The sequence below is a fragment of the Passer montanus genome, unplaced genomic scaffold (assembly GCF_014805655.1).
Source record: "Passer montanus isolate IOZ18808 unplaced genomic scaffold, ASM1480565v1 scaffold40, whole genome shotgun sequence".
Lineage (NCBI taxonomy): Eukaryota > Metazoa > Chordata > Aves > Passeriformes > Passeridae > Passer > Passer montanus.
In genome coordinates this window covers 5,830,600-5,895,166 of record NW_024368819.1, presented here as the reverse complement: position 1 = coordinate 5,895,166, position 64,567 = coordinate 5,830,600, and the positions used below count along the sequence as shown (strand labels likewise).

At 48.8% G+C, this 64,567-nt stretch overlaps 5 protein-coding genes across 9 annotated transcripts in view; 2 read left to right on the top strand and 3 right to left on the bottom strand.

Moving 5' to 3' along the window:
• Positions 1 to 4,406: 4,406 nt before the first annotated feature.
• On the bottom strand, positions 4,407 to 9,766 carry YIPF3 (Yip1 domain family member 3). Its single transcript, XM_039718936.1, has 9 exons — positions 9,619 to 9,766; positions 9,334 to 9,540; positions 9,151 to 9,257; positions 8,535 to 8,580; positions 8,147 to 8,239; positions 7,690 to 7,821; positions 7,068 to 7,181; positions 6,493 to 6,616; positions 4,407 to 5,016 (listed from the first exon to the last, which is right to left on the bottom strand). The coding sequence occupies exons 1-9, from the start codon at positions 9,697 to 9,699 to the stop codon at positions 4,895 to 4,897; spliced, it is 1,026 nt and encodes a 341-aa protein (XP_039574870.1). The 5' UTR covers positions 9,700 to 9,766; the 3' UTR covers positions 4,407 to 4,894.
• POLR1C (RNA polymerase I and III subunit C) lies at positions 9,734 to 12,971 on the top strand. The gene is made up of 9 exons (XM_039718935.1): positions 9,734 to 9,870; positions 9,953 to 10,024; positions 10,099 to 10,206; positions 10,718 to 10,850; positions 10,955 to 11,074; positions 11,278 to 11,430; positions 11,589 to 11,738; positions 12,249 to 12,365; positions 12,669 to 12,971. The coding sequence occupies exons 1-9, from the start codon at positions 9,802 to 9,804 to the stop codon at positions 12,785 to 12,787; spliced, it is 1,041 nt and encodes a 346-aa protein (XP_039574869.1). The 5' UTR covers positions 9,734 to 9,801; the 3' UTR covers positions 12,788 to 12,971.
• Positions 12,972 to 14,181: 1,210 nt separating this feature from the next.
• XPO5 (exportin 5) lies at positions 14,182 to 43,347 on the bottom strand. 3 transcript variants are annotated; one of them, XM_039718834.1, is made up of 33 exons: positions 43,212 to 43,347; positions 42,865 to 42,986; positions 42,213 to 42,285; positions 41,513 to 41,650; positions 41,024 to 41,206; positions 39,980 to 40,021; positions 39,119 to 39,145; positions 38,645 to 38,830; positions 37,882 to 37,958; positions 37,339 to 37,438; positions 35,863 to 35,946; positions 35,364 to 35,489; positions 35,055 to 35,145; positions 33,520 to 33,648; positions 32,656 to 32,771; positions 31,703 to 31,858; positions 31,258 to 31,299; positions 30,540 to 30,629; positions 29,058 to 29,257; positions 28,321 to 28,420; positions 27,268 to 27,449; positions 22,506 to 22,606; positions 21,353 to 21,449; positions 20,704 to 20,840; positions 20,044 to 20,141; positions 19,580 to 19,626; positions 19,318 to 19,412; positions 18,397 to 18,459; positions 17,809 to 17,891; positions 17,062 to 17,169; positions 16,741 to 16,878; positions 16,413 to 16,577; positions 14,182 to 15,878 (listed from the first exon to the last, which is right to left on the bottom strand). In XM_039718834.1, the coding sequence occupies exons 1-33, from the start codon at positions 43,314 to 43,316 to the stop codon at positions 15,738 to 15,740; spliced, it is 3,642 nt and encodes a 1,213-aa protein (XP_039574768.1). In that variant the 5' UTR covers positions 43,317 to 43,347; the 3' UTR covers positions 14,182 to 15,737. The 3 variants fall into 3 exon arrangements, with proteins under 3 accessions (XP_039574768.1, XP_039574770.1, XP_039574771.1); XM_039718836.1 differs by lacking the exon at positions 39,980 to 40,021 and having other exon boundaries at positions 15,738 to 15,878; XM_039718837.1 differs by lacking the exons at positions 42,213 to 42,285; positions 42,865 to 42,986; positions 43,212 to 43,347 and having other exon boundaries at positions 15,738 to 15,878; positions 41,024 to 41,160.
• A 31-nt stretch (positions 43,348 to 43,378) lies between these two features.
• On the top strand, positions 43,379 to 53,246 carry POLH (DNA polymerase eta). 2 transcript variants are annotated; one of them, XM_039718839.1, is made up of 10 exons: positions 43,379 to 43,765; positions 43,864 to 43,998; positions 44,082 to 44,323; positions 44,557 to 44,726; positions 47,930 to 48,033; positions 49,104 to 49,223; positions 49,832 to 49,955; positions 50,591 to 50,656; positions 51,317 to 51,480; positions 52,233 to 53,246. In XM_039718839.1, the coding sequence occupies exons 1-10, from the start codon at positions 43,392 to 43,394 to the stop codon at positions 53,098 to 53,100; spliced, it is 2,367 nt and encodes a 788-aa protein (XP_039574773.1). In that variant the 5' UTR covers positions 43,379 to 43,391; the 3' UTR covers positions 53,101 to 53,246. The 2 variants fall into 2 exon arrangements, with proteins under 2 accessions (XP_039574773.1, XP_039574772.1); XM_039718838.1 differs by having other exon boundaries at positions 43,628 to 43,769.
• Positions 53,247 to 55,329: 2,083 nt separating this feature from the next.
• The window catches only part of GTPBP2 (GTP binding protein 2), an 11,057-nt gene continuing 1,819 nt past the window's right edge, over positions 55,330 to 64,567 (bottom strand). The window contains exons 2-13 of one of the 2 annotated variants that reach the window (XM_039718812.1): positions 63,816 to 63,842; positions 63,031 to 63,215; positions 62,644 to 62,752; positions 61,885 to 62,082; positions 61,434 to 61,608; positions 60,476 to 60,695; positions 59,917 to 60,052; positions 59,279 to 59,337; positions 58,376 to 58,547; positions 57,935 to 58,099; positions 57,342 to 57,549; positions 55,330 to 57,245 (exon numbers count right to left, since the gene is read on the bottom strand). In XM_039718812.1, coding sequence (XP_039574746.1) covers positions 57,352 to 57,549; positions 57,935 to 58,099; positions 58,376 to 58,547; positions 59,279 to 59,337; positions 59,917 to 60,052; positions 60,476 to 60,695; positions 61,434 to 61,608; positions 61,885 to 62,082; positions 62,644 to 62,752; positions 63,031 to 63,215; positions 63,816 to 63,842 — 1,644 coding nt within the window. In that variant the 3' untranslated portion in view covers positions 55,330 to 57,245; positions 57,342 to 57,351. Of the gene's footprint in view, positions 57,550 to 57,934; positions 58,100 to 58,375; positions 58,548 to 59,278; positions 59,338 to 59,916; positions 60,053 to 60,475; positions 60,696 to 61,433; positions 61,609 to 61,884; positions 62,083 to 62,643; positions 62,753 to 63,030; positions 63,216 to 63,815; positions 63,843 to 64,567 lie in introns of both variants that reach the window. The other variant, XM_039718811.1, reaches the window with a different exon arrangement.

Here is a 64,567-nt window from a genome sequence, read left to right as displayed (position 1 = left end):
CGGTCCCCGCCCCGCTCCGCCCGCACCTGCCGGGCCGCCCCGCCTTCCCCCGGCCGCCGCTCCGAGCCCTCCTCCCGCCCGGCCGGCGCCTCCCCGCGCAACGCAGCAGGCGTGGAAGGGGGTCCGGCATCCCTCATCCCACCCCGGCATCCCGCCCGGCATCCCGGGTCCCGACGCCACTCAAAGCCCGCGAGGGGCGACGGCAGCGCCCGCTGGCACCTGCCCGCTGCCCTGAGATGGCGGGGCCAGCGCCGGCCGGGCTGGGCCCCCGACACTGGGGGTGCAGGAGGGGAGGGAGGGTGCAAGAAACACCTGGGAAAGGCTCTCCATGCCAGCCCCGCTCCCACCTGGGGAAAGGGGCCCAAGCCATTGGCCATGGTGCACTCTGGGTGCTTGGTCCGAGAAATTGTGGCGTTCCATGCTTCAGTTGCGTTGAATACTTAAACTCACTAAACCTGAATCCCTGACCCATGGCTTAGTGGCGAGGTCAGTCTGATCTGCTCCTCCTGGCCCAGAGCATGCAAAAGCCAGTGCTTGGAGGCAGCTGCCTGGAGGTGAAAGTTGGAGGGCTGGGGAAGGGCCACAAACTCCCTTATCCCTGAGCACACAGCCTCTGCCCTCAGCCTGACCTGAGGTATATGGGGCACACCCCACCTCCTGCTAATTCACAGGTGTGGATCACAGGGATTTGTCCCCTCTCTCTCCTTTGAGTAATCCTGTACTTGGAGGGAAATAGGAAGCAGGGCCTCTGCGTTTTCAACTTCACTGAGCTGAAAAAGGAAGGCAGTGATGTGGAAATTAGGTTAAACCGCCTAAGTAGGCAGCTTTCTGCACGTAACTAATCTGGCTGCTGCATATAGCAGTGCTCAAATGAATTCCAGCCCAGTGGGTAACACTGGGACAAAACCAGCTCCTCTGCTTGGTTTGCAGGCCAGGGCCCAGGAGAGGGGATGGAAAGTGAAGAGAAAAATAGGATGTGGAGAGGGATATGGAGCACTTCTCCTCCACTGAAATGGAGGGGCAGATCACCTGAGCTGAGGATGCATGTCAGGTCCTGGATGAGGTAAGGGAAGCAGCAGCTTTAAGATTCTGGCTTAAACTCTCAATGTGGGTATCACCACACCCTTTGAGCAATCCATTGCTGTTCTCTGGAGTACCTACACATGCCCCCCGCTTTCTTTCCCTGTTGCACAGAGATGCATGACCTTGATACTGTTCTGCAAGATACACCAAGAACAGCCCACTGGCCTCACAATTCATCTGTGCTGCAGTATGAGCAGCTGCAAGCATCCAGATGTGGTACAGCTGTGGTACTGTGGCTTTCAGAAAAGGAGCAGCTCATCTCTAAGGTCACATGAAGAGACCCAGGTGAGAATGCAATCCTACATGTTGCAGGATGGTGAGGGACAAAAGATTGAATTTCAGAGTTACAGGCAGGGGCTAGCCAAGAAAACCCCAGCTGACTGCATGCAGGTCAACTAGAAGGCTACACTCAGACTCACCTCTCAATCACCTCCAGGCTCTACTCAACCCACGCTTTTTTAAACAGACTATTATTAGAGAGGTGCTCAGAGGAGAGCCCTTGGGACATGTCCCACTTCCATTGCAGCAGCAGTCCTGAAACTGTGATGAAGATGCCCTAGTGCCTCTTCAGTGCCTGTTGTCAGGAGACAGAGCACAATGAGTATCCCACCTACTTCATGCTCAATTCATTGAAAAAGTGGCACAAGAGCTAATGGTCCAAAGCTTTGTCTCACCAAACCGAATGCAGGGCTATGCAGAGGGGACTTTGACTGTTTTGTGTAGAACTAGGTATTTCTTCCTTGTCATGTGCAGTTACCCAGCAGGTATGAGGAAGGTCATTTACTGTTTACCTACTGGGAGCAGAAAGAGTGATGCCATTGAGAGTTAACACATAAACAGAGAAAAACAGTGGATGAACAGCAGCTCCAGTGAGACACAGGAAACAAATGGGAAAAGAAAGAGCCCTGTAACCCAAAATCACAACTAAGGTGACCATCAGTGCAACGAGGATAGACTGTAAGGAGAGTTGGACACTCAGGTACTGCATAGGAGGAGGTCGTAGATGGTTTAATATTAATTTTCAGCTTTAATACACAGCTTTCTCTTTCTAATCTGACAGCTTTATGTGTTTGTTCCATATTTAATAAAGAGGAGCTTACACAGAGCTGCCTTTACTCAAAAGGGGGAAATGATGAGTGGGTTATTTCAGATTTGCTGCAAGGGAGAAGGGTGAAAATAATTTGAGATTTGCTGCAAGAGCTGTGGCAGGAAACAAAGACAGAGATAGTATTGCACGATAGGGTTGTAAGGCTTGTTCTGCTAACTAGAGGACTTGAGTAAGCACTGAGATGCCCTCCCACAAGGACTTCATTAAGCCTGCGTGCTCAGCATGCTGCCTGAACTGCAGCATGCATGCATTTCTCTGAAAAAACACGTCCTTCCCTGTCAGTGAAAGGCAAGGCTGAAGCTCTCAGCTGAGTACTGAATTTCTGGCAGTAAAGAACAGTTCAGCTTCCAGCTGCTGCTGCACAAAGAATTAATCAGGGCTGAAGAACTGGAGCAGAGCAAGCCCCACAGGTTCCAAGAGAGTGGTTGGTTGTCACCCTGATCATGTCTCCCCTGCTGACACAACACACAAGTTGCTCAGGAGAAGCATGAGGAGTTTGCTCACTGCTCTCCTCTGTGCTATGAGTGAAAACACAGGGCACAGATTCACCCCTCTGGTTCAGCTGAGTGGCTCAGTGCAGGAGGGAGCACAGCAGTTCTCCAACTGTGTCATAAATCAGCAATGGTACAAATTTGGTGCAGAATGATTTTTTCTTCTCAGCTGAACTTCAGTGACAATTGTCTTTTTCTCCTTTCCTTCCCCCCTGCCAGTACTTGCAGAGTTTGCACCAAGAGAAATAGATCCATTCTAGGCTGCCAGGGCAAGAACTTGGAATTAGAAACAAAGCTCCCATGGAGATATAAAAAGGGAAATACCAGAAGCAGCATTACAAACTAACACTTCAATTTTGTTAAGTTTTGAAGTAATAGAAATTCTAGGATTTCTATTTCTAAAGTGGTTCAATTGGTCCAAAAATCCCCATGGAGACAACTAGCCAAAATAATTAACAATTCCCCCAAGTAGCTTGCTCTGAGTGCTGCTCTTCAGCCAAAATGTTTCCCAAGGAAGGGGGTCAGGAGGGGAGAAGAGAGTGAGGGAACCTGTCTGTTACGCATGTGATTGTTAGCAGAGAAGCTTTTTGCTATTGAAAGGGGAACAAATTGTGAATGTGGGAATAAGCAAATAGTAAAAAGTAGGTCTGTGACTGAAAATAATCAGGTCCTGTCCAGTGACATTTTTTTCAACTGAAGCAGATGAAAAACCTGATTACAGTAGCTGGCACTATCTTCCTCTCTTTCACTGCACCTTGGCACTAGTCTGAATGCCACTACAGCTGCATCCTCTCCCATTAATATAAACAAGGGACCAAAGAGTGCAGTTCTGATGCACTGCCTTGTGCACTTGTGGGGACAGCAAGGAGGGGCAATATCCTGGGTTTTTTCTGCCTGAGTTTAAAGATGATCTTCTCTGAGGGGTGACTCCCCTTCCCCAGACATCCAGAACCACAGGGAGAGAAAAGATGAAAACCAGTTACCAGCTAACAGCTTCTACCTGCAGACCAGTAGAAGTTTGAGCAGTGAAGGAAGGCTGAACTACTCAGTTGTGAGTTACTGAAGTGCAGGTAAGCCTAGACTGGCTGCTCTGCTCACTCATCCTTACTGGAGATTAATATGGCCACTCTATTTCCATTACACACTCTGCTATTTCTCCCTTTGTTAAATGGAAACACCAGAGAAAAGCTTGCCAGAGACCCTCAAGGTCCCAAGAGTCCTTTCAAACAAAGGCCTAGACTTAGCTTGAAAAGCCAGGCAGCACACAGCAGAATGGGTGTCTGGGGAACAGAATGCCACTCCTGCCCAGAGGTGACAGTCCCATGGCTGGGAGACATGAGGGCCAGCAGCACAAGTTTGGGCTGAACTGGCCTCCTAAAAGAAATATCCACTGAAGAACATTCACAAACATGCTGCCCTGCATGTCCCACAGAGCAACACGGGCAGAAGGGTGGCAGGAACAAATGGTGCAGTGAAAGAATGGGGACAGATAAATTTCTGACATACAGAGCAGAAGGGATGCTGAGGTGAGATAGCAGCTTGGCCCAAGTGAAGAGAGAGGGATCAATATGGACCAAGAAAGAGCATGTGGTTAAACACTGTGCTGTTCCTGAAAATCACCAGAGAAAGTGAAGTTCCTGTGCCTTTTGAACTACTATGCCTTTGAAAAAGGTGCCCAAAACAGGACATGTATCACAGAACATTTGAAGAAGGACAGCAGAAAATTGCAAAGAATCCTGCTTTGAGTCTAGGACAGGACAGATGAAGGTGCAGAGACCCAAACACCACGCTCCCATTAGACAAGCAGGCTCAAGCATAAGACATCACTCAGCACCAACATCAATTTAATTCTTCCCTCTTCAGGACAGGAACAGGGCAGATACTCCTGGAGTTACATCAGCAAGCAGAAAGAGGGCTAAGGAACAAACTGTGCTGGGAAATCCCAGCTAAACATGCAGGCAACAGAACCACTCTACTCAAGACAGCCCACACCTGGATGGGGGAAGAGTGCAGCTCTTCTGAGTCACTGAGGTGGGACTCTCCTCTGCTGAGTCCACTCAGCTGCCCAAAACCGTAATGCAGAGGACAAGGTCCAGGAAAACAAAACCAAGTTGTCTTCTTGCTGTTCTGTCCTGTTCCTAACAGGCAGCAGGTTACTGTGGCCCTATGCAGCCCCAAAAGTAGTGAAGGAAGCAAGTCCAAGTCTGTAAAACTAGAGGGTCAATGCAATGGCTTTGGCTGTTGTGTTCAATACCGCATTGGAAACAACTGGAATGTCTCGGGCAACTCTCTGAAAGGGTGGCATGTTGGGTCCTTCCAATGTGTCCAGGATACCTGGAGAACAGAAAAAAGGGGGGAGAGGCAAGAGTTAGTTCAGATGATAGCAGATGGCACATTTCTTCTTGCTTTTCTCTGTCCAGGTAGTGGTTGAGGGTGGCAAGGCCCAGAACAGGCAAAACACTTGTAGGCAATGGGAGGAGACATCTAGCCCCAAAGACTGAACAGGAGTAAACACTTCCATCCAGAGACCATCAGAGCTTGTGCTCAGGGTGGAAAAACTGCATGTTCCCAAAAGGAACACAGACCCTTTTACTTGGAGAGTGTCAGATCTGGTCCCCTGCCATTCGACCTGAACGCAGGGACTGCCAGAGATGTTGCTCTGCTGAGGGAAATTGATAAAATCCGGTTTCTACTTCATCCCAGCACAGATCTCACTCTTAGACCAAGACTCCCTTTCATCCTGAGATACACTTGCAGACTCACATCAGGAGCTGCAGCTGTGCTGCAATGTGGAATTTTTGTCACTGCAATGCAAACAGACCATGCTTGGCAGGAAATACACAGACCAATGCAAATGTCCTCAAGTCTCTGTCAATTACCCTCTCAAGACTGATAATCAGTTTTGGAGTGCTTTGAGGAAAATTGCTTGGAGTATATTTTATTCTGTTTCATCTGCCAAAAAGCTGCAGATCAGAACCTTTGCTATAAGAAGAGATTCAGGAAAGACAAGATTCATATCCAAAAGGACTTGTAATGCTATTATGCTAATTATGCAGCTTTATCAGAAATATCACAAATGGGTCTGGCTGCCTAAACTCATAGAAGAGCCTTGCAGAATTGCATATTTAGGGATATTTAGAGATCTGGAAACCCTCTAGAGATGGGGTGGGAGAAGAGCTTTGTGGTTTTGTTTTTTTTTTTTTTTTTTTTAGGGGGAGAGATCTGGAAACCCTCTAGAAATGGGGTGGGAGAAGAGTTTTGTTTTTTGTTTTTTTTTTTTTTTAAGGAGGCTGAGACTTTGTTAGGAGAAAACAAGAAGAGATGGAAGGAGGACATAAACATGCATGGCATGGTTAACAGTACCAGATGGGGAAGATACAGCTTCTGCTGTCTGTGCTATACAACACAAGATACAAAAAGATGCTGAACAAAGAAGGAAAAACACTTATGACACATTCCCTGATCAGAGAAAAACCACCTGACTTCAACAATATTCAGAAAGGGGCTGGACATCTGCATGCAAGAACAGTCAGTTTGGTTACACTTCACTTGTGGGGAAATAATTAGGGTCCTGCCTCACAAATTTGGTCTTAAGTGATAAAACTCAGTGCACAGTAACTACCCCAACATTTACCTGCTGCCCTACTTGACCAGCTTCTTCTAAAAAGCTAGTGGTAGTGATTTTAGAGCTGGAAACTGGCACCGATGCCCAAAGGAGATTCAAACTGTCCATCCTTTCTCTCAGAGAGAGAAAAAACAACTCCTCTTCCCCCAAATCTAACAGGATGTCTTCGTATCTCCCTTGCTTACCTTCTACCACCTTGTGATAAGCAAAGTGCAGATAGAGGAGGAAAAGCATATGCAGAGCAGCAAGAGTCCCACACAGGATGAGCCGCTGGGTATGTCCCACGGTGCGTGACACCAGCACAGCGACCTGGGAGAGAGGAGGTGATCAGAGACAGGGCACCTGCACCTGAGGCTCTGGCACTGCAGTCACGAACACATGGAAGAACAGGTCAGGCAGTGAGAATCTGCAGGAACACTGCACTAAGTCTTTTTTGCAGTTTTCACCAACAAATCTGGAGTAATCTGGCACTGTTTTGTGTAGGTGAAGCTTGCCCAGTCTTGCCAAGAGTTCAGGATGCTCTGGCATGGCTCTCCACAGCAGCAAGGGCTGTAAGAGAGTAAATGAACCTCCTGCAGCTGTTAAGATGAGTGAGGATATTAATTCAAGCAGCACCTCCACACACCAGTGGCCAAATTATGCAGGAGCAGTTTGACTGGCTGTGAAATGAACCACCAGGCCAAGGAGCAGAAAGCAAACACCACTTCCCTCCCTTTTTCTGTCCCAGGAAGAGGAGGACCCCAGGCTGCCTGTCCCTTACCATTCGTAGTGTAGAGAGTCCACCAACGACCAACCAGAAGATATAGAAGAGGGAGTGGAAGTGGATATTGTAGGTGACAAGGAGAGTGATGCAGTGTCCAAAAAGGCCATAGCCCTGGCAAAACAAAAACGTCCATGTTACAAGCACCAGTCCCACACAAAGGGCCACTGATCAAGAGCATGAACAGCCTATTCCTGCAACACTTCACCATGGCAAAGCCTCACAAACCACTCATTCACTGCCACAGTCAACCAGAACAACAACTTCAACTGCTCACACACAGATTATCTGTCTGAAGGATCCACAGGCATGTCAGAGATTGCGACAACGTGGGAAACAGAGGAAAGATTCTCCAGTCCCAGAGAAATTGGAGTCTCCTGGCTTTTTACCACCAGGTTCTCAAATCAGGAAGTGCAAAGCAGGAGACCTGCATGAAGGAACTGCCCCTTTGTACTATCGCTGTGCCAGGGATGGGGCAGCTCAGAAGAACATCCTGAAATTCCATGTTGTCCCAGTGCAGTTACCAGCAGTTTATAAAGACTTTTCCTGTTCTTTGTGAAAAGTTTGTTCTGGAACACCACACAACCAATGTGCATCACAGGGCAGCTCCATGAGTACATACCAACAGTGACAGCATCTGCACCATCGTGATTTGGGCATTGCACAGATATGCCAGGAAATACATGAAAGATGAGACGCCCAGCCAGTAACCGAAGCAGGTGCCAATGGCTGTGCCCATCAGCGTGCCTTCCCTCTGTGGAGACAGTGTCAGGATGAGGAGAACTCAAAGGAATTGCCTGCCACCATCCAAATTAACCCCTGAGAGTCCCAGACACATTGCAGGAATTATCAAATAGGTGGCCAGCAGCATTCAGGGGGCCACCCCAAGCTCTCCCAGCAGCAGTGTCAGGACTTTCTGGTTCATCCTTCCTCCCACCCCCAAGCCAACATCCTCAAATCAATCTGCTTTTCAGCAAGATGCTTATTCAGTTATAGAAGAGGTTTCCTCTCCCTTTCTAGTATCACTACAGCAACCCAGAGCCCAGTCAAACCACACTTATCGCTGAAACTCGACGTACAATGATGGTGTCTGAGGTCTTCATTCCATGCAAAAGAATGGCCACCAGCGTGAAAACCAGCATGAGGGGTCCATACAGCTCGCCTGCAATCTTCTACAGGAGGGGGGGACAGGTGAGGGAAAGTTTGGTTAGAGCCCCTGAATGCCAGGGTCCCCACCACAGGTGATGTACGAAGTGCACTGGATGGAATCTATCACCAGGTTATCACCTGAGGTTAGGTGACAGCACTGAGGTTTGGAACAACCATGGAAAGGAGCTACCAACATTTTTAGGGAGAAGAACACCTAACAACCTCAGTCCTTAATAACATGAATTATTACAAGTTTTACCAGGTGTCTGTGGGACAGTCACTTAGCCATGGAGTCTGATTCAGCAAAAGGGAACTTACCTGTGGGAAATTAATCATCTTCACAGGAATCATGGACTCCAGCAGTCTGCATCACAGGGAATGACAACAGGAGCAGGAAGAACAACAGGATAGTTAACAAAATGCTTCATAAGTAAAAGATACCATATACCCATTACCAGTGTTGACAGGCCTTGAGGGACAGAGGATTCTTTCTAAAGGCTGACTCAAGGCCACTAAAGAAAGAAAACCTTACTGTCAGTGGGTTAACTTTGTTGAGGAGGGGCAGACTCAATGTTTAGGAATCCACTCACAGATGAGAGATCACTGACAGAACAGCAGAAAGGAAAGGTAATTTTCCTCATGAAGGCTCACAAAACTTTGCCTTGTTGGATACAATTGTGTTGCAAACCCAACAGAAGCCACATAAGGCAGCCAGGTATGAAAAGAGCCCCTTCTCCTGCCCTGAGCAGCAATGCCAGGTGACAGGGCTGCTAGCCCAAGGACAGGATCTCACTAAGGTGAGCAGGACAACGCACAGTGTGTGTGCCCAGGGGTGAGTCTTCCTGCAGGGCTGCCAGCCCACTGCTGCTTGCTCGCTCGGAGCCGACAGCCAGGCTCCTGCGGGCACGGAGCCTCCCCGCGCCGGGCTGCCCACCTGGCTCGCACTTGGACGGGCTCCACATCGAAGTAGGGCCGGAGGATGTCGATGTTGGCGTAGAGGCTGAAGGCCCTGGAGGCTTGTCTCTTCCCCACCTGCCACATCTGCGGAGAGAAGGGGGCGGGCAGCGGCCGGGCGGGCAGGCAGGGACCCCGGGGCCGGGCGGGGCCCAGCGCTCACCTGGTCAGCGACCTGCCGGCCCAGCTGCCCCCGCAGCCCCTTCATGCCCAGGAACTCCCCGTCCTCCTCCTCGCCGGCGCCCGCCTCGCCCTCCGCCTCCTCCTCCTCCTCCTCCTTCATGCGCTGGTGCATCTCCCCCATGTCCTCGAAGCTGGAGCCCGACGTGTCGTCCATGTTCTCCATGTCGATGACGGCGGAGCCGCCACCCTGCGCCGGGGCAGACCCGGTGTCAGCACCCGCTCGGCCCGGCCCCGCCGCCCCGCCGCCGCCCCGGCCCGGCCCCACCTGCATGTTGTCCTCGAAGCCGCCCCATTCGGCAGCGGGGGCGCCGCTTCTGCCGCCGCCCGCCGCCCCCGGCGCGGCCATGGTGCCCGTCCCGGCCCCGCCGCGCTGGCCCGGATGGGCGGGAGCCGGATGTGACGGCGGCCGCGGGGCCGCTGCCGGCCGGGAGCGCCGCCCCTCGCCCTCATGGCGGCCCGGCGGGGCACGGACGAGATGCGCGACCGCGTGGTGCTGGGCGAGTTCGGCGTCCGCAACGTGAGCGAGCCCGGCGGGCCGGGGCGGGGCGCGGCCGGCGCCCGCAGCCCCTCACGGCCCCGCCTGTGCCCTCTTCCCGCAGGTCCACACCACCGACTTCCCCGGGAACTACCCCGGCTACGAGGACGCCTGGGACCAGCGGCGCTTCGAGGAGGTGGGTGAGCGGCGGCCTGTGGGCTGCGGGCCGGGCCCTGCCGCCCGCTGACCCGCCGTGCGCGGCTCCCGCAGGCCTTCCGCGTGGACGTGATCCGTGAGGAGGAGGACACCCTGGAGTTCGACATGGTGGGCATCGACGCCGCCATCGCCAACGCCTTCCGCCGCATCCTGCTCGCCGAGGTAGCCGCGCTCACTGGCGGTGCCGCTAAGACTGGCTCCTCAGGGAGCGGGGAATGTCCAGCCTTGCCAGCCCTTGCGGACAGCCGCGGGTTTTGGAAGAGAACACCCGCTCGTTCCACACGTGTGCCAGGAGCCCAAAGAGAATCAGGGCTTCAGCAGCATGGGCGATACCGCCTACTGCTCCTGGGTGCTGTTGGTGCTGTCTGCGGGTCAGCCTTTTCAACACAGCTGTGTTGCCAACCCAGCAGAAGCCACGGAACGCTGCCAGGCTAAAAGGTTGAGGATGCCCCAAAGCCCTTTCTCCTGCCCTTCACCTCTTGTTTAGAAAAAATTGGGATGGAATTAGATGGAGTGTAAGGGTATATTGCATAGCCTGATTTGGCAGAAATACCACTCAAAATAGTCTGCATGGCAATTACTTGTGGGAGAGAAGGGACGCTTGAGCTGGATAATCTCTTGGCATGGAGTTCAGCTCTTGTCTTAGGCTGACTTGATCTCTTGTCTCCCTGAGGTGCCCACGATGGCTGTAGAGAAGGTCTTTGTGTATAACAACACATCCATTGTGCAGGATGAAATTCTGGCTCATAGGTTGGGCCTCATCCCTATCCGAGCTGACCCTCGGCTCTTTGAGTACAGAAACCAAGGTGAGACTCTTGAATGGAATAGAAATACTGAAGGTTTCTCTCGAAGTAGGAAATCAGGGTTGTGTAAACTGAGCAGAAGTGTGATTTCATATGCTTCTTCCCAGGAGATCAAGAAGGGACTGAAATTGACACTCTGCAGTTTCAGCTGAAAATCAAATGTAAACGAAACCCTCATGCTGCCAAGGAATCATCTGATCCTGATGAACTATATTTCAATCATAAAGGTGAGATTGTTCCTAAAAATAGGTGCTGTTTTTTCTTTTTGGTCTTGGAAGACAGGACTTGGGCTGTTTTTTCAGCCCTGTGTGCTCACAGGGAGAGTTGATTCCATTCTGCTAAACTTACTTTTTGCTATCTCCAGTCCTGTACAAGTGAGTGACCTGCTCTGAGGCAGCAGCTGGCTGATGCCTGTGGTTTCTCTTTGCAGTGTACAGTAAGCACATGACGTGGGTGCCCCTGGGGAATCAGACAGACCTTTTTCCAGATGCTGACTTCCGACCCGTTCACGATGACATCCTCATTGCACTGTTGCGACCGGGGCAGGAAATAGATGTGCTGATGCACTGTGTCAAGGGTATAGGTGAGCCATGGCTCCTGGGGCAGTGGGACAAGCAGTGGGAGTGCTTGGACGAGGGCACTGTGATGGGGAAGGGTGGAGAACTGGCTTTTCCCCTGGAACTTTAGGCCCCAGCATCCTTGAGGCCTGCTCTCATCCTTGACTCTTAACTCTTCTTGCAGGTAAGGATCACGCCAAGTTCTCTCCTGTGGCCACAGCCAGTTATCGACTGCTTCCTGACATTACTCTCCTGCAGCCCATTGAGGATGAGGCAGCTGAGACCTTGCAGAAGTGCTTTTCCCCTGGGGTCATTGAGATCCAGAACATCAATGGTACTTTTTTCCTGTGCTGAGTGCCTTGTTCCTTGCAAGCTTTAGTAGAGACCAATTGGAGCTTAGAGCTAAACTTTGCAGAGACAAAACCACACCGTGATGTTGCTTTGCTGATCAATGTTTCATGCTCTTCTGAGCCTGGTTTTATGGATGAATGGCTGCCACATGCAAATGTGTTGGGTGATGAACAGGGATGTACCTGAAATAAATTGGATACCTGTCCACAGAGCTCTGCAGCTGCTGACTGCAGCTTCCAGTGCTGTTCAGTTGTGACACTGGGTAGTGAGCTGGAAAAGCAGCTGAGCATGGAGTCTTCTTGTGTCCTTCCAGGGGTGCACCCAGGCTCTGTGTTTGGGTTTTCCTGCCAGGTTGGAGTTTCATGTTGGGCATATGCTAATTCTTTATATTGGTGTGTCTCAGCCTTGGTGAGGGGGAGTGTCTGAGGTAAGCACGTGACCATAGGGCACCCACCTGCTGCAATTTGCCCATCTTGTTTCATCTCCCCTTTAGGAAAGAAGGTGGCAAGAGTAGCCAACGCTCGGCTGGACACATTCAGCAGAGAAGTGTTCCGACATGAGGGCCTGAAAAACCTCGTGCGCCTGGCAAGAGTACGGAACCACTACATCTGTAAGTGCCCCGTTTTCCACGGAGTCCTGACATGGTTTGGGTCAACAAGCATGTGTGGCTGGCTCTGTGCCTCTTCCCACCCTCAGCATCCATACATTCAGAATGTGGTGGGTAACTCCTTGCTTTGGGACTGAATCTGTTGGTGCTTCCTGCTGGCAAAGGTAGCCGCTTCTGTGGCTGTGAAGATGTGGCTTGTTGCTGTGAGGTGTAAGGGAAGGTGAGGGGCAGCAGCATGGAGCCAGGTGCAGCATGGAGGCTGAGGCTGCCTCGTGGCTGTGCTGACTTGTGTCTGTGTCTGTGCAGTTTCCGTGGAGTCGACGGGTATCTTGCCTCCAGATGTGCTGGTGAGTGAAGCCATCAAGATCCTGATGGGAAAGTGTCAGCGCTTCCTCAATGAGCTGGACTCGGTGTCTATGGAGTGACCAGGCTGTAGCTGGGAAAGCAGAAACCTGCACTGCTGTTCTGGGCTTCCTGCACCTGCCTCTAGGGGGAATTCCTCTTCCATAGGCAGGGCCTTGCTCAGCGTCCAAGGACTGTCTCTGGATTGTTCTGTTGGTAATGAGCCGTAGTGAGAAGATGCAATCAAATAAAGGCTTTTTTTCTTTTTTTTCTTTTTTTTTCTTTTTTTTTAGCTGTCTCCTGTGCCATTCACAATTGTTAAACCGTAATACATGGAGAAGAAAGTGGCAGCATGTCTAAAGATGAGTAACAGCATTAATTTTAGATGGTTTGCAGTAAGGAGGACTGATAGGGCAGCGTAGTAAAGTACTTCACAGCAGGTCAGTGAGGTTTAATGAGTTGCTATCAGGGCATGGCTGTTTTGTGGGTGTTTCAGACCAGCTCAGGGATAGTTAATATGATGGAGAAAAGGCTGTACTGTCAGAGGACTGGAACATCTCTCCTATGAAGAAACTGAGAGAGCTGGGATTGTTCAGCCTGGAGAACAAGAAAGCTCCAGGGAAACCCTGTTCTGGCCTTTCAGTATATAAAGAGGGATGGAGAAAGACTTCAGCAGGGTCTGTAGTGACAGGCTGAGGGCCAACAGTTTTGAACTGGAAGAAGGCAGACTTATATTGAACATTAGGTATTTTTTACAATGAGGGTAGGGGTAGGTTGTCACAGGTTGCCCAGAGCTGGGAATGCCCCATCCCTGGAAGTGTTCAAGGCCAGATTAGATGGGGACTTGAGCAATGTGGTTGAGTGTTAAGAGTTGAAAATGTCTGGGAGTATTGGTGTGTCCCATTTGCTGAAGTCAATGCACACTTTAGTGCTAGACCTCAGCAAGTAAGTGGAATCAAAGTTTGTTTCCTTGGGGTAGAATTACTTAGAATGTAAACATCCTGTTAGAATGAACATGCTGTAGGGAGGAGGCACACTTGGCATCCTGGCTCCAACCCCAGCCTGTCCCATGCCATGCTGCAGACCCAGGCATATGCTGCCTGTGCCTATGACAATCTGTCTAGCTGTCTATCTATCTATCTCTCTATCTCTGTGCTATTGCTCCAAATGCTTATGGGACAGACCCTTTGACAGCACATACCCTCAAGCTGTAAGCTGGGACCTAGAATTAAAATAAACTAGCAGTGACAAATAAATACTTTAAAAATACAATTTCCCCCTCACCTAATTAAACTGTATCATCTGGAATGGTTCATCCCCTCCCTGTCAGTGTACTAACCACCACCAAAGGTGCTCCCTTTTTGGTAGCTGGAATAAGGAATGCTGAGAAATCTCCAGGCAGGCAGTCTGGTCAGACCAGAGGCCTCATGACCTTACTGAAACAGGTAAAAGAATAAAAATGAAACATGACACCATATGTATGAAACTGGAATAGCTTTACTGACATTCAGGTGTAACACAACCAGTTCAGAGACAGCTTCGGATTTAAACATTCCTACAAAAAAGGTTTAAAATCCATTTTACAAAAACCCCTTGTGTCTAGCATGAAGTCACAGAATGTTAAAAATATCACAACACAATAAATACACCCAGCCTTTGCTAGAGCCAGGAGCCATGTTAGCTCAGAGGTTAAAAAAGTTTGAGGCTAGGAAGAAAGTGGAGGGTGCTGGTGGAACAGCAGGGGCAGGAGGGTGAGTGGATGCCCAAGGCCTGCTCTTCCTATCTGCACTCCCTCACCTCCCAACCCCAGCCTTTTTGTCCAGTCTGTCCATGTGGAGACATCACTTCTCCACCTACCACAGTTTATTACTTGCTCTGTCTCCTGGATGGCAAAGCTGCCAGCTAGCTCTGGACAGACCCCCCTAGCTCCTGCGCTAACTCTAGGATAGATTGTGTAGTATTTGTCATGTAAGAAGAACCAGCTTTGCAGACTGGAGTGGCTTCATAAGAGTCCCACCACATCTAAAACCCAGTTTCTGACCTGGCTCCCCCTGTAAACTGCAGTGTAAAGCCCACCCCTCCTGCCCCACCATGCAATTCTCTGGGAAGTACCAGACTGGGTAGAAACAGGGGCCTGTCACCTCCATTGCAACAGGGCAAGGAGATCCCTTTTGGATTGCAGGTGCTTCAGGTATTGGTCCAGATTTTATTACCCTGCGCTGGCCAAGTTCTAGTCTACAGGGCATGGAAAAATGAAAAAAAAAAAATTAAGAAAAAATATGTCCTGCTCCCCCTGAGAGATGTCCAAGAAAGGCTGGCACAAAGTAAAAGCCTTCCATTTGGCTCTGGGTAGAACAAGCTGTAAGATCATATCTATACATACATATGTATACATATGACAGTGTCTGCCTCTTTCTAGAGAGCAGTTGCACCTTAGAAAGGCTGATCTCACAGGAGATCCTAGAGCACTGCTAGGCTTCCTGGCACGCAGCCCTCAGCCCAAGGCTCAGCATCCTGGAGGGAAACTGATTCAGCAGAATTCCAGTCCGCTAGGGACCAGTGCTGACAAGCATGACAGGAGTGTCCGATGTGTTCCCTACAAAGCCTGGCTACTAGCACCCAGAGGAAGATTAGATTAGGGTAGCCCCTTTTCACATGGCACACTACTCTGCCTTTTGCATTAATCCTAAACCCCAAGGGCTGAAGAGGGAGCAAGAGTGACCCGAGGCTACAATATGATCAGGCTTTACCCTAAAGAGGTCTATGGACTCAGCTCCCACCTTGCAGAGAAGCAGAGGTCTAAAGATGCTCATCCAAAGGAGGGGAAGGAGTCACGGGAAGAGCTTAATATTGACTGGTTCAAATGCCACCGCAGGCCCCATCCCAGCGTATGGAAGAGAAGGGGACAGGACCCGTAAGGGGCTTTATTCAGACGAATGCTTATGGAGGCAGTGACAAGGAGAATCTAATGTGCTTACTATGAGGAGAGACAAATTATAAGGTAGGGGAGGAGATGGTTGCAGCATCCCAGTCTCAGGGTTCAAAGAGAACATTGAAGCCCTCTCCATCCTCATTTTCTAGCACATCTGTCTCCAGTGATGGCTTCACCTTTTTGAAGAGAGACGGAAGGTTCCGGATATGAACCTCCTTGCGGAACTGCTCCCCAATGGGCTTCTGCAGAGGACAGACAGGCAGGCATCAATCATTACTGTCTTCATACCCCCACAGAGCTCAGGGACAGCTTGCTTGCACATCAGAGGCTGACCCCAGGTTCTGAGCAATCCCTAGGCCTGGACCCTGTGCTTGCATTTTCAGGAATTTCAGGCCTGGCCTCTCCCAAGTGCCAGGGCACTGAGGTAACCTTTAGAATACCAGCTCCCCAGCTTCTAATTCAATGTCAAAGGCTCCTCCACCACCATCCCCGCAGAAGCCCAATGCCCACCCAGCAGCTTCAACCACACATTTTCACACCCTGTTTCCCTGGGCACCCTTGTGCAAGGTACCCGCTGCCTCTCAGTCAGAGGCCATTGCTGGAGGGGCTGCTCAGTCTGCTGGACCTCCAGGGTCAAGAGAGGCAGAACAAACACTAAACATGCTGCACCAGCCTCCTGGCTTGGAAGGGGGGTGGTTGTTGAGAGGAGGCAGGCCAGCTACCCCATCACTTCTGCAGCATAGAGCGGTGAAATTTTCCTCCAGGATATCACTTACCCCAATGCAACCTGAGATGAGGCGCTTGAAGTGATCCTTCCGGCGCTTGTCTGCCACTTTTTGCAGCGTTGGGTTGAGAAGCTTTGAATCAAACTGTTCCAAAGATTCCAGCTGGATGTCTGGGATCTGCTCCATCACTGCCTTCAGCTCACCATAGCGAGGGCGCTGCAGGAGGAGCACCATTAATACAGCTCTGCTAGAGTAACAGCCCAGCCCTCCCTGGGGGCCATTAACTCCTCTGCCCCTACCCACTAGGCATGGGATTGCTTTTCACCATTCCCCTCACATGCCTCAACCTCACATTTGGATGAAGAACAGAATTTCTCACCAAGGCCTCGTAGATCTGGAAAGCCAGGTGGACAAGAGCTGCCATGCAGCCATCATGCTGCCCGTGTACCTGTAAGCCCTTGAGCACACTTGTGAAAAACCAGGACACAGCATCAGGAAGGAGGTTTCCTGGAAGCACCTGGGGAAGAAGCACTGTCAGCACTGAAGCAAGATACTGGTGGTACATAACCACCTTTCTGCAACAGCTTGCTCTTCCTGAGGGAGAAGGTGCCCAGGGGTGAAGCAGCCACACTTCTCACAACATTCAGAGCTTCCTCTCCCAACCCTGCCAGAACTAATCCCTTCCTCCTCCCGGAGGTACCTGTTTGAGTAGTGGCCAGCAAAGCTGTGTTGTGGTTCTTTGGCAGGACAAGGTGTCCTTCCAGGACAGGGATGTGTAGGCAGTGATCAACACTGCAGTGCAAACATCCTGAAAAGGAGTCAGAGAGGAAAACCAGTCAGAGGAACTATTTTCTCTATTTTCTACTTCCAGCATTCAAACCTGATGGGAGCAAAGAAGCAATCCAGAGAATCTACAGGGGCTTCTGAAAATTCTGCACGTTACTGCTGCTCTAGCGAAAGGTGTTCACCCAGTGTGCACCATCAGAACCATGAGGGACCAGTGTTAACCTGCTCCCTCCATCTCCCTGGGAAAGACCCTGGAGCACTCAAAGAATCCCCCCAGTTGCTACTCTCAAGTCACCACAAAAGCTTCTACAAGAGCTTCTGAGGCATCTGCAGCAGAGAGTACAGAAAAAAATATCTGGATGAAAACTGGGGCCCAGGATGAAGGCAGAGCCAGGGAGCACCCTGGGGGCTCAATATCCAGAAGGGCTCTTCCCCAGAAGGGCTGAAGCTCTGCAGCTGTGTCTCATAACTGGATCCCAACCCCCATTTGCTTTGTGGCTTCTGCAAGGCCCTTAAAAGCCATATATGTTCCCAAGAGGTGATTCCCACATGGGGAACACTCCAGCAGCCTAGATCTCTGCAGCAGTGTCTGGCTGCTGGGCAGACAGGTGTGACAAGAGTACAGAGAAAGGCTGGTGGCAGTGAGAGCACATGCACTTACCTCTTGCTTCATCAGACACTTGCCAAGCTCGGTGAGCTCTGCGTTGGCAGGGGGAGTCACCTCCGTGGCCATCGCCTCATCATCTGCAGAGCAAAGGCTGCACTGTGAATGTGGCCTCCCAAGGACTGGGGGGACACAAGGGGGCTGCAAGAACTAAGCTGGGAGCCAGGAGACAGCACACAGGATCAGTGTCCTGGCACAGCTTATCCAGAACACCTCTTTTCAAGCAAAAAGCACCCACCCTTTGTGGGACAGGAGGGGCATGCAACTGGCTACCTTCAGCTTTTGGGAAACTGTTCACATCCCCCTCTGCTGCTCATCCCACTTCTCAGAACCTTAAGAACCTTAAAAAACAGCTGTTCCAATATGCCACCTGTGAACCCTACAGCACATTCATTTCCAGGCTAGACTGGGTTTTTCTGTGGCCCCCAGGCACGCTGGGCAGGACAGAGCTGAAGACTTCTTTCCAAACCTACATCCCTGACACAGGACTTCCAGCATCAGCCCAGCCTCCCCCTCAAGAAACAGGAAAGGAACAGTGTTTGTGTACACCAAGGGCAGGAAAGGCAAAGGCAGGCATCTACTTACCATCTCCATCTACAGCAGCAGTAGTGTTCTGTTCAACACCTTTCTTAGAAACACAGCAAACAGCTGCAAAAACAGTTGCAGGTCAGAGGAGCAGAAAAAGGAAGATGCTACTGCAGAACATGCAGAAATTATCCTACAGACTCTGATGGGCTCACAGCTGCTTCAGGCTCCCCCAGCTCTTACAGGGAATCTGAAGAACCAGAAAGCCAGTATAAAACTCAGGACTGCACTACCTGGGAGGCTGTAACACCCCACCCACAGAACCTTCCCACAGTGGAACCTGCTGCACAGTGCTTGCTTCCTACTATTGAGATCCAGGAATGTGCAAAACCATCTGAAGCCCATAACCACAGAAGAACACTGATTTAAAGCAAAAAGGCCAGTGAAGAAAGGAGGCAGAAGATTGAGATCTGTAATCTTCATGGAATCAATTTCCCCAGCCTTCCTGTATAAAGCCACGCTGACACAAAAATTATGTTGGAGAAGGGGAATAGAAGGCTGGGAAGGCTGCTTTGGGGGATGGACTCCTCCCTTATGTCTGGTTAGACACATGGCAACTGCCAGCAACAAAACTGCTCTACACTTGGCTTGTCCACAAATCCATGTCCCATACAAGGTTCCAAAGCACAGAATGGGAGAACCCAATTCCTTGCAGGACTGGATTCCTACAGGAACGGTGCCAAAACCATGGAGCCCTAAAAGCTAACGAATGGAAGAATATATCTTCTGAAGATTTCAAATTATGTCATGCTAGGTTTTAGCTAAGATTTTGGCAGGGCTGTCTCACATCTGCATTCCCATGGTTATGTTATATACTACTGATGGTTACAATTAAGCTTTACTGCACATTGGGAAATTCTGTTGTCCACTCCAGGGAAAACTTCCCAAATATCTTAAGAGACATAATCTGATTTCACTTACTGGCAAGATCCATGACTTCTCGAGTCAGCAGCCTGACCAGCTGTTCCTCAAGCATCTCCTGAGACTCAGGGTTGTCATCTGCAGCATCATCCTCACTGAGGAGAACAGGTTTTAGTTTGACAGGAGCCAGTGTACCCTCCACCCAAACACATGGAATGAGTCACCCGTGTGTCTTCCAGCCCTTGCTGGCAGGGCTGTTCCTGGGCAAAGGGCCACATAAAAGACCCCATTTCCCTCTTTGTACCAAGGGGTGGAAGCTTACCAGAGCATGTTTCGCTGGTTGATCACCTGCCATTTCTGGGACAACCTCTGTTCAAGACAGAAGGAAAGATTAAATCTGGACACAATGCAAGGAGACCCAAGAAATATCTACTGGCAGAAGCACAAGAGCTTTAAATGCCAGGACTGATTTTGAACAGCAGCAAAACTGGTACCAAGTGTGCTGGAATTTGAATGAGCTGTCACGAAAATGAGAGGACATGGAAATAAACCTATAAATAAGCCCAAAAACTATCAGGGCTGCAAGTTGAGGAGTTCATGTCCACAGGTTTGAACTCACAGCAAGGAGTGCTGTGCAACAGCCAGGGTTCAATGCACTTTAAAGCCCCCTCTAAACATCATCAAAATGATTAAGCATTGAGGCTCTGTCCTTGTCTCTGCTGGCTCTGTAGAGACAGACAGGGCTGCTACTGGCACTGAACAGGCACTGAACAAGCCATTTCTTACCATGTGCAAATAGGTAAAGAGTGGTCCCAGCATGGGGCAGACAAGGGTTTCGTAGTATTCTGCAGGGCAGGAAAGTACCAAGGGCTTCACAAACACACCTGCACAGACCAGTTAAGGAAGAGATCCAACACAGCCAGCTGTGCCCAAGGCAGCCCATTCCACTGGGAGGCCAAGGGACAGGCACTTGGAAGCTCACCTTCTCACAGCCCTGAATGAACAAGTGGCATCTCTACAGCAAGAACATCAGTTAATCAGCTCTTTCCCCTGACAGTTCAGCTGTGAAAGCTAAGGGTGCTTAGCACCTGCTTCCCAGCTGTGAGACTGAATGTCCAGCCCTGGAAAGCAGGTTGGGAAACCCACATGATCTCCCAGAGAAGCACATCCTAATGTCAAGCTCCTCACTATCCAAGCCTCCTTGCCTCTCAGAAGGCACTACTCACCTCTCACAGTGCCTCCAGAACCACACAAATCCTTTGCATTTATTCTGACCCCATGCACTGCTCGTTCTGCTCGTGCCCTCCTAGCATCATACCTCACCCACACCAGGTGTATCCCTGTTTGTTTACCTCCTCAATCACCCTTCTTTGTCTTGGCCATACTGAAAACTATGCAGGGTTTAAATTTATCTCTTCAGAGCCACCCAAGCTGACGGAAGGATACGGAGCATGGGACGCAGTCTGTAATCAGGAATGTTGTTGAGGTTGTTGAAAGCAGAGCTGAGGAGCTGGGTGGCGAGACCCTCAACAGTGTAGAAATCCTGTTGCATGGAGGGGCCTGCATTTCCCAGGATGTGAAAACTTCAACCAAAAAAAAGTTAGTTACAAGTCTGCTAGTTAACAATGTCTCTGTTCTGCAAAGGCTACAAGTACTATCATCTTGAGACTACACAGTTGTCAGGTGCCTAAACAAATACTCTAGAGGAATTTTAGCACAGTATCTCTGGGATACCTGCAGAGGGACAATGAATTAAGTATTTGAGCACTACAAGGTGCTTTGAAGTGCTGAGGCACCCTGACCCATAATTAGAAGTGGCAAAAGAGACAAACTGGATCAGGATATCCGGTAAGCACTCCAGTCTGACTATCTAACTGCAGAAGAGTTCCCCATTTTGAGGTACCTTTTCCAGACTGTTCCATGTCTGTGTGGCAGGTTACAACCACTATATATATGCCACCACTCAGCCTGTACTTGGATATTGCAGGAGACAGCTCACATCAAAAGTCTCCTCTAAAGGAAGTTAGGACCCCACAATAACCGAGTGCTCTGGCTGTGCAGGGCTGCACTGTGGTGAGAGATGTGGTGCTCTTACCAGTTGTCGTAGAGGGTACAGAAGAAGCCCTGCATCCTTTCTAAGACTGTTTTGTAAACAGGAGAGTCATAAAGCTCCAACAAAGGCTGAGGGAGGCCTGTGGGAAGGAATAAGCTTCAGTTACATTAATGACAGAGCACAGTGCACCTTCAGAGCATGCTGGGCAGGCCCCAGCCAGCTTGACAGCAGCAAGGGAAGCTCTTGGCAAGTGCCAAATAGGAAGTGGTGCAGCAACCCTGGGGCAGAAAGTCAGAGGTCAGCCAGGTTCAAGTTGATTGTGCCCAGAGCAGAGGTGTTTCCACTGAGGTTGCTGTAGCTGCCTTATTTCTCTGAAGGAGAACTTACTTGAGCTATCAGAACCCAGTCAGCAGCAAAGCTGACAGTTGTTGCAGCTCCTCTAACAGCTCATCTCTTCAGGTTTGTACTCTCTGCCAGGACACAAGCTACTGCCAAACTATGATATTAAAGTTTAGAGCAGAGATCAAGGCCCTGCTGCTTTATGAGCAGGGGCTCACAGAGTTTTTAAAGTCACAGAAAACAGGTAAAGGAACCATGTTCTCATTTTATAGATAGGAAATGGAGAAAGAAAGACAAAGCAACTTCCCCAAAATATTTCACTGTCTGGTCATGATCCACACTTTATCCACGGGGCCACCCACTTCTGCTTGGCTGGAAAGGCTTCTGTGTTCACAAGCTCAAACCTGTTTTAAGAAGGCTCCAAAGGCCTCTTTCTAATATGCTGTCTAGAAACAAATGCGAGGGCCATGCTGCACAACTTGGCTCTTGCCCTCCAGCACAGGTCTTGGCATCAGCACTCAGGGCTCCTTCTCAGCACTAATTCTGCTCCAAGGCAGATAATTACAGCACCTTCCAGCCTTTGCAGCCTGAAATGCCATGTTGCAGAGACCACCACCAACCCACAAATGGGATAAGCAGTTTGGTAGCATACCCTTCAATGCATGCAAAAGAAACTAATGTGTCTGAGACCCAGTAACTTATCTACATCTTAGTTTCAGCTGGTTCAAATCACACCTGAGCTGCAAATACTATGAAGAAGTTGGTCCTCCAGCCCTATTTCACTTCCACTGTTATGGACAGATCACTAACTCAAATATTTCTAAGAACACATTCCTCCTGAAGAGAAACCTCTTACCTAGAATGGCATTCTTCTCCACCTCCAGCATGTCCAAGGCCTTTGCAAATGTATCCCCCAGCCTAGCCACCATCTCTGGCATGTAGAGGTTGTTGTGAGTCCTGAAACAGAAGAGCACTTGGTTTATACTCATATAAATCAATCCCTTTTCGCCCTTGACAGTGGAATCCTCTCCTTCAGCTTGTGGACAGCTCTTCTGAGGCAGATGATGAGGAAGGTGAGACCATGCACATGTGCATGGGATCCCCCTTCCCCACCTGCAAAAATACTGGGGAAGCTGACCCAACAGAGACATGGAGTGACTCCACCTCATGTCCTGAATCTCCTGGCTGCCCCTTCCGCTTATTTCAGTTCATCCCACCCCTTGCAAGCACCAGCAGTAAAAACCCCCAGCAATTCTCCAGATGATGCTGGGAACAACTTATTAGCTTGGCCAAAGGGATCAGAGAATGTATTTCTAAAACTGACAAGACATGGATTCTTTCACCTCAAAAGATCTTCTGCACCTAAGACCCCTGCAGAAGGAGGGGCTGTTTCAGCTCCCAAATACACACACTGCCCCTCAGGGATGGGTCAGTCCCCAGAATGGCAGGTGGCATTGGAGAGACTCTAGTGAGAACATCAGTCCAATCAGATGTTACTCATGGCAGGCACAAGTGCCCCTGGACAACACATCCAGTTGGGAGCAGTTCTGCATCACAGCAAGTGGCCACTGTCAGCTCTCTGCAAGGGACACCAATGCAGCCATGGGTAAGGTGGTCTTGCCATCCAGGCCAAAATGGGTCCTCTCTCTTAGCCAGGGCACTGACACTCACAGCTGGACTTGGCAGGGGTGTCTCTCTCACCTACCTCTCTCCTTTGAGACCTCAGACCTCCACTCTGGGTGTCGCCAGCTGCACACAGCACAAATCCTGCAGCCTCCTCCAAAACTGCAATGCCATTGTACCTGCTGCTAGAGGTGATCAAGGGCAACTCAGTATCTCCCCCTCGAGCAGCATTTCCCAAAGCAGGGGGTACATGGGAATGGCTGGGGGAAGGGAGGGTGGACAGACCTCAGGATGTTCTTCAGAGTCTCAGCTTTCACTGAGTAGTGATTATTGTAGTAATAATTGGTTTTTGTTTGTTTTTTTTTTTTAAGGCTACCTTCATAATTCTGGCAACCGTGATGCACTGATGTCTGCCTGCATTTGCAGAAAGCTTCAAAACAGCAACTAGCCTGTTTCTCTCTGCAAGTGTTAAATACTTCCCTGCTCACTGCACATGAAGAAGGCAAGTATGTGAACTTCATGAGAAAGAGCTACAGAAATGGCTTCTTAATGACTCATACTCTCATTCTGGGCTGGATCTAACACCATGCAACAGGCCTCAAAGGGGCACAAGCTGATTCTGCTTTGCCAAGAAGGGCCAGGGAACAGCCCAGCTTCCACACAGTTAATGCTGCCCCACTGACTCAAAAAGCTGTACATTTCTGCTGGAGGCTACCCTGAAACCTAGCCATTAAAATAATCTCTTGTATGTCTCCTGTCCACTCCATGTCAGTGCTGGCTTTGCCTCACACTGGGCAGAAGGCCAGTGGGGCACAAGCAGGGACTGTGGAATTGCAAAGGTGAACCCCGAAACCACAGTGCACTAATTCCAGCAGGACAGGCCAGACAGTCATATCCTGAATGTGTGCTCATGGTCCTTAGTTGTTTCAGATTCCTTGAAGCATTTTCTTAAGTCTGAGAGCTGGGAGGCAGATGTTCACTTACAGGGCATGGAATGGAGAGAGAATGGCCAATCACCCACTCCCTATGGGAGTTAAAAAGGCATCCAACAGCCCTCATGTATGATGATGCAGCCTCTAGGCATGTTCCAGCTGAGACTTATCAGCACTCCTGGGCACCCCACACACAGCAAAACGAAGAAAAACTGATTTTGAGAGACATTTATACTTTAGAAAAGACAAGCAAAGGATATGGCAGAACTTGGGGAATTTTCAGTGATGGTCACAGCTCTGCTAGAAAGAGTATCTGCTGCCTAGAGAGCACAGCTTGTAAACCAGAAGATGAGTCCTTTAGCACAGGCCATGACTGAAGAATCTTCTACAATGAAAATGCCTACAGCATCCATCTCTACCCAAGAATTCTTTCACCAGAATTAATGCTTTGGCAATGTCAGCATCTCATCATCAGGAGTTCCAAAAAAGCCTTTGTCTAAGCAAAGCATTTGCTGAGCACGAGCACTTAATTTGCAACAAAACACGAGCAAAATCCCAGCACAATAAAGGCTCTGCACCAATTAGGTCATGCAGCTACTGACTGCAGAAATGCACCAAGGTGGCTGAAAATCATGATTTGGGTTTAAATTCAGGAGTGAACATTTTAAGTCAGAAGCTAGAAAACACCTAAATGAAATGAGGTGCCACAGAGGACAGGAGAATCATTACTCTGAAAACTGCAAGCAGTGGTTAATAAAGCAACCTCAAAATAATTCATTTAACACAGCCACCAACACGGAGACAAATACAGGCAGGCACAATAAGATGCCACTCAAAACTGCCTTATTTTTCCATTACCTGGACTACCTCATTCTTCTCAGTTCTTTGATCTCACCCATGACCTATCTTCAAGCTACTTACCACCCTGGCAAAGGCCCAATGGCTTAACTGCTTCACTGCTTCTGTCTGCTAACACAGCAGCAGAATGCCACACACTTTCCAGAGAGCAGCAGTCCCTGCTCAGCAGGATCCATGCTACTGCTACTTGCACATCTGCACACAAATAAACCAACACAGCCTGCAGGGACTTCCATGCTCTGCTGCATGTGGGCAACTCTGGATGTTGCTTATCCATAGAGAGCTGCCTAATGGCACAGATCTCAGAGAAACATCCATCCCCAGGTAGTAATGTAACTATGTCCCTGAGGGCATCCTAAACACTGACAGCTTTCCTGCCAGGCAGCCTTCCTCATATCCCCAAACCTCCTGCCTGCTGACAGGCAGCTACAGATTCCATATTTTCCTGTGTGATCCATATTAAATAGGGCCTGAGGAAGACATACATGGAAAAGGCACGTGAAGTCAGCAAATAACACAACACGAGCTCCACAGCACAAGATCCAGCTTTGCCAAAAAGACTTAAGTATCATCATCAACCCCTGCACTGAACAACGAGGAGCTTGCAGTTATCAAACAGAGGCTGATATATCCAACAGCAGCAATGGAAAAATATAAAGCATAAAGATCCACTGTTCTTAATACATCACTCATTAGTTCTTGTTGGAGCATCCAGCTTTAAGAAAAGCCCAGATGTGTCTGAGTGAAGTACAGGTTTCTCCATGTATGTTACTACCAGGTACACAGAAAATATTTCAGCCTGCAGGTGAGGTGCTTGAACAACACAGACACATTATTTAAAAAAAAGTCCAAACCAGCCATGGAGCCCCTTCCTTTATATCCTGGACAGAGAGCATAGCTAATGTGTTCTCTTGGAGGTGGTAAAAGCCAGGCACAGAGTTTCTGCTTCTTCACAGAAGTGAAGTGGTGACAGAAGTTGGAAGACATTTCCCTAAGTGTGTCGTAACACAGATCCCAAGTGATTTTACTGAGGCACAAGTTCTGGTAGGAACAGTGACTGCATGAGGAAAAAGTGTCTGTTGCAGCCTGTTCAGACCTTGGGCACTGGTTTAGTTGGTCTCACACAATATGACACGTAGCAGGCACTGGAAGAAATGGCATAAGGCTACCACTACTCAGGGCAACTCTAGCTAACCTCTCCCAAAAGGTCATCAATTGGATCTTCACCCTTCCAGGATAAAAGGCAAAAACACTTCAAGAACAATTCTGTATGTCTACCTGGTCACTGGCCAAAGTACCACACACTGTGCTACAGAGTTTAGTGATGAGAAACACTGCCAGCATGGGCCAAGATAGCATGTGCTTGTCCCAACAGTCCAGCATGTGCTTCTCTCTGGAAGCAGCACATTCCTGAACTTAGGGACTACTAAACATACTTGACTCGACAGAGCTCAGGTAACAGGGCCTCTTCCCTTACAAACACAGGAGCTGAAAAATCTAAGTGGATCTGAAAATGCTCTTTCTCAAAAGGCCCCTGCCAAGGACAGAGCAACAAGTTTTCAAGTATGTAAAAATAAAGGAGAAGAGAGACTTCTCCTCTGTAATTCTGGGAACTGTGTCCTTCGGATTTCCCTTTTCTGCCTTCTCTTGCTCCCTGCCCTGGTGCCCCAGACCTACACACCCCTGGTGACACGCAGAGAGGCACTGCATGGTAGCAACAGGCTGAGAGTATGCATCCACTGATTTCAAGAGCAAACAGTGCTTCAGGAGGCTGCTGCTCATGGTCAGCCAAGCCAGTTTAATTTAACACTGAAGAGAGAACAATGTGAATGGGATGCGATGAGAGCTGGGACTGTCCTGGTGGTGACGGGAGAGGTGGCCTTGTAGGGGCTGAGGGCAGAGCAGAGAGTTAGCTGAGAAATCATTAACTGGGTGGCAGAACTACAGCAGTGGAGGTGGAGGAGGCAGCACCAGCACAAGCTCCCATTAGCTTTGATGGCCTCTTGCAGGCCAGGCCAATGAACATTCGAAGGCTCCAGTTTGCACAGTGCCATTCCCCACTGTGAACAGCCAGGAACAGTACTTGGGCACCAGCCCATACTCCCACTGGGCAAACCATGCTCTGAGCATTCCACGTATTTATCACAGTTTGGCTTTCAGAAATTTATAAGCCAGCATAAATGATTTCAAATCAACTCAACCCACCTTATGAGAGCAAGTAAATTGTCAAAAAGCTTCAGGACCTGCTCAGTGCAGGGATTACGGTACATTGGAGTTCCGCTGGGCAGGTATCCCAAAAAGAATCCTCCAGCTTTTGCCTCTTCAGTAGCAGCAGGCCAACGAGCTCGTTTCACAACTCCCAGAATAGTGTAAACACAAAAGCTTATCTGCAGCGAGAGATGTGGAGAAAGCATTTCTTAGCCAGATCACAGTCTGAATCAACAGGTTTTCAGAGAAACATGTCATCATCCCACCTCAAAGGGAATGCTCCACAGTGAGCCTAACCTGGTGATAGGAACAAACTCTGGTGAGTTTGCTGCCAGGAAAATGCAGCAAATGATCATGCCATATTCCATCACCTTCAGAGAGCCCTGGCCATGGCAGGGTTCACTAGGAATTCACTATCAGACAAAGCACCAATGCATACCATCTCAAGAGCATGTAAGCAGCCGGGTAGGCTGCTAAGAGTAAGGAGCTAGACCATCAGTTCCTCATGTCCTTCATGAGTGAAGATGCAGTGCTGGGACAGATACAGGATCTGAGATGACACAACTGCATTAGCCCCAAATCACTCTATGGACTGCATTTCAGTGTCTTCTACAGATCTGAGCACAGCAACTCCATTTGCAGGTCAAATGAAGACTTTACACTAAAAATTCAGCACAAATCTCCTCAGATTAATTTTAATTCTGTTCTGTGCTCCAGTCTGAGCACCATGCTTTCCATACTGCCTGGTTCAGAAAGCACAATTCACTTCCCACATTTCTAAAAATCGTGTAAATCAATTGCTTCCCCAAAACCAAACTCTATCATGAACAAAGAGGAGGAAACAGCGTGCTTCACTCTGATAAATAATGTTGTTTTGCATGGCCTGCATGCTCTTTACTGTAGCCTAAAAAGCAAAGGCCAGCCTGTTATTCTGCAGTCTAAAGAAGTACGTGATCAGGAGACCTCGTGTGCAATCACAGGAGACATGGGGATGGAAGGAGGCAGGTCTCTTTCACTGACAATTACACCTCCCCTGGTAATGATACTCACTCTAGACCGGTTCAGGCCACTAGGATCTTCCAAGACTGGATCAGCATTTTTGTTGTCTGCACCCACGTAGGATATAAAGGCTTCGGGATCTGAGAGGACTCTGCCAGCAGCAAAAGACAGCAGTGGGATTATTGTTTGTACCAGGGAATTTAAGCAGAGCTTTGCACAGTCAATGAACACCTCACAAATACAGAGCAGGCCAGAGAGGCTAGGCAGCACTCCATCCTGTACATGGGAACATGCTAAAAAAGCATCAGAGATGTGTACACCCTCCAAACATTACCAGTTCTCTTGGGCTGTGGGGATCTGAAACATTCAAATCTCTGATGAAGATAGCTCTGCTGGGAAAACTCTTGTGCATGCCCAGTTACCCAGAGCTGCAAGACATCTCAGTTTTAGTAAGAACTCAGCTTCTTACCTCCTCCTGGGGATGAGCAAGGATGTCTTTTATTTCTTATTTTCTGCAAATGCTTTGAGCATGCTGGGGAATGTTCCATTATTACCTTAAGCAACTCTTACCCAGAAATTTTCAGCAAACAGCATTTAGTCTCCTGGCAGTTTCTGAACTGTAGGAGAACTATTATCACAATGACTGCCCACAGCACAGGAGGTCAAGAGGCAGACCATCACCCTCCTATGGTTTGTGTGTTTCCTTACTGGGCATGGCATTACCTCCTCAACACCTGCAGCTCAAAGTTGGAGAAGAAATGACCAACAGAAAGAAAAATAACCCATACCTCTGCATCTCTGGGGAGAGCCACAAGCCAGCCACAGGAGCCATGAGCTCCTCCAGAAAAGCCTTCTGTCGCTCATAGTCCTTGAACTGGTTGCTGATGAGGACAAGGGCCTCCATAAGAGCACACTTCTCCATCTGTGTCAGAAGTAGCTCATTTGACAGCAGCTGTTTCACGTGGTTGTACAACATGTCAAAGTTTGGCTAGAAAACACATCCAAGTGGAAAAGCATCATGCATGTGGTATGGAGGAAGGCCACCGGGGGAGGTAGAGAAGGGATGTACTGTACAGCTAGAGGACCATGTCTGTTACCTTTTCTCAACATTGCCATCTCCTCCTCACACTCAAATTTCTCTGCATGTTCAGTCTAAGAGAACTTCCATTTTTCCCTACCCCTCTATCATTATCCTGCATCCACTTTACTTTAACTCTCCAGAATTACTGAAATAAGAAGAGGAAATCTCTCCCTAGGCAGTTGTATCCCTTAAAGCAGTGGCACACCTCTAAACAGTTCTGGTGCTTTTATTTGCTCACAGAAAGCACCTTGCTTCTTCAGCCAGATTTAGGATTCTTCCATCTCTTTGCTTGTGGTAAGTAACAATTCATACAGTCACCATGAGTACCACAGGAATTCTTCCATTTCTTCCCTTCCTTCCCCAGGTGCCACCACATCTACCCATAGTTTTGTACAAACATTAGCAATCATCCTCTTCAGCAAAGTCCTCTGAACATCTTTTGGGGCAGCTCTGGGTCCTTGGCTCTTCTAGTGGGGATGTTTGGTTGGCCATGGGAAAGAGACAGCTATAGCTCAAGGACCAATAAAGTGAACAAAAACTAACCCATTAGTTCTTAGCATCAATTACAGAATGCAGACCGGAACCTCCAAATTGCCTTAATTAACATCCTTTAAAAATGTCTTTGTTTAAACTAGCACTGTCCTACGGTCCTCCCATAATCCTAGGTCCCACTCCACAGAAACATATCTAAAGAATGTTGCATGCAGAGACTGTTTACTTCAGAAAAACAAACAAAACACAGCTCATGGAATTTAAATGTATTTGTCTTCTAATCTCCTCAAGCTCATCCAGAAAAAAAATACTCTCCTTTTCCTCCTATATTCTGTTAAGTAACAGAAGAAAATCTAGTGATTAGCTATGCTAGTGTCTTCAGCTAAGGAATTAACCTGAGACCAGCACAGGTGATAAAATGGACATTCTACAAACATTCCCATAAAACCAAGGCAGTGCTGCTTGTACCCTCCTCATCATCCCTTTTACATTTAGCCCACCAATCTACAATTCAACTCCTCAGGCAGAAAATTTTTCAGCGGGGAAGAAAAGAGGTACAGGGAATGGTACTTTGCCATTTGTGCAGCAGGAATGTCTCCTACAAAGAAAGCAGAAACAGTACCCAAGGAAGCTGAAGATCCCACAAAATCCCACTGAAACTGAGGCAAGACTCTTCATGACAGTTGCATTTACATACCAGGACAAGCTGAGGGTAATCCCGGCACATCTTTATGATTGAGGAGCATGCATGCCTTCTCACATTCTTCACTGCTCGAGTTCTAGGAGCCTGGACAGACACAACAAACTTCAGTGCAATAAAACAAAAGTTCAGCCAAATGCAAGGTATCTTCAAGAGACAAATTCATTATATATAGATTTCTGCACTGTTGAGCACAGATCAAAAAAACATCTCCATGCTCCCCTGCTCCCTCCAAACAATCATGCAGCAACCAAATTTCCTCTGAAGCAGTAGTGAACTCAAGGAGTCCATGTTCAAACAAGCTGTACTTCAGGAGTGGGGATGCCATAGCTCTTACTCACTACTGCAAGACTCCAGGCTCTCCCTAGGTAACTAGCAGGTTTAAAGTCATCCTTCAGAGCCATTTATACCAAGTACTGAAATAATACCCAGAGCTAATGAAGGGATTTCACTCTCAGGAAGGCCAGCACTGACTGGGGAACTAAGTGTACTGGCCTTGGAGCACACCTCCAGCCTTTTAAGCTTGTGAGCCAAAGCTTAGTAGGCTATGTCAACCACAGAGATCAGCAATATCTAGACCCCCCAGCTTCTTCAGGAGCACAGCTATACTTGAGAAGCCAACTTCAGCAGTCTTCAGACTCAGGATGCTCTCTCCACTAGAACAGGATCTGATCCAACTGTTATAGCTCATTAGTAGATAATAATTTGAACGTACCTTACTTTCTTCTACAACTTCAAAGGTAACTGAAGCAAACAGCTGTGAGAAAAGGGAGGAAAAATTAAAAAAAGGTATTATTTATTAATATTTAGAACTCATGTCTCTTTGAGCTCAGGGAATAGGTAATAAAGATTTTAATGCAATTTCACTTAAGAACCCCTGAGTGAGCTGAAAGATGAATCATCAATACAGTGATGCCTTGACATAAAACATGGCCAGAGCATGTAATTAATACTAAGATTTAAGGCTAAAAACTACAAAATTTGGGTTAACTGACATTACTCTTCTTGTGACAAGCCTCAGTCTCGGTTTCTCCCATCTTTAACACGAAGGGCAGTCCTTCCCTGACAGCAACATAAGAGGATTGACTCCTGCAGTTTAGTCCAAGTGCCCTGCACCACAAAAAGCTGATGTGATTTTAGCAGGGTCTGCATGTACCTACCTTGGAAAGTACTTGGGGGAGGTATTCTGGTCGATAAGTGACAAATGGAAAGAGAGCAGAGACATTGGTGAGCACACAGGACAGGATGAGAGGATCTTTTGTTTCAAAATTAAGGACAAGCTGCAGCAGATCTATGCCATCATTCACAGGGATTTCCTACAAAGGTAGCAAAAAGAAAGGAAAGAAAAAGGGAGGCAACACTCAGTACTTCAGCCTGTAGTATACTTCCTACAAAATCTGGGAAAAAGGCTGAGGCAAAAAATAGCAGCATTGCCACTGCTGATAGCATAAGTCTTGAGACATCAGTCTCTAGTCCCCATACTACTGCGTGCACCTCTGGGAAAGGCAAATTTCCTCTCTTAGTCTGTCTCCCAATTCTCCTCTTGACATTGTCCAACAGATTTCAAGCTTAACCAACTGTATTGACCTATATAATTAGTCCACTGTGATTAGACTGATGAGTACATGAGCAGCTTAATCAAATAAAAAATCAAGTCAGTCTACATCAAACTGATCCTTCTGATTAGCCTGCTGTTGAACAAAAGAGACAGAAAATGCTTCTGATCTCCTACTCTCTGGGCACAGTTCCTCTCATTTAGTTAGAAATAATAATTAAAAAAATCTAATAAGAGGATAATTAAATAAACTCAAGAAATTTTTCTTTAAGCAATCTCTTCTTCTCTAGCAAGGTACTTTGTAAAAGCATGTCACCTGAGCACTCTCCTGTGACTTCTCATCCCGTAGTGTCCAAAACTAAGACACGCCAGTATGAGTTTGGTGTCATCAAAAGAAGGGTCATTATTCCTCATGAGAATGGCTCACCAAACAGTCTGGGTTTTGCACAGGGGTCACCAGTTACTACAAACTGCTCAAGGATAACAAAACTGCAAAAACCCACTGGTGTCGACCCAGGAGAAGCCAGGAGAGAAGGCAGGAGCATGGGATACACGTACATCTTTATCCATGGTTCGAAACACCTGGCTGATGACGCTCTCGGAGAAGAAGGTCATGGCATCCCACTGCACAAAGGATGGAGAGAAGATGGAGCAGAGACCTTCGCCTGTCTTAGCTGAAAGGAAGAGAACATTGGAGCTCTCACCACGCTCCTCAACAGCAGCCTGGTAAGTTCCTGTGCTGCAACACCTCAGCACTCACAAGTATTTTAAGCACACAGCTCTCCCTGCAGATGCTTGGCAGGGATGCACTGGGAGCAATTACGGTTATCCTGTGTGACAATTCAAGTGAAGGCTTCTGCTTCTGAGGCATAACTCTTTGAGGTACTGTGCAGAGCCATATGAACAGAGCACAGAAGGGAAAAGAAGGGAGACCACATGCCCAGACTCAGCACTGCAGGCAAGACTGCCCTCAATGTGACTTTGCAGAGCACCAAGCAGCCTTCCTTCAGAGCAGGGAAAGCAGAATGAATGACAAGGAATTTGCCAGGTAGGCATAACTTCCCTAACAAAAGTAATAAGTATGTTACAAAGATAAAATGGCCCAAATAATTGTAAAATTGTATCAGAGGAACGGCTGTACCTGTTCTGCAGAGAGATTTGGGGGAAGGAAAGGAGGAGCCAGGGGCTTTACATTACTTATTCAATTTGTAGACTCCAAAGGGATAAATTAGGGAAGGAGTGGGTTTGACTTGGTTTTGCTTTTAACTTGCAAAAACCCTAAAATCCTGAAAATTTAGCATGGAGTCTTGGCTATCCACTTAAAAATTTCCAACAACATCAACAAAAAAAGGCCAAGAAATTTTTTCTTGGCTTTAATTAAAAACCAAATCCCATATCCCTCATTTTTTTCAGGCAACCTACAGTTTGTGGGTCCAGTATCAAGAGGAGCTGTGAGTTGGTACTTCAGCCATTCACCAGCCATTTGGAAGCCAGTGAGAGGGTCCAGACGACAAGCCATCCTCATCACCTCTCCTTGCTGGGCTCGGAAAGCTGCAGGGAAAAATCACACATCCAGAAACCAGCTGAGGCTGCAAATTTAGGAACATTATGGACTTCTGCTTTGGCAATAGCTGTGTAGTGGGCACAGATACAGAACCAGTAAAGCAGGTACAACAGGATGGGCAATTTTTGAAGTGATTTAAGTGGACTAAAAAATGGCAGATTGATATTAAAAAAATTACAGTTAAAATGCAGTATGAATTATGAAAATCTATGCTGATGCCTTTTCCTGGTCTTAAAAAATTGAGAGCCAGACACGTTAAGAGGATAAGGGGTTTCTACCTCAGTATTTTAATAAGGATCCTTATTGGTGCACAACTTTGCCAAGGTGCATTGTGGCACCTTTTACCTTACCAAGGTAAAAATCCCTTATCCCTCAAACATATCTGGCTCTCAATTTTTTAAGACCAGGAAAAGGCATCAATGCTAAACCAGATTTACTACAATTAAGCCTCAATTCTTCACTTAAAATATGCTTCAAACTATAAACATTTGCTGCTTACAGAGCATCTTGGGATAATGAGATTAAATACCAGCATTACATTACCATCACTTCCTTTAGCTAAACACTTTTCCTAGATTATTCAACTAATGACAAACAAACTTTATCTCAAAACCGAGTTGCCTTGTTTTCAATTTCAAAGATACTAAAAACAAAGTACAGAACAGGATTTTGACTTGTTCCAAAATATTCCAGTGCATGACCCCACAAAGAATCAGCTCTGCTGACTACACAAATGCAACTTGTAAAACTATCTAGTAAGCAATAAAAATGCAACAAATAAAATCTTCAGACATAAATGTAAAATGTAAAAATGTATGTAATTTATTCAATGTATCCTCCCACCCACCAAGTTAGTATCAAATTACACCGGCCAGCGAGAACCAACTTCAATTTTGGGAACAAAAATACAAGATAAAAGAAAAAGTAAAATCGTTGATATCCAGTGCTGGTTTAAGATCTTTATTAGACTAGGCTATTTTACTTGCTCAACTCTAGCTACTAGTACTAACCAGAAGCTTCCTACCAGGACCAAGACAGATTTCTGGAATGACATCTAAAGTCTTTTGTAAGCTGCCTTCCTTTCCTAACCTGAGCATGACTTGAGGCTGTTTGATTTCCTTCTCTAGGTGACCAAAAGTGACATTTGCTTTGACACCAGAATGCTATTAGGCCATCTATCTGACTAGCCAACAAAACAACAGCACATAGTAATACTAAACACACAAGCTGCCCCAGGAAAATCCTAACTTAATTTACTCCAAGATCCAGACTTAAAAAGTTGAGAAACAAATGGAAGCTGCCAAGCTAATTTGGTAGGCTCCAAGCTCAGCCAGTGACTAAAAGCAGGAAGGACAGACAGACAAGAGAATGCCAAAGGGTCATGACAACTTACAGTTGAAGAAGGCATTGAAGTCCTCATCACTGTCAAAATCAAAACGGGAATATTCACAGCTGGGGCTGTCTGCTTTGGAAGGGAAGCCCACCTGGAGACAAAGTGGAAAAGGTCAGGAAGAAAAAAAAGTCAACCATCACAGTTAACACCAGCTTCAAGATGAAGGCCGGAGGCAAGGAGCAGGATAGAACTGTGCTCAGCAGCCTGGAGATCACATTTGGCCACAACACAAATGCAGTTTCTTCCCCCATGACCCACAGGCCACGTTCACCAGGCACCTTCTCAAAACCAGCTGTGATTTCTACATACCTTCACCAGGTTGGTCATAGATGCACGGAGATACTTGGGAACGACAGCCAGCAACAAAGGGTCACGAGACAGAACTTCGTGCCGAAAGAGGGCTCCCCATGTGATCTGGGTGGAAGAGCGCAGAAACTGGGGGAAGAAGAGAGGAAAGAGAGGAGCAGAGCAGGATTTCAGTGCTGGAATTTCCACTGCTAACATTAAGTGTTGCTATCAGAAAGTAACAGTAAATTATACTGACTATTAACTTGAGACCAAAGCACATTCAAGTCACACTGCAAATTCCCAGAAAGCCAAAAATCTCTAATACTAGGGCTGGTTGCAAATTCTGCATCTCAGTTCCCTGTGTCAGGAACTGCTCCTGATGGTGTGGTAATGGAGTAGAAAACACTGCCTTCCAGGCCTTCAGCTGAAATGGAAAGCCTAGAGAGCAATATTTAGCAGCTGAAGTCCTGTAGTCATTCACACACACAGTCACACATGAGATTTTCAGCCCTTTACATACCTGGCTGGGATGGGTTGTGAAGGCTAAAAATGACTCAAGGTATTTTCCAAAGTTGGCTGGCGTTTCCACATTACAATCTGAGCCCTATGAGGAACATGAAGTATTTCAGACAAAATACTAACTTTATGGCAGGCTGGGCTCACAAATGGTATGTTTCAGGGTAAAGCAGGAGCACTACATCCAAGGCCATAGACTGTAAAGGAGCAGAGACAGAAACACTGAACAACTGATTTTTTTCTGAAACCAGTATAGCCCAAGGAACATCAAGTTCTGTTGACCAGCCTGGAGGTGCTGGAGACACCACCACCCTCATTCAAGAGTAACGGGTGACTTCTCACAAAGTGGGGCTCCACTAAAACCAAATTTACAACCACTGCTGCTGCTGTGAGTCAATCTCACTCCTATTAGGTCATACCCACACAGCAGTACCAAAATAGTGCAATTCAAACCAAAGAATTTCACAGGAAAACACACCCAGATAATTTCACTCAATTTCTCTAAACATCTTGTGTATTTAAAATATGGGTATCCGTGACCAGTAACTTGGAAGTTTGTCAGGAAATTAAGTTTTTCCCAGAGCCATAAACTCAAAGTTTTGCTTCTTCTCAGAAATTATAACATGATCTAGTGCCTTCAAGATCCCTGAAATTGTACAGCTCAGTGCTGCCTCTCCCAAATGAATCTGAATTAGCAAGCTCCATCTCATTACCTCATTATGGATTAACAGCTCCTACTGCCTAACAGCCAGTGGAGTCACTGCAAGCAGTAATGCACCCTATATGCTGTCCATTCTTTTTAGGGATGAATTCTCAAAGGTTGTTTTTGGTTTTTTCTTTCCCTCCCTATGAGACTTTACTTTGTTCTATCATTTTTACAGGCTGGTTGCTTCAATCTCCCAAAGAGCATCTCTCAACAAGCCAGCCCTCTTTACTGTAGAAGCACTCAGCTGAATGGAGGGAGTGGGAATTCAGCACCAGCATGGCATGAACAGTATGGATTTGCATCTTCATCCCAACATTGACACAAAGCATTACAAAGATGTACAGCAGAAACAAAACCCGTTTCTTCCTCCAGCTTCAGAGAGTCTTGGGAGAAGAACAGACAGGTATGCTCTCTGAGTTATTTTTATTGGGAAATTTAAAAGGCTTCCAGTAGAAGAGTAATTTCCTGGACTAGATTTTCTGTAGCAGTAGTCAGCTAAAAACCTGACCAATTTTCAGTGAAGCTCAGCATTTTCCAGAGGTTACAGGAAATGGTTCTTGATGACAGCAAAGCCCTGGCATCAGTCAGGGTCCCTCCAGTCCACATTCCTATGACTTGGCAGGATACAGTTAACCCACTTAAAAGCAGAGCCATTTGTGCCTTTTGGAAATGCATGGAGACAACCCTGGTCCTACCTTAGATCAGGGTTGCCTCAAGCCCCAGCCCTAAAAACTAGCCCTGCCAGGGTTGCTGTTGGTATTAACAAAGACTTACTAGCAACGCACATAGCTGGCTGCCCAACGCGCACAACACTTGGCAGAGCCTCTTCAAGAAAACATAGTGCTTCTCCACCAGGCCTTCTCCATCTGCTGTCCTGGGAATGAGGGAAGGGGAAAAAACAGGATCACAGTTACTCACGCTGTAGGTGACAGTCACACTGCTGTCTATCTTGTAGACAGAAAGAGGACTGGAGCAATTTGATTTTATCACAGTGGGATTTTCTTTGCTATTATCAAGAAGTACTGTTTTATTGGCATCTAAAACCTCTGAAATTGCCTCTTTGAAAGAGTCCCTCCTCTGGATCAGCTTCAGGCTAAAACAAAGTCAGGGGAGCTGTGATATTTACACCTCTTTGTCTTTCAATTATGGGTTTTGAAAAAAAACAAACCCTTGCTTTCCAGGTTTTGCAAAAGAAATGGTGGGTTTGTTCTCTCCTATCCAGTCCCTGCTTCCTTTGCTTAAGCAGCAGTATCTTTTGCACCTACAAAGCCATTTTATGCAGTATTGTGTGAAATCACAGCACACCAGGGTACTCACTGGGCAGCAGAGAGGATGCAGTGCATGGCAACATCTCCAAACAAGACCATCAGAGGCTTCCGATCCTCCAGCTTGCCCTACACACAAAACACACCACATGCTTCAATTAGAACATAACTATTTACTCCCACCTACATGAATATTTATTTCCATCTGCAAACAAAATTAGGAGAGTCACAATTTTTGTTCCATCTGGGGAGGGGCTTACAGTCCACATATGATTTAAATAAAAAACTGGCCAAAATTCCAAGGTATGTGATCTCAGAAATTGTCTCTAATCCCACCAGAGGAACTTGAAATGGCAAAACTGACCTTGAGACCTTATCTTTTATTCACAGAAGACTGGCTAGTTATTTACAGGCAGCTGATAAACACTCAGCCTTGACACTCAGCTGCTTGTGAATGAATGGGTCAAAATCACCTGTTTAGTTCCTGCTGTCATTTCTCTGAGCTGCCAGGTGACACAGCTGGTGACACTACTTTCCACTTCACAGTTGTAGGAAGTGGGGGGTAAAAGGTTAGCGAGAACCTCCAAGTTCAAACTGCAAGAAGAAGTGAGCACAGAATTTGGAAAGGATTCTAATAGCTGCTCTGTGTATTGTGCTGGCATGACATTCACACCAAATATCATTAACAGAATCAGCTAAATTTGAATTTTGATTCTCAGATAAAAGGGCAAGGATAGCATGGCTCAGTCTCAAGAATTATATAGGAGAACAGGAGAAAAATAAAAGGGAGCCAGAAGAGCCAGAGAAGAACTCACTTTCCTGCTGACAGCAATCAGGAGACACTCTGCTGCTCCAACTTGGAGTTCAGGCTCATTTAGGAGCAGACACAACATCTCCAAGAGCTTGCAGTTGTCTGCTGTAATATGGCTTAGGGCCACCCAGTCAATGTAGCCAGCCAAAGTGTTGAGTGCTGCTATCCCCACACGACAGTTTGCCTGGGCCTGTGAACAGAGAGGAGGCACAAGGTGAGAGCCAGAGAAAAACAGCAATTCCCACCAAAAGCCACCCACTCCCTGAAATAACAGTACCAAGAACCCCCCTGAGAAAGATTTGGACCCTTCTGCTGCCACTCCTCATTTGCTCTTTTCAAGGGGCTTGTATTAAGAGTGAACAAATCCATCTGCATGAAACTGCAGGCAACAGACTCAAAAGCCTGGGAAAAGCCTAGTTCTAAGTAACCTTAATCTTAAGAATTACTAATGAGCTAATTATCATATAGTTCCACTCACCTTTGGTTCCTGAGCCAAATCAGTCTTCTGAAAAAGAAAACGAGAGAGGGTAAGTAACAGCCACAGCACACACTTCATGCAGCCACTGCTGTATAGGCTTATCCTCAAGGACACAGCCAAAAAAGAGGCTGCATCACAGTCTCCCACTCAGGACATTGCTGCAGCCAACAGTCACCTCTGCAGCCCCCAGCTAGGTAAGATAATGGGACTCTGAACTGCCCAGTTAAGCCACAATTCCCTTCTCACCCAAAAGGTAACACTCTAGGCACACGGGAGACACAGGAGGCAAGAGGAAAAGACATTTTGGTACTTCCTGGAGGCTTCCAGGAAAGAAACTTTTTACCTTTTAAGAGCATCTTACACCCAAAAGCCAGACTCTGAAAAGATGCTGGTGGCTTTTAAGATTCAGGTCTGAAAAGGTGTTTTGTCCACGGTCAGAAAGGCAGCTGAAGAGAGCTGCAGCAGCAACTTCACAGCCCGACTCCGAGGCCTAGGACACCTAACAGCAACAATGCACTGCCTGCACCATCTTTCTGCCTAATGCAAACAAGTCCCTCAGATACCTGGGTTTGATTTGTTGTTCAGTTGCAAAGACACCACAAGCATTTCTTTCTGCTGTAAGCTTTTGGTTTGGACTATTCACTGCGGTGATTTTTAAGTTAATCGGCTTAAGTCCCAAATTTCTCATATATGACCCACCTTATAAACATGTTTATCTATTAATCCATCATACTTATAAGCACTGCACACTGTTATGGTCTTGGGGACCTATCCATCATCTCTCCCCGTCTGTGTGCAGACAGGTGAGCACCCAACCCTCAGAAACAACCCTGTGCACAAATAGGCCAAAGATCTGCTAACCTGTGGAGTGGTGAGGACTTCCTGTTCCTGGGGTGCTCCAACCTTGCCAAGCAGAAAGATTCCACCATTAGCAGAAGCAGCCACACTTCAGAGCCTCAAGCATTGCAATGCAAACCTTACCTGGAAATGCATTTCAACCAGACTACGAAACACACAAGGGTCACCCTCCCACCACCACGAACTGCACACAAAACTGGCTGCACTACAGGGTGGGGGGTTGCTCAGCCTGAGAGTGTGTCAGGTTTTTCTACAGAAGGCAGGTAGAAAAGGGTTTTTCATTGCTTCACATGTTTCACATTTAGTGTAACTCTGGATTTTAATTCATGGGAGAAAAAAGAATATGAGATATGACGAAGCAACTAATTTATAGTTTGGTTTCTTGACTGTGCTTCACTCTCAAATCCACTTCCTTTTCACAGGAATAGAAGGGGGTATAGACCTCCTTTCATCATCCATTGTGACTGACCTGCACATCTCTGATTCTAGGTAAGAATGCAGGAAAGAAGTCGGTTTACACAAAAACAGAAAGAGCATTCTTCACTGTAACTTCGCAAAAAAAGGGCTTCCTGACGAGCTTTTAGAGAAAAAGTCCAGAAACATGTTGACACATCAGAAACTCATGCATTTTGGTGCATCACCTCAAATGTAGCACCGCAGCATGAGAGAGCAGACACGATACTTGGATGGCATCTCTTAATCCCTGTGTTACGTAAACCACTCCAAATTACCTGTTTCTGCCACAACCACACCTTCATTTTGCTAAGCTGCACACCCCTAGTGCCAGCACACATTCCAACAGCATGCACGAAGCATGCATCCACTCCAGCCATTTACACTAGCAAAATCAAAATATCAACACTAAACACTATCAGTCTTGTGTGTTCAGCCTCTCTGATCAGCACCAGTTTCCCAGGCCACAGTAGATCCCTACCTCAGAGTAGAAGCAACAGATTTCACTTTCTGCACCTGCTTCCCCAACAATTTGCAAGCTGCATCCCTAAATGCCTCCAGCACAAACTAAACCCAAGGGAAGGAGACTCTCACCATGAGTCTGTACTTGTTGACATTCTGCTGCAGGGCAGTCAGTAGGAAGCTGAAGATCTTTTCCATGTTCTGGGTGAGGGTTTGCTGGATATCTCGTCGCCGCTGGGTAGGTAGAGTTTGAAAAGTCACCACATCCTCTGCCAAACGTAGGAGGATGAACATCACCAGTTCTGTCTGAGTTTCCTGATGCCCCAAAGTGAAATACACTCCATCAGCACAGTCCAAACATTAAAATCTCTAGAGACTAGCTCAAAGATGTGGACAGAAAGCAAGCATGCATGAAGACATAGGTCTCATGTTGAGAAAGTAAAACAGCAGGTGGTGCTCTCTCTGAGTCACCTCAAGACAGCTTAATCTTACAGGGATTTCTGAGTCCATCACCAACCTGTCTCACTTGACCATGAGTGAGTTAGATTTTTCTCAGGATGATGGAAGACTGAACCCCACACTAAGAGCAAGCAAAAGAGACCAGACAGCTGTGTTTCATACCCCTTGCTTGGAGAGGGTATCCAGCTCCTTCAGCATGTCAGGCCAGTGCTGAGGCCATTCCCGCTTGATCATCTCCACCACGATGCGAGACAGCACATCCTTAATGTGACTTTCCTCCTCCAGGATACTTTGAGTTCCCTGGGACAGAAAAGGAACAGTTACACAAAACAGTAAGCACCGGGCATTTATAACTCTGACCTGGGAAACAGTGTTTGCAAACATTCTAAACCACAGAAACCAAAACAAAACACAACATTGGGCAGCTCTTCATTGCAGCTACCTTAGATGACACTCCTATGCTCCCAAGTGTCCATAGCTAATAAACTCTGGGAACCAGACAGATTCTCCTCAAAAGAAGGTCACTTGGTCACAAGAGCAATGAGAACAACAGAGAAGACACGACAAAGATAACGGCTTCAGTATTTTTGCAAAGGATAAGAACATCTGTAGTTACTGAATTTCCTCCTAAGAAAAGAAAAAGTACCTCACACATGTTATACAAGCCTCACAACTTCCTGCCATGTGAGGTAACACGGCTATTCACCTGACAAGGCGGAGAAAAGCACTGGAACAACCAGAGACACAAAGCAAAAAAGCAGTGAAATGAAAAACTGAATTCAGATCCTCTGTGCTAATTAACTGGAGTATTTTTTACTTTTGCTCTCACATTTCAGAACAGCCTGGGGCAGCAGGTACTTACACTGGATATGAGGCCCATAACATTGTTCTTTAGATAAACTTTTTCTAGGCGAGGCATATTGTTCCAGCGGTATCTGTTAAAAACAAACAAACAAATACGAAACCAAGTCAAAACATCTGTAACATCTCTGACTCGATCCTCAAAGAATCATTGCTTCTTTACCTAAACTAGAGACACTACCAGCTCCCCACATCTGCCAGCAGAGGGGCTGAGTTAAAACTGCTGCTAGGAGAGGGGCATGCCCCACCGAGGTCAACAGACACCAGAAGCAGCAGCAAAAGCACAAAGCATCAGGTCTGTAGCGGCGGCAGAGAAAGGAATCTCAGAACTGAACTAATACAAAGCCTCTTTGTTAGCAGGAGGCCAATGACAGAACTCTGCAAAGACCTACTGGTAACCCAGTGTGCTTGTTTAAATCTTTTAATGTTAACGCGTCTTACAGCTCAGTGAATTCACCTTCCCAACCTGCCTGGAAGCAATTCTCGCCTTTCTTTCTTTTACAGATTAAGTAGGACTGCAACTGTCCTCTGGGCAGAACAAACTCCCTGCGCCCTGAAAGTGCCTCGCTGGGGTGGGAGGTGCCGGCAGGGGCACAGATCCCACGCCAGAGCTGGGTGGCGGCAGGCCGGGACCCCTCCCAGAGCGGACTTACTTGACCACATGCTCCAGGATCTGCAGGCCGAAGTGCCGGACGATGGCCGTCTGCGTCTTCTCGGCCAGCTTCAGCCCGCAGGGCACGCAGATGGGGCACTTCTCCTTGAACTCCTCGCAGAACTGGGGGGAGGCCGGGACGCGCGCACGCAGTTACACACCGGGCAGGGCCGGCAGCCCCGTCCCCGGCCGGGCACACGCGGCCGCCCGGCGGCTCCCAGCCCCTCACGGGACGCCCGGCACCGGCCCGCCAGGCTCTCGCCCGCCCCGGGGCCGCGCGGACGGGGCGCCCGCGTGGCCGGAGCCCGGCGCTCTCCGTCCCTCCCTCCCTCCCCGGCCGGGCCATACCTTGAGGGCCTCCAGGCGGTAGCGCTGCGTGGACGCGGGGTCCATGATGACGGTGACCGCCTTCACCAGCTGCTCGCAGAGGCCGCTCACCTGCTCGGCGGACATGGCGGAGGCGGCGGGCGCGCGCCACCGGCCACCCACGGGAGGGACGAGCGGGGCGGCCGGGACGCAGCTCCGCGCATGCGCCCTGGGCGACACGGGGACACAGGGAGAACGCGGGCGCCGCGCACCGTCGCGGCGGGGACACGCGCACGCCCCAGCGCACCCCGGAGAACTACGACTCCCGGCGTGCCCCACGCGGGAAGTACGGGTGCCGCAAGGCGGCGGGCCGAGGCGGGGTTCTCCGCCCCACCGAGCGGGCAGTTATTCAATCCCTCTCTCGGTCGGGCGGGAGCCGGAGCCGCTGTCGGCGGCGGGATGTCTCGGGGCCGGGAGCGCGTGGTGGCCCTGGTAGACATGGACTGCTTCTTCATGCAGGTGGAGCAGCGCCTCGACCCGCAGCTGCGCGGCCGCCCTTGCGCCGTGGTGCAGTACACCGAGTGGCAGGGCGGCGGGTAGGTAGGCGAGCCGGCTCGGCGACCCCGGCTCCTCGTCCCACCCCGCTCCCCGCGGGGCCGGGCCCGCCCCGCACTTCACCTCCGTGTCTTGGCAGGATCATCGCGGTGAGCTACGAGGCGCGCGCCTTCGGCGTGTCCCGCGGGATGTGGGCGTCGGAGGCGCGGGCGCTGTGCCCCGAGCTGGCGCTGGCCCGGGTGCCGCAGGCGCGGGGCAAGGCGGACCTCACACGGTGAGAGCGGGGGGCGGCGGCGGCAGCGCGGGCCTCCCTGTCGGCGCGGGGCGGCGGCTGAGCCCGTGCCCGCCGCCCGGCAGGTACCGGGAGGCCAGCGCGGAGGTGATGCAGGTGCTGTCGCGCTTCGCCGCCATCGAGCGCGCCAGCATCGACGAGGCGTACCTGGACCTGACGGGCAGCGCGCGCCGCCGGCTGCGCGAGCTGCGCGGGCGCCCCCTGGCGGCCGCGCTGCTGCCCAGCACCTTCGTGCAGGGACTGCCCGCAGAGCCCGGCCCCGATCCCGGCGGGAAGGACGCGCACAGAGCCGGCCCCGGCGGGAAGGGTACGCACGGGAAGGGCCCGCTCCGCCTGCCTTGACCCACCCCGAATCGAGAGCGTGGTAAATGGGGTCTGCGTTCTCCGCACTGAATGGCTTTTAAAGTGCCTCTCCCTTCTCCTCCCTGCGGTTGGAATGCGGCTGCTGGCTGGGGCCGGCTGCTGCGGGTCCCTTTGCTGGGCTCAGCAAGAAGTGCCATATCGTGTCCCTCTGAGATCCCTTTTGTGTCCCTTTCGTAGAGGAGCTGCGGCAACGTGGTTTGGACGAGTGGCTGGCGTCGCTGTCTTTCGATAACCCAGATTGTCCTGACCTGCAGCTGACCATGGGCGCAGTAATTGTGGAGGAAATTAGGGTGGCAGTGGAAGAAGCTACCGGATTCAGGTGTTCAGCTGGCATCTCGCACAACAAGGTACGTGTGTAACACATCAGCCTGATTTCTTCTGGGCTGCAGAGTCAGGACATGCTGTAGATGCTCTCCTATACTTACAAGTTTCCTGTACAAAGACGAACCAAGTTGGGAATGCAGCCATGTATGATCACACCTTCAGAGAAATTATAAGACATTTGGAAATGGGAGAAGTTGTTTCCCCAGAGCTGTGACCTGGGCAGTCAGCAATCCACTCATTTACTGCCTGGATTCCTGATGTACCCTAATGACTGAGCTCACTAGGAGCAAAAGCAGTATTAGTCCTCCGGAAGTGTTTTCTGTAGAAAAAACAGAAGCATAAAGCAGGTAATCTTCACCTTGAGTTTCAGGCAACAGTCACTGTAGCCAGTTTTACTGACACAAATTCCCAGATACTCAGTGGCAGAAGAGCACCAGACTGGGGCACTGAGGTGAGCTGGGTTGCTTTTTGTCTTTCTGGTGAGTCAGTATTACTTGCTGGCCATGGGGATTTGGGTGATGCTCAGCCAGCTGCCAAGAGCAGCCACAGGAGCTCTTGGTGCATGACAGCAGCTGCAGAAACAAACGGACTTTGATGCTGCAGCTACAGAGGATTTCCTGCTGCGTTAAATGCAGGGTGGTTTGCTGAGCCCATCCCTTTTGCTCTGCACAAGAGGGGCTTATTTATACAGTAATGACTTTATAAAGCAAGCTATGACTTAAAAAGAAAGAAAACTAAGACTAAATGGATGCTTTGGAGTTCAAGGAAGATATATTTCATTGACTGCTGCAGAACCAACTGATACCATTGCCAGCTGTACAGAGGGATTTGAACTGGTTCTGCACTGGCTTAGTCTGAAACTAGCAGAGACTGTGAGGCAGAAATGAGCTAGCTGAGGAATGTCACTGATGTAGAAATTTCTAGTGGAAGGTATGTTCAATTTGCCTTTTTGTTTTCTTTAGTCATGAATAACAGAGAACTTCCCTGTTATTCCTAGCAGCTTCTCCTAGCTTCCATTTTCTATGCCAGCTTTTCTTTTTTGAAAGAGTGAAGACATTGTGCTGTACTGTGCTATCCCTGAAGAACTGTGTATCTGTGGCAGCAAGCACCGTGCAGAGATCACCAAAGCACACTTGTGCCTGTGCAGAACACTGTGCTGTGCTTCCACAGCTAACTCACCTCGGTGGGTTCAAACCCTTTCTGCAGAAGAAAAGAGGTGCTCTCAGTAAACCAGCCCACCTTCCACCCAGCAGGAAACCCTCTGTAGCCACAGCATCAAAGTCATCAAAGTCTGTTTGTTTCTGCAGCTGCTGTCATGCACCAAGAGCTCCTGTGGCTGCTCTTGGCAGCTGGCTGAGCATCACCCAAATCCCCATGGCCAGCAGGGTAAATACTGACTCACCAGAAAGAGGAAAAGCAACCCAGCTCACCTCAGTGCCCCAGTCTGGTGTTGTTCTGTGCCAAGTCACTGGGAATTTGTGTCAGTAAAAAACATTCTCAGGCTACAGTGACTGTTGCCTGAAACTCAAGGTGAAGATTACCTGCTTTGCTTGTGGTTTTTTTCTACAGAAAACTCCCCCAAGGAACTGCTTTTCCCAATGAAATACCTTGTTAGAGTACACCAGGAACCCAGATGATGAATGAGACCAAAAAATTTGGAAGCACCTGGAGGATAACAGTATGGTTTTCTCAAGAACCACTCATGCCAAATTCATTTATGTGCCCTCCTTGACAGCATAAGTGGCCAAATGTGCAGGAAAGACTACAGCTGTGAGGTGTCATTCTTAAGGTTTCTAACACACCTCACCCTGAGCTGAATAACCTGATGACACTGTAGCAGACAACATGGCTGAAGTTGTCTGAAGGGCATGCATCTAGCTGAAGAAAGCCTTACTGTTTCCCATAATGATCTTGTTCAGTGAGGTGCATTCAAATTGGGATGTTGAGAGTGGGATCTTGGGGGGATCTGTCTGAGGTCTGCTAAGAGCCAGTATTTTCACTGAAGCCTACAGAGAGGGAACAGCTGTATGAATTCAGGTGTTGCACGGATGGGGCTCAGGGCCTGGGCTGTGAAGGTTCTGAGATTAAATTAGAGTTGAAAATTTTGAGCTTGAAAAAGCTTAGAATCAGTCTTAAACCACCAAACATTGCTTTTTATGCTCATTGACTGTTTTTGTGGTTTATAGAAAAAAAACAACCAGCAGGATTTTGGCTAAGTCACAGTAAGTCAGGAAGTAGCCTGGAGTTGTTGTGGACAAGCAGCAGGATGAGTCAGTAATAGAAGTGCTCTTGTAGAAATGCCAAATCCTGTTTCAGCATGTGCAGTTTACAGAAGATGTCAGAAAAAGTAAATGATTTCTCCCCATGAAGTCTCAGTGATTGGTTTCACTTGCAGCACGTCACTTTATGAGGTGGGTAAACTTGGAAGTCTCCAGCCAGACAAGAAAAACAGTGACTGGACATCTGAAAAGGGTTCTACTTTGTCTAGAAATTATTTCAAATGTATGAAAGCCTGTAAAATGGGCTGTTAATAAAGGTCAAAGCTCAATAGGCAGGCAAGAAATTTTGCTTAGTTACAGGATGTGTGGCAAAGCAGTGAAAGAGAAAGTTATTAGAGTTGTTCAGTAAAACCTCAAACACCCACCTAAATGTACTTCAAGCTGGTCTGTATATTTTTTACCCTGTGGTAGCTTAGAGTGGGAAGGGAAGCTGTATAGGAGAACATGCCTTCCTGGCTAGCAGTTCTGCACTTTAAAGGTTTCCTTTTGCAGCGCTATGCTGCTGCAGACCTCACAGAGAGAAGATTAAAATAGTGACATTGAGAAAAAGCAAGACAAACACAGGAGATGAAGGAAAAAGACATAGTGAGAGACATAGCCTGGGGGAGGACTATGGGCATGCTGTGGAAGCTCTAGCATGCTTGCCTGATGGAAAACTATAGCAACCACAACAGATGAAAGATCTTTATCTGCCTGGAGCAGGAGTCCAGCAATTCACAGAACTAAAGCCTGGAAGCAGCTTTGCTTTCAGAGTACCCAGCTAATGCATGTCAAATCCTGAGGTGGATACTGCCTAGCAGCAAGCAGTGGTGCACCCTGCACATATTCCTAGCAGCTATTCCAATGGCAGCTCTTGGAGGTGATGCAGCACGAGCTGTTCGGTAGAGTCCCATTAGACCAGTGCACAGTGTATAATGACAGAGTTTCCACCCTCTTGTGTGTTACAGACACTGGCAAAGCTGGCCTGTGGGTTGAACAAGCCCAACCGCCAGACCCTGGTGTCTGCGCGATTTGTGCCGCAGCTCTTCAGCCAACTGCCCGTCAGCAGCATGTGAGTACCAGGGAGCTGCTGCTTCAGGGCAGCCCTCCCTTCAGGGGCTGCTCCTGGCACCTCAGCACAGCATGTCACTGACAGCAGCCAGCAGAGGCTCTCAGCTCCACAGTAACTGCTTGGCAGTGCTCCTAACAAACGAGGGAATCCTGCCAGTGATCTCTTGGGGCTATGAGCGACAGTGCAGGGTGTACAGCGACAGTGCTGGGGAAGTACAGCCCTGCTGGTGAAGGGACTACAGTCCAAAAGCCTGTGGGCATCCTTTCCCAGGATAAGGCTGTGCTCAGGATGTCTGATGGGCTGCATAGGGGTAAGCCAGAAGCAACTCTGGGCAAGGAGGCCATAGCTGTTCCCCACTGTGACGGACAGCTATCCTCAGAGGGAATCCTGCCAGCGACAGTGCAGGGTGTGTGCTGGGGAAGTACAGCCTGCTGGTGAAGGGACCACAGTCCAAAAGCCCACTAGCAGCCTGTGGGCATCCTTTCCCAGGATAAGGCTGTGCTCAGGATGTCTGATGGGCTGCATAGGGGTAAGCCAGAAGCAACTCTGGGCAAGGAGGCCATAGCTGTTCCCCACTGTGACGGACAGCTATCCTCACAGAGAGCAGATGTGGTTTGCTTTTGAGCATCCACACTGTGCATGAATACTTTTCCTGGTGTAGGGAAGTGTTACCAGCACTGCTGCTCCAGAGGAATGGATCCCTAATCCTGCTCTCCAGATCTGCATTGCTGCTCTCTGCTTTCTGTGTTTTGCAAAGGATGGAGAGGGATGTGTGTGCGAAAGGGTCTGTGTAGGAAGAAGGAAGCTGTATATGAGGCATTCTTCAGAGCATGGTTTGGGATCAGATGGAGCTGAGGGAGAAGCACTAAAACTGGGGGACCTAAGGAGCAGTTCCTAAATCAAATCCTTTTACTGTGAGCAGAAGAGCCAGGTGCCAGGTGTTCCTTTTGTCCTGCTAGTTCCTAGCACCTTCTAGTTGTCCTTATCTAGGAACAGCTGCTGCAACAAGACTTGTCACAGTCTCCACATGATGCTTCATTTGTGTTTTTTTCTTTGTTTCTCTGCCGTAGCCGTAACCTGGGAGGCAAGCTTGGCACTGCTATCACAGACATCCTGGGAGTAGAGTACATCGGGGAGCTGACACAGTTCAGTGAGACTGAGCTCCAGACACATTTTGGAGACAAAACCGGGTAATGATGAACCACTCACCACACCTTGGCTCTTGGCAGGAACTGAGATTTCTTTCAGTCACAGAACCTTGTTCTGCTGTGATTAGGAAGGTTGGAAGGTAAAACTTCAGTGACATCTTTGGGAAGCATTGATCTATCAGGCCCACAGCAGGTTTCCAGTCCTGTCTGCTCCCAGGCACCCTCCCCAGGATAATATTTTTTTTGTCAGCCAGTGCCCCAGCCTTCCTCTACAGCATCCAAGGATGGGGTCAAAGGGCTGGTTCTCTGCAGGCTGGAAAGGGCAGTCTTGACAGTCTCATCACAGAGGAAATTACAAGGCTGGACTGGAGCCTGAAACACTGGGCCCAGAACAGCGGCTGGATTGCCCTGCAGACTGGTGAACTGTTGCCACTTCAGGAGAAGAGGTGGAGGAGTTGTGCTGTCAGGCAGTTGTGGCCTGAAGGAATCCTGCCTCTTCAGCTGTGGCTGCGACTGCAGAGCTGAGGATGAGAGACAGTCACAGCTTGCACTGAGCTGAAAGGAGGGCTCAGCAGGAGACTGATGTGCTGCCCAGTGATGCCTGCCTGTCTGTAGCTGCCTTGACCTCATGCTTTCCCTGTGGCTTTCAGGTCTTGGCTCTATGACTTGTGCAGAGGAATTGAAGAGGAACCTGTCAAAAACCGCTTCCTGCCCCAGTCTATTGGCTGCAGCAAGAATTTCCCTGGGAAGTCAGCCCTGGCCACACAGAAGGCGGTAGGAGAAGCCTACATCTAGCATAAGGCTTGGCTTTCACACTGGAGAAGATAAGAATACTAAAAACAGACTAGCTTGCAAAACTGCTGCTTTTCTGCACAATTATGCCCTGAAACTCAGACTAGAGGCTCAGCGGGAGAAGGTGGTTTGAGCTCTGGAAGGCTCTGTTGACAGAAATGCATTGACAAACTCCTGCACAAAGAGGTCCATCCTGGCTGTAATTTCTACGAGCAAAACTGGGCCTGTGCTGTTCCAAAGTTATTCACAGTGCCAAGCTTCAAGAGCATGGTTGTTAGAAGGAAGGTAACTAGCCCAAAGAAAGAGGTAGGATGCACTTCAGCTATTAGCTGGGGAGAGGTTCCCACTGAGCTGTGGGAAGATGGAAAGAGAAATCTGGGACAGGGAACCTAGATTACTTGGCAAAGTCTAGTAGTAATGCAGGGCTTGTATGGTGTCTATAATGTCCTTTCCTGCAGTGTTGAATCTCAGCTGGACTGCTTTCTCAAGGTCTACTACAGATATGGGGCCTTACAATAGTCTGTCATTCCAGTCTGATCCCCCACCAGCATTCCCCTTGTATTGTGCTACTGCTGTGAGCAGAGGTCCAACCTGTCTGTTACCCCTGCTTTGTCCAGGTGCAGCACTGGCTCCTGCAGCTGGCCTTGGAGCTGGAGTCCAGACTGAACAAGGACAGGAGCCAGGTAAGGAGTGGAGGCACGGGGACACAAGGAGGCACATAGTGCATTTGCACCACGAGTGGTTTGCAGGAGGCCGAGGATGATGTGTGGGAGGAAATCTGCTCACCCATAGATGGGTGCCTGTGTGCTGAGGTGTCCCAAGAAGAGAGGTGTGCAGGAGCATGGCCAGGCAGGATGGTTTTGCCCCAGAACAATGCAGGGTTAAGAACAGTCCTTGTCTCACACTTGAGGATGCAGGGATATGAAAGCCACTGCACCTTCCTTCTGCTGCACTGCTGCTCCCTTGCAAGCCCTTTGCTGACACAGGTGTGCCCGTGGGCTGTGAGAGGGAGTGCTGCCCTCCAATCTGGACGGAAGGCTGCAGGCCAAGGTGGGAGCAATCCACCAGTTTTGGCACTGCAGTGGGGCCAAAAACACTGTGGAGCTGCCTTTGAGGGAAAGCAAGGACTAGGTGCTTCCCAACCTGTGTGGCACAGCTGTGCAAGCACTTGTTGTGTATCCCATCCCTTGGCAATCAGGCCGGGCAGGACATGTCCCACCCCACCTCGGGAGATGGCAGCGGGGTGCGGGGCTGGGCAGGGCTCCGGACAGGGAACAGTGCCCTCGGCGGTTCCTGCGCCTTCCTGCAGGAGTCGCTGGAAACACAGCTCTGCTCTCCCGCAGAACCACCGTGTGGCCCGGCAGCTGATGGTGGTGATCCGCCAGCAAGGGGACACCCGCGTGTCACGCCTGTGTGCCCTGTCCCGCTACGACGCACAGAAAATGTGCAACGATGCCTTCACCCTCATCCAAACCTGCAACGTGGCTGGGGCTCACCAGGCAGCATGGTGAGTGTGGGGCAAACTGGGTCACCTCTGTACTGGACAAGCCAGAAACCTATTGGAAAGGAACTCACGTTAGTTTGAGTGGCAGGAAAAGTGATTCCCAGCACCCTCACAGTAGAGTGCAGAGACCTTTTAGCGGTAGGACAGCCTGGCCTCTTCTGAGCCCCACATCTGGTGAGACGCTTCTGTACTTGGAGTTAGGATTGCTACTGGCTGGGGTTTGTCCAGCTGAAGCAAGGCTATCCCGGCCCTGCTGGACTGAAGAAATTGGCTAAGCCTTGTTGTCTTACCGTAAGGACAAAGATTTTTGTGAGGAAGCCATTGGGGCAGGAAGAAAAATGAAAGTGCACAACTCCTCAGCATTTTCTGCCTTCCTTCTGCTCTGCAGTGAAGGCAAGAAGGTCCTGTCTGTTAAACTCTGACAAGGCTGCACCTTAGCGTGCTCTCATCTCACAGCAGCTTCAGCCTGTAGTGGACTGAAAGTCCAGGCTGGGAGTTGGCTGCTCCTGCTCCACTGCCCTTCCTTTGGGAATTGCTGCTTTGGAAAGAGGGGTTCTGTTTTGCCCAGCACAGCTTGCTATGTCTGTTGTGGAGGTAACAATACTAACTTTGTCAGAGCAAACATCTGTCCCAACCCTTGCCAGATACTACAGTTCCCTTGTCTGTGAATGTTTTGTGTTGTTTCAAGTGCTACCTCAAAAGATTTCTTGCTTTCCAGGCTGGTGTCTGAGCTGATGTTGGTCTGTCCTTTGCAGGTCTCCACCGCTGATTTCAGTGCAACTCTCAGCAAGCAAGTTCTCGGAGCCTGTCACCCTCTCTACAGGCATTGCCACCTTCCTGACGGGTGATGCCCAGCCTGATGGCACTGCTACCACCAGCCAAAACTCCACAACTTGTGGGAGGGCTGGGGTCAAGTTCTTTAGGAGCCCAAGCAAAGAGCTTCGGCAGAAGCCAGCAAGTGCTATTGAGTCATTCTTCCAAAAGGCAGCAGAACGGCAGCTGTCACAGGCAGTGGCAGCAACCAGCTTGCCCAGTGCTGCCACTGCAGAGCCAGCTGTGCCCAGCTCCCCTGAGCACCAAGAGAAAGCTGCTGTTGGCTTGCCTGTTAGACTTGCCTCTGTGCAGTGTGACCTGGAGTCCCCTGTGAAGCAGGGTCCCAGCGATGCCAGCCCCACTTCCCTGTACAAGAGGCTTTGCCGGGAGAAGTTGTCTTCAGATGCTGCACAAACACCCTCAACTCCACCCAGCTCCAGGATCCTTCTGAAATTACAGCCAGATGTGGAGGGAAATGAGCAGAATTTGCCACCCTCTCCTGAGCTCACCCTGCTGCCTCCTGCCTCTCCAGGGGACCAGCAGCGCTGTGAGAAGTGTGGCCAGCTCGTGCTGATGTGGGAGTTCCCAGAGCACATGGACTACCACTTTGCTCTGGAGCTGCAAAGCTCTTTCCTGGAGCCCAGCCCTCCCATGGCTCCAGAAGCAGCTCCCAATGCAAAGGCTGTGGCTTCCAGGTCTCCTGCCAAGGCAAAGAACAAGCCCAAGACTCCAGCAGGATCTAGTACAAAACGACCCAAAGAAGGTGTGACAAGAACTTTAGATTTTTTCTTTAAGCCCTTACCTCCTTAACTCTCAGCTATGCTGGGTGTTTTTAAAGAATCAGTATTTTTAAATAATCAGTGTTTTTGAAGAATCAGTGCTTTTAAATATAGTTAAAAGTTTTTATACTGCCTGTCAGGTTTTAATGCCAAAAAGTCTATTAAATTATCTTCACCCCAAGTCTGAGAGGAACTGGAACTCATGAATTGTGTAGATGTAGCCAGTTTAGCTGGTGGTAGCTAAGCCTGCCTCTGCCTGCCTGGTGCTACTAGAAGCTGCACGGTACTCTCACCTACACCTCTTACCATGGGTATTTGCATGCCATCATTGCTCAGTAATTCTGTTCCTCCTATAAAAGCAGCTACTGTAAGTGCAGCAGCTTATCCCAGGGAATCTCCAGCTAAGCCTTGGCTTGAACCCCTGTCTAATCACTCTGTATAAAACCTTCAACTCGTGGTTCTACTCTGGCTGCAGTTGCAGGCCTTGCCCTTACTGTGTAATTTATATGTGGTAGCTTAGCCCAGTTGTTCCTTCCCTTCTCCCCTCCACGTGGAAGACAGTGATTTTTATTCCCTCCTTCCCACACCCCAGGATTTATGTTATAGATGGTTTAATAATTCCCTCTGTGTAGCAGTCCATTGCATTATGCTTATGAGCAGCTCAGGAGTACACAAGAAAGACTACTCCTGTCATAAAAGATGTAAGGAAGCAGTAGCTGCATAGGCATACTTTTTGGTGGGCTCTTTGAAAACTCTGCACTAATTCATAATAATTGCTATTGACACATAAACAGTCTACTAGAGCCCTCACTAGAAGGGATAGAAAACATGGCAAGAGTCACAAAAAACACTGTGAAAGCTTTTGTCCAGTGTAGAGTGCATAACCACATTTTTCCTCCTTCTCAGACTCTGAGTGGTACCAGGTACAGCTTGCTGACAGGTACTTGTTCTGACTGGGCTCTGCCAAATCACTTGTTCAGCTATTTGAGCCACAGGCCACAGTACAGTGGCCACTCCAGAGCTCCACAGATTACAACAGCCACCAAAGAGTATTATGGAGGAGATGAGCAGGTACTTAGAGAGGGTGAGACTGGCTCCAGGGCAAGACAAGGGCCCTCAGCTGCCTGGCAGGGCTCAGCTCTGCTACGCTTTGAGCTGCCTGGAGCCCGCCAGAAGCTCTGCTGCCAATAATTTGAACGTGGCTCTTTGGGCGGGGGGAAGAATGTGCCACGTCAAGACAGCTCTGGGTGGGGTTAGGAATCGAATTGCAGGGAGTTTCATCAGCTGCAGGATTCCCTTCCTTGGGCAGGGGGGGATAGAGCCTTTCAGGCAGCAGATGATGCAAACTGCAGCTCTGTATCCTTGTAGTATTTTCTGAACTGCATCATCCTAAATGCAGCTGTTGAGCTGCTCTCTCCTTCCAACAGACAGCCTGTGCTGGGATGCTGCTGCATTACTGTCAGTGGAGTCTAATACTTGACAACACAGTCATGAGATTTCAAGAAGAACAAGAAACTCATTCTGGTGCATGCAATTCTGGTAATCAGTAGAGGAAGGAATTATTAAGTCACTCCCACTAATGACAGTCCTAACATTGCAAAGTGACAAATTTCCCAAAGTCCTCACGTGAAGAGAAGCAGCAACCAGTTTGGCAGGATTGTCTCATCTCCTGTGACAGTGGCACATCTCATTTCCTAAGTGACTGGCAGGACTGGACTCTGCAGATGCCACTATCTGACATAAAAACAAGTCTAGAAGAGGCAAATCCTTTTGGTCATAAGTCATCTCCACGGGGAAACCTTTCTGCCTCTACTTGTCCCAAGGGAACAACCTGTTCTCCTGGAGAAAAGGCAGTCATGAACCTCTTGATAAGGTCAAAGCTACTTTAGAAACAAATCACCGGTTAGATGTGTGCCCTAGAAAGCATCTCTTTAATTATGCTCTGGGGGAATTTGTGACTGAAGAGGCTCTCACCACAGCCCGTTCCGCCCACAACAGCCCAAAGTGCTGTGCTCAGGGTGACGTGGCTGCCCGTCACCTCAGGCTGCACACCCAGGCTTACTCAGATAAGCCGGGAGCGCAAGATCGTAAACAGCAGCGCGTGCATTCTTTCCACACCACGGCGCGGTATTTATAGGGCTGCACGCAGGAAGCTCAGGAATGGGTGAAGGGTGGCCAGCTCCAGCTGTGACCCAGCTCCAAGGGCAGCAGGGTAAGAGCCCAGCTCCACCCTCACTCGTTGTACAACTCAGCCAGCAAGCTCAATAAAACATCTTTATTCTGTACATTTATATAGATGCTTGGAGAACTGGGACAATCCCCAGCATTAGAAAAATTCAAGACAACAAAACAGCAATTATGAAGAGCATGGCACCAAGAACAGTCATGCCACAGATGGCAGGATGAGGTGAGACCAGCCATCAGCTGTTTCAGAAAAGGTCACAGCACCCCCCTTTGGGGCAGAAAACACCAGTGCAAAAGAGTACAAAGAGCTGGAGTCCCCCACCCCCAGCCAGCTCTCTTTGTGACCCACTAGCACCAAAGGGAAGAGCCTGCTGGCAGCTGGGACTTGTCCTTGCAGGCATTGGTGGAAAGACTGTGTCATTGGAATACTCAGCCCACTGCCAGAATGGCAATAAAAGGGATCCTGCTTGAGCAGTGACGGTGAGCCAGCACCTCCTTTCTCTCTGCTGGGGATGCAGCAGTTTTCAGCCGGATCGGTGCTCCCTCCAAGGGACAGGTCACTCCTGCAACTATTAAGCTGCCTTCCCTTCACTTATGCCACCACTTGACAGGCTTCCCCCACCTCAGCAGGCTCTTGGCAGGGTGCAGCCCCCACCTTCCTGCTCCATGATGGCCTTGCCCAGCGCAGAGACCCAGGGCCCCGCGCAGCAGCGCCTGTGCCAGCGGCCCAGCAGCAGAACCTGCTCTCAGGATGGCCAAGGGCCACTTGAGTGTCCAAGTGCTATCACAGGCCTTCACCCTTCTCTTCAGTCAGGGCTAGCAGGCCACCACACCAACCAGCAGGGCTTGCTGAAGGCCTTTTGCTCACAGCAGACACATTTGGTCTAACAGTCAATAATAAAACCAAAAGCTTATGTACAGCTTTACAGACCCTGCTGCACCCTCCAGGCTACACAGCAGAGCTGCAAGAGTGGGAGACCTGTGCTCCACTCTACATACAGAGTCCTTGCTGGCAACATCAGCTTCCCTCTGACAACAAACACCAGTGGCAATGGAAAGAAAGAATTTTTGCTCCAAGAGAAATAAAAGTCATGCCACTGTCGAAACAGAAGTTACCTGGTTTAGTGTAGGTAATGCAGCCTGTCCTCCTCACACATTAAGGCAAGCATGTGAGGAACAAGGTGGGCTGGGAACAGCCACACCAGGAGCCCACTGCAAACCACTGCTACCAATGTGCAGATGGCACCTTCAAGTGAACATCCATGGAAACAACCTGCTCACACCAGCACAGGCCTGGGCTCTGCTCTGCTCCAGAGAATGGCGTCCTGTCCAGCTGCTGCAAGGAACAGATGCAAGTACAAACTCCGTCTTCATGATGCTATGTCAGGAGGCTGTGCCACTCAGAGCAGCCACAGCTTCCTGGAAGTCATAAAGAGGGATGCTGAAGAAATGTGTGCATGTGAGTGGGGAACAGGACGTCTGTCCAACAGTAAGACACTCAGATTGGAGTAATGCAAAACCAATGCACAAATGGACACACAGTAGACTAAAGCCAACCAAGATTCAAACGGTTAAAAAGTGTCCTGAACACATTCTGAGAGGTTCAGCCATGTCCCTGTTGTGGGTAGCATGGCCTGTTCCATCCCCTGCCCAGAAGGATGTACTGAAGGATGATTTCAGAGAACACTATTATCAACTCAGTGCTCAGACGGCGAAAATGGGACCAGACCTTGTGTCAGAGATGGAAAAACATCCCTTCACTGCTTGTCTTCAAGGTCGCTGCGCCTCCCAACCAGCAATTTTCAAACAGTAAACAAAGCCAATACTTGCTTTGCCAGGTCTGCAGGTACCTCTGATCTATTCTGAAGGAATCTATTCCAAATGAAAGCTGCAGGCGATGTGGAGAACATGCTTAACTTGTCCCACGCACGGCACTGAATGCAAGAAACTCTCTCGTGCTCCATCTCACAGTGCAGAGGAGGGACATCCACACTAGAATGGGACAGCAGCAGCTCCAGGCATTGCTCAGAAAGCCACAGGAGCTTCCAGCCTTCTCCCCAGGTGTTGGTGAGTGGAGATTTCTCTGACCTGCTGGTAGTCAGAAGCTCAGCTGTCCAGGCCCCAGGGACTCCTCCAGGCCGTTTTCTTTGGTGGTGATGGCTTGGAGGTTAGTGACATGCCCAATGCCTTTGGTGACTCCTTCACGGAAAAGCAGTTTGGCTCCAATCTTCAAGTATTCAGGATGCTTGATGAACCTGAAACAGACAACTGCCTTCTCTCCTGTCCGCAGCTTGTCCTGAAAAGAAAAATGGGAGAGCTTAGACCCATCTCCCAAGTTGATACATGCAGGAAGAGGTACATGTGGATGGTAAGAAGATGAGGCAAATGAGCAGCCTTCTTCAGACTGCAAGGCTTGAGCCCTTCCCATTACTGTATACATAAGAAGAGACATGAAGACACAAGCTCTGAAGAAGAGAGTTCACCTCTCTTCTTTAACATGTTTGGACTAAAAGCAACCAAACGGGCAGGACAAAGGGATAGAGTCTGCTCCTAGGAAGGGACACAGCTACCCAAAATACCAGCAAGCCCCCAGCTTTACTAGAGGGTGTGGTGGAATCTTAACAAACCCAACAAACCCCACAGGGAGGTCCATCTTCCTCCCCTTTCTTCCCATGGCCTACCTTTCCATGGATCTTCTCTACGATAGCTGTCTGTCGCACATTCCCCACGTGCACTGTCACCTGAAACCCCTTCCGGAAAGTTGTGGCATGGAATAACAGCACGATCTCGGCTTCAAACACTGAGCAGATGGTGGGGTTCATTTCTGGGCTCACCATGACCATGCCCTGCAGAAAAACCCAAGGCTCAGACCAGTCAGGGCCAGTCCCCTTGCTTCTGAACAGCCCCCAAAACCACAAATATACCTCCACTCTGTGACTTGGGCTTACATCCATTCTCAGCCTTGTACTCATTGTAATTTGTAACCTGGTCATTCCCTCCCCTTTCAGCAAGTTTCCTGCAAATGTTTCTACTTCATTCCCACCCTACCAATGGAGGATGCCTAGGGAAGCCTCCAGCCCCGCTCACTGGACCAGTGAATGACCGGCGTCAGCAGGACTCACCTTGCGCAGCAGGGAGCGGTCGAAGGGTCCGAGGGCCAGGGTGGCTGCCTGCCCAGCCCGCAGCACGCGGCATGCAGAGCGGTTCCGTTGGATGCTGCACACTTTCAGCCGAAGGAACTTCCCATCGTCAGTGGGACCAACCACCAAGTTCTCCCCTTCTCGGCAGATCCCACTGCCCAGGGCAGAAGAGCAGGACACAGTTAACCAGGAGACAATGACATTTCACCCCTCAAGATTAACCTGAATAAATTCTCCTGGGCCAAGTCTTTGGATTCTTACCCTGGGCCAACTAACAGGGAGACAAAGCTGCTGAGAATCAGAATTTCTTACAGCAGGAGTGAAAGTCACACTAGCACTCTTAAGAATTCCATGTACAGGCAGGGGCCACTGCACCCCCACTGCTCTGCCACACTGCTTTGTTTCTGGTGGAGGGACCTCAGATAACACTCCTTCAGCGTGGGTGTGCTGTTGGCCAAACAGCTCTAATCACTCCTGAACACAGAGCCTTTTCATGAGGTAGTGTGCAGTTAACCCCTGCTGGAATCAGAGGATCTACCTTTTACATTTCCTCCCCGCATCTGAGGAAGGAAGAAAGCAACTCCTTGGGATCATACCTAACCTCTGCCAACTTTAGATTCCAGCATGCCTTTTTCAGCATGCTTCAGGACACATTCCTAATCCAGCAACTTTAGAGCAGACTGTCTGCTTGCCACCACATGACCAATGGTCTGCTCATGTCACTTCCCCAACACCCTGTAGGGCTCTACTCTCACTTGGCTCAGTCATCTGGCAGCAGTCTGGACTGAGTCTCACACAGCTTCCACTTCTGAAGCAGGTGACTCTAACCTTGTGGGAGCTCCAGCAACCATTCACATCCACACGTATCTGCCTAGGCTCACTTACCTTGACAGAGTTCCTCCCACAACAGTCCCCACCTCTGGCACCGTATAAATTTCATCAACCTGCAGCAAGGCAACAAGAATAAGTTGCTCAGACAGACAGCTATGAACAGCACTCCAGAAAGAGCCCGGCCCTTGTGTGGAAGGAGGTGATCTCTGCTGGTCATCAGACACCACCTCAGAGCTTCACCAGCTCCCACTACCTTCCTATTAGAGGAACAAAGCTCTTCCTTTTAAATAGCAACCAGAGAAATTATTCTATCCCTGAGACAGATATCTCATGAAGATTCAGCCTATCAGGCTTTTATCAAGGACCAAGTCCTTTTTTTAATGTCTCTCAGTAGTCCATCTCTACCCGTGGTGTCCAAATTCCCCAAATGTCTCCCATGGCACAGCAATGAGTCCAGTATCAGAGCTGGAAACCCCTTTTAAATAGCAACCAGAGAAATTATGGTAACCCTGAGACAGATATCTCATGGTTAGGACAGATTCAGCCTATCAGGCTTTTATCAAGGACCAAGTCCTTTTTTTAATGTCTCTCAGTAGTCCATCTCTACCCGTGGTGTCCAAATTCCCCAAATGTCTCCCATGGCACAGCAATGAGTCCAGTATCAGAGCTGGAAACAAACTACCCTTACCCACCTGAAATTCTGTAAGTTGCTGCATTAATTCTTCCTGCTCTTTACTGTTGGTCAGTGGAGGGAGGATGTTGAGGAAGACTTTCAAGAGATCCAGGTTCTCCCCAGAAACACTGGACAGTGTGAAGATTGGGGTGATGCTGTCAGACACGAGTAGACAGAAATAAACAGAAGGCCACAGCACAGTTCCAGAAGATTTCTGGGATTCTGAATCTACTGAGGCCCACAGGAAGATGGATCCTGTACCACTAAGTGGGTAAAGCAGGAAGGCTAGATACAGCTCCACAGTAACCCCTGTTTCAATGTTTGGTTGAGACACCAATCCCTTCTCAACACACACTTTTCTCATGAAGAAGTAACTAATGTAGCCTTTGCTCCCAGAACCCAGAAAAAAGTTTGGGAGGGGAAAATGCCTTCTTGGAGAATGCAAAGGTAGGAAACCTGACAAGGAGCAGAGATGTTCAAGATGTAGTCACCTCCCCTGTGTTCACCCTTCCCCAGCTCCACATGGCAGCCCAGTCTGAACTGCCTGCTCCCAACAGAAGAAAGGAACAGTCCCTTACTTGGGAGATTGTGCAAACTGTTGTGCTGCTGTAACTGCATCATCGTCTGAATTCACAAGCAGGGGGAGCTTGTTGCAGCCTGGCTGCTTCAGGATTCGCTCCAGCTGCTTCACTGTGCGCTCCACGGTGGCTTTTGAACACAAGTCGACTTTGCTGATGACAATGAAGAAGGGAACCTTGAGGGCCATGGCCAAGCCCAAGTGCTCTCGTGTTGTGCCCGCTGCAGGAGACAAGTGAGAGTGTAGGTGCAGCAGCAGTCACCACCGCAGCTGTGTCTCCTGGCATTCCCACAGGCCCACTCTAGAGATTTCACTGTAATTGCTTAGTTCATCATGCATTGAAAAAGCACAGTTATTCTTTTAAACAAAACTAAACATCAGTCCAGAAAAATAAAAACCACTAAGAAATTTTGTGACTGATCTGTCTGCTTCAGAAAGATGCAGTAGTTTTCATTCTTTGACCAAAGTTTGCCAGAGAACAGTCACAAAAATGTCAGAGATAGATGTGGGAGAACTCCAGATGCCTTTTTGTAAGATTTTGGGATCCAGCAACCCTAAGAATACATCACAGTTGTTTTCTTTTCTGAGAAACACTGCCCCAAATCCCAAACAAAGCCTCTCAGTCCAGGGTACAGTTTAATGTATCTACTCCCCTCCCAGTCACTCCTAGACACTGGCTTACAAGATATCAGTAGAAGCTTACAAATTGATAAACTTTCCTGAAAGACATTCACAGCTGACAAGGACCCATCCCCCCGTGGTCTACAGCTGGTAAGAGGACCCCAGTATCTACTCCCCTCCCAGGCACTCCTAGACACTGGCTTACAAGATATCAGTAGAAGCTTACAAATTGATAAACTTTCCTGAAAGACATTCACAGCTGACAAGGACCCATCCCCCTCATTCTCCATTCCTCTTCACAGGTTGCACTCAAACCATGCAGGCAGGGCGACACTCACCAATGCCAGTGTTGGCACTAACCACCAGCATGGCAAAGTCTGGGCAGTAGCTGGTGAGGCCAAAGATGGTTGTTTTCAGATACTTGTGGTGGCCAGCCAGGTCAATGAAAGTGATCATTTTGGAAGAACTCTCACAGATCTCTTCTGCTGTCCGGGAGTCACTGTAATTTACCACCTAAGGGATAAGGAGCTTGTGAGAGAGGCAGCCTCAGTGGGCAAGTAAAGAAAACCCTTATCTATCCATTTTGATGTCAGAATTACTAAGTAGAGATCATTCACCTTGGGTGCAAGAAACAGTGTCTGTTACAAATATAAAACCAGCACTCAGGTTTAGCTTAAGGGACAGAGTACTGTGCCACCTCTCTTCCCTCCTGTCCCACTCATAGTTCTAACAGGAGGGTAATCCTAGTCTCCTCCAGCTTTCTGAGTTCAGCAACCCACTCTCTCTTACCTCTCCTTTGCTGTTGAAGCCCAGGATCTCAAAGCTGATGCTTGATGTTCTTCCTGACTGGATTTCATGGAGATGCCGGAAGAGGTTGAGGCGTGCTCTGCCCCGCCCATTGTCCAGCTCTCCTTGTGTTAGCACACCCAACAGTGTTGACTTCCCTGAGTCCACATTCCCTAGGACAGCTACTCGAAGGTCTAGAAACTACAGGAAAAAAAACCAACAAAGAAATCATTAAACTTAACCACTGTTGTGCTGAGTGCACAAGCACTACTGGGGAGTGGAGATGCAGCTCAGAGAGCTTTCCTACATCAGGGACAATGTGCAGTTTAATCTTTCTCAGATTCTGCTCCTGCTCCCAGCAAACCACTGCCCAGCATTCATGATACACTCTCTAGAGTTGAGATGTGACATATCAGGCTTTGATATCACAAATAAGGCTACTTGCTGCAGCAGACCTCTAAATCCTTCCTTGTTTGCACACAGGTCTGCATCAGAACCACTGCCATAGAAGCAAAATAATTTTTCACCTCTGATCCAGGTAATCTGGTGCACTGACATCACAGTCTTGCACATCAATCACAGTCTTGGAGATAAGAAGTGTTATCATCAAGTCTCCCTCTGGCAGCCTTTTAAAAGCACCTGCTATGGGCCAACCTATGACAAAGTGCCTCTAGGGTTTGGGCTTCCAAACCCAAAGGAAGCTGCTCGTACAAAGCCTCTAGGTCTCCGGCAGGAGAAGACAGCCAAACCACAGGTCCCTACCTGCTGGTTGTCAGGCACCTTTCGGACAAGCACCTCCGTTATCTTCCTTGGAACATCGCTGTCGTAATCAACCTCCCTCTCCCGCAATACCGTAATGTCAGCCCCAACCCTGCCACAAAGACAAAAGGAAGGAGTGAGACATTTGTACTTGACAGCTCTTACACCTCTACAATAACAGCTGACAGAGCGAATGGGATGAAGGCTGGGGATAGCAGGGAAGGAGCCTCAAGCTTCCAGACAGAAGCCCTATAACTTTCCTCATGTTTCCAGAGCCTCAGGACTGAAGAAACGTCAGTCATACAGGGGCTTTGTAGGATGGAGCAGCCAGCTGCTCAGGGGCTCCAGGGCGCCACGCTCGTGGGCCTGCAGACAAAAGGGAGCACGTACTTCTCTGCCATGCGGCGCAGCGTCTTGAGCGAGGCGCGCATCTCCTCCTCCGAGAGGCCCACCAGCAGCCCGTTGTCCTCCACGCCGATCTGATAGACGGCCTCACCTCGGCCCTCCTGCAGTCGCCACTTCATCTGTGTCACCAGGTGCTCAAAGCGGTACTGCGAGGGGTTCACCAGCTTTAGCTGTTTAACAGAGGGGTTGTTCTAGCCACAGCCTGGATGCAGAGGCAGTCCCATTGCCCAGTTCTGTGCAGCAATGTTCCCAACTCTGACCCACCTCTAGAAAGCACAGCCTGTGTTAGTGTCTGAACAGAAGCCATGGGACAGGTGAGAAGGGGGTTCACAAAGGTACAAATACATGGTAGAAGAAATTTCCCGCATTCTGACAAAGGGATTTGTATCCTGCCTGCTGCAGGGTTAAAGACAGCACTGGGACCAATCTGTGACCCAGGAACCAATAAGTCCAAATGGGAGAGCAGCCACAAGAAAGTGGCAAATCATTTTCAGGGATATCTGCATCTCTCTCTCAAGAAAAATACAGTAGGTATCACATACTAGAAGAGATTTCTAAAAATCAGTACTGAGATCAAGCTTTTCCAGCTCAGCAGAATGGGTAATGCTTGGCACAGAGACACAGAAGATGAATGGTAGTTCCTTAGTGCACTGTCCACTCTTCTGTCCTTTCCTTGGCCATGTTACCCATAGGCTGTCTTTGGTGAAGTTACTCACTGCAAAATAACCCTCTGGGAGGAAGACCTCCTTCTGCAGCCTCAAAAGACTCACCTTGTACTCGATGTTCCCATCTTCTGCCTGGTCAGAGAATGAAACAAGACAGAAGAGTTAGTTACTGTGCCCACGGGGATTTCTACAGGCACCAGCTGCCCATATATTCTGAAGCTGGTGCTGAAGATTTCAAAGAGAGGGAAAGTGGCAGAAAGAGACTGTGTTAGGTCCCAGCCTTCTGCCATTCCTTCCTACACTCAACTAGAACTTTCCTTATGGTTTGTTTGTCTTGTTTGTATCCCACATCATGAACACCAAAGGACAAAACTAGAGTGGGGCACAAGGGTCATACTGTCCGGGGGCGGGAATTATTTTCTGGACAGTAAAGAATAGGGCCTGTCTAACAGTCACACACACAGAGAGCATTCCAGTTCCAAAAAAGTCCAGGCCAGCATATGATTTAAAGTCTCCCCCCTCACCCATCCATGACCCACAAAATGCCACCCACAGCATCCCACTCCCACACTATCCAGCAGCTTCCATCCATCCAATGTGCACAGAAACAGGGCCTGAGAACAAAAGCTTCTGCTTCCTCTCCTGCTCAATGACCCTCTCCCTCACTCAAATAGTTTTTCATTTACTTCCTTCTACATCCTTACGTATCTTCTCTCTACAAGGAAGGACTACAGACATAAAGAAGCAAGGTAATGACTCATTTGCCAGCTAGTCACTGGCCAGAGTTCTGGAGAACCAGACCTGATTGGGACTGTCTGTACACAATATGCTCAGAAGTACTTTCTCAGGGAAGGCCA

Bases quoted from the DNA above. Each gene is read 5' to 3' on its own strand.
- YIPF3 (XM_039718936.1), bottom strand. From the start codon at position 9,699: ATGGCCGCGCCGGGGGCGGCGGGCGGCGGCAGAAGCGGCGCCCCCGCT. The intron at 8,240-8,534 runs GTAAGTTCCCTT...CCCCTCCTGTAG, and splicing joins AGATGATTAATTTCCCACAG to AAGATTGCAGGCGAGCTGTA. The intron at 6,617-7,067 runs GTAAGGGACAGG...CCTCTCTCCCAG, and splicing joins GACTCTCTACACTACGAATG to GTCGCTGTGCTGGTGTCACG.
- POLR1C (XM_039718935.1), top strand. From the start codon at position 9,802: ATGGCGGCCCGGCGGGGCACGGACGAGATGCGCGACCGCGTGGTGCTG. The intron at 10,025-10,098 runs GTGGGTGAGCGG...CGGCTCCCGCAG, and splicing joins ACCAGCGGCGCTTCGAGGAG to GCCTTCCGCGTGGACGTGAT. The intron at 10,851-10,954 runs GTGAGACTCTTG...GCTTCTTCCCAG, and splicing joins CTTTGAGTACAGAAACCAAG to GAGATCAAGAAGGGACTGAA.
- XPO5 (XM_039718834.1), bottom strand. From the start codon at position 43,316: ATGTCCGCCGAGCAGGTGAGCGGCCTCTGCGAGCAGCTGGTGAAGGCG. The intron at 37,959-38,644 runs GTGAGTTCTTCT...TTTTGTGTGTAG, and splicing joins TGATTGCTGTCAGCAGGAAA to GGCAAGCTGGAGGATCGGAA. The intron at 35,490-35,862 runs GTATGTAAAGGG...TTCTTCCCCCAG, and splicing joins TCACAACCCATCCCAGCCAG to TTTCTGCGCTCTTCCACCCA.
- POLH (XM_039718839.1), top strand. From the start codon at position 43,392: ATGCGCCCTGGGCGACACGGGGACACAGGGAGAACGCGGGCGCCGCGC. The intron at 43,999-44,081 runs GTGAGAGCGGGG...GCCGCCCGGCAG, and splicing joins GGCAAGGCGGACCTCACACG to GTACCGGGAGGCCAGCGCGG. The intron at 44,324-44,556 runs GTACGCACGGGA...TCCCTTTCGTAG, and splicing joins AGCCGGCCCCGGCGGGAAGG to AGGAGCTGCGGCAACGTGGT.